This window comes from Accipiter gentilis, chromosome 12, assembly GCF_929443795.1.
Source record: "Accipiter gentilis chromosome 12, bAccGen1.1, whole genome shotgun sequence".
Taxonomy (NCBI): Eukaryota; Metazoa; Chordata; class Aves; order Accipitriformes; family Accipitridae; genus Astur; species Astur gentilis.
Genome location: NC_064891.1, coordinates 34,211,651 through 34,283,739, shown reverse-complemented (window position 1 = coordinate 34,283,739; position 72,089 = coordinate 34,211,651). Strand labels below are relative to the sequence as shown.

Genomic DNA, 72,089 nt, shown 5'->3' with positions numbered 1-72,089 from the left:
ACACAGTAGTACCTCTGCATTGCTCAGTGTGGTCCAACAGTTGATTTATCTCAAGTTTTTTTATCACAACAGAATGACAGTCCTGGACACTGATATTTTAGTTACTGCTTTTTACAATAGTGTGTGTTTACTGTAGCCTCTGTCTATGAATTAATGAGATTAGGCACTCAAGCAAAGCTTTCAGTTGCTGCAAGTTATGTTAAACTGATTGTAAGTTAAATATCTAAAAAGAGAGGTTTTCCAGAGGTGGTAATCACTGAACAGCAGGACTCACTTTGAAGTTCAGTGTCTGATGCTAATTTCTGAATGATATTTTAGCAACCATCAATGACAGCTTGAAATCTATCACGTTAACAATTAAAGACATCTCAGTGAGTAAACCACCGTCAAATCTACAAATGTTTGGTTCGCTTGTTGCAAAATAATGAGAACAGCTTGATGACATATCTAATCATCTGTGACATGTTTGATTATAAAAAAACCTCATCACTGTGAACAGTTTATTTCTCAATTTGCAGAGGCATCATTCTTGACTTTTTAGAAAATAACCAATTACATGGGTATGCATTTTTTTGTAGGAATTAAAATTAAACCTAGAGATTTGTTAGAAACAAAAATAAATAATTGGTATAATAAGTTTGCAAGACATCCTGACCTATGTTATATTCCATAGAAATTCTTAAATGTTTGATGACAACAGCCAGCTTCATTTCCCTCAAAAGAATCTGTAAAACAACAGACTTCCCTATCATATGACTTTACACTGGCAACACTGCAAAACTGAATGCATCACAAGCTGTGGGCACTTAAGAGGGGATGTCAGTGTTTGGCTCACTGTTTTAGGAACACTAAGTTTTTGCAATGTTTTTTTTGTCACCCATTCCTGTCCATTTTAGAGACTGTGCTATGACTAGTATTCTAGCAGAGGGTCATGCCCCAGAAGAGCAGTGCATAGAATTCTTCATGTTCCATTACTCTTTTTCTTTATTAAACTTGGTAGAGACAAGCAAACTTAAACATAGTGATTTACTGTTGGACGAAGAAACTAGCTAGAGTAAGGATCTCTACAAATATATGAGGAGAAAAGTGAAATTAAACAAGAAGAAAACTGAAAGTTAGTTTTCATTAATGAAGGAGAAAATAGCTCATTATTAAAAAACTTAATTTCATTTTTTAGGAAGGCCTATTGCTGTAATACCCTGCGAATGTCTACATAAATATGAGGTGTAATGAAATAGACCAACTGCAAAAGCCAAGGGAGGTCTGTGCTTTCCTCGAAAGTGTCATATCACAGCGCAAAGAAATAACTGTCTTTTCTTCCTGTGCAAACTTCACCTTGACTTACAATTGCATGTTTAATTCCAGACATCTCATAACTGGAGCTAGAAGGTAATGCTAGAAGTAGGCAGGAAAAAACTCAACAGTACTAAGTTTAAAAAGAAATAAAATATAAAAACCTGGTAGAAATTATTTGAGAAGGAGGTAAATACATATTGGAGTAGGATTAGTCACTGAAAGGTCTTATGTAAATGGAACAGAATGGGTTATAACTAAGGATAATATTATTCAGTTCAAGAAAAGGCAACTGTTTTGACTAACAGAAAAAATCTTCTGACAAACAGATTCAGTGAGCATGGAAAATTTCCAAAGGCAAATGCAGGAAACTGTTGATTCTAATTTTTTAAAGGATGGTATGAAAAAAATTATAAAACAAGTTGTAAGAAATAACTTTTATTCTAGCAAAGCTATCAGATAGGAGATTTAGTGGCTCTATAATTAATACATATTCATAAATCAATGACTCTTCATCATAATATTAATTCTGCTTCTTTTTCTTTTTTTTTATGTAGTATGCATGAAAATTCCATTTTACCTTTTGATTTTGTTTGTAGTTTACATGTCAAAAAAAGAAAAAAATAGTGAAGCAACCCCACCAGGTTGGATAGAACTGAATCTCAAAAGAGATTGTTAAGGATTATTGGTTGTGTCTCAGAGCACCTAGCTGTGTGCCCAGATACCTACACAGGCACGTGCATTTAGCTAGTAGATGAGTTGAAGCTTTCTTAAAAAGATGGAAAAGTCTAAGTCTCTTATTCCTTGGAGATATTTTGTGCTTCTCTAAGCTGGTTTGTGGTTTGATCCTTGTGTTTTTTCATGTTCTTTTATTTGCATTGTAATTGTAAGGTGTTCTGCTACATAATATTCTCTAATAATGATTTCTTTGGCTTTTGTTTAGTTGTGAAATGATGCCTTGGCCTAAATGGTGAACACTAGCAATTACAAGGGAATAGCTGAGGCTGAATAAGTGCTTTCTCTGATGCTCATTGGATAGAGAAGTATGTCCTAGACATACAGGTATTAACTAGTAACTCTTGGTATATAAGGGAAATGAGTGATTACTGTTCTTCTTGTACTTGTAATGATGGTGTGTGTGCATTTTGTAAGATACCTGCCCAAGAATAATTTTCAGTGATACTTTTGTTAGATAGCTTTTTTCTTTTGTGCTTGTGATTCATTCATTTCAGTACCTGAATTGCTCAGACAATATGTATTATACTGTTCAGCTTCCCTAAGTTTCACATTTAGGTTAAGATAGCTTTCTGCCTTGTCTTGTGTGGTATAATGGTTTCCATTACATGTACTTATCTGAGTTTCTGATTTTTAAAGATGATATTGTTTGGTGAGCTGCTCAAACACCTTTAGGTACAGACATAGGTATGGGACATCTTGTTTTACTCTTTTCTATCTGTGGTCTTGTGACAAAGCTGCGACGAAATCTTGATTAAAATAAAACTAAAATGCAGATTAGGACTCTATTCTTGCACTGTATTGGGCAGGTTTATATCTGGTGGAAATAGTAATCTGTTAAGTTACTCATAAGCATTCTGGTCTAAGGAGTAGAACTGTTAAAACTTCCTGAAAACTATTTAAGTTACCAACTATATAGTTTGCCTTATAAAAATATTGTGAGATACAGAGGGACATGGCAAATTAAATACATGCATGACATTCACAGAAATGTGAGTGGATAAAAGAAGAAAGTTTCTTCCATTTGTGGTGGGTTGATCTTGGCTGGATGCCAGGTGCCCACCAAGCTGCTCTATCACTTCTGTCCTCAGCAGGATGGGGGAAGAAAATAAGATGGAAAAAACCTCATGGGTCAAGATAAAGGCAGTTTAATAAAGCAAAAGCAAAGGCGGTGTGGAAGCAAAAGGAAACAAAAGATTTATTCTCTACTTCCCATCTGATGTCCAGCCACTTCCTGTGAAGTAGGGCTTCAGTACGTGTAGCTGTTGCTCCGGAAGACAAACATCGTAGTAATGAATGCCCCCTGTCCTCCCCCTTTCTCTTAGCTTTTATTACTGAGCAGATGTCATATGGTATAGAATATCCCTTTGGTCAGTTTAGGTCAGCTGTCCTGGCTATGTCCTCTCCCAAGGTCTTGCCCACCCCCAGCCTACTGGTGAGGGGGGAATGTTGGAGAGCCAGCCTTGATGCTGTGCCAGCACTGCTCAGCAGTAGCCAGAACGCTGGTGTGTTATCAACACCTTTCTAGCTACCCAACACAAAGCACAGCACTATGAGGGCTGCTATGGGGAAAAGTAACTCCATCTCAGCCAGACCCAATTATTCCCCTAATTCCATACCATTTGTGTTATCCTCAGGTCCCATTTAATACATATACATGTATCTTCTAGCCGTCCTGCACTCCTGCAGATGTTCATAAGAACAGGGTATGACTTGGGCCCCATCTGCCAAGATGGGTGCTCAGGACAGGAGAAGCAGTATGTTGAATTGGGCACCAAGCCAGCTTGGTTTGGGTCATCGTTGCATTCATCTGGTTCCTGGCAAAACTCACTCTTCGTCGGTTCAGGTCATTCCTGCTACATTAATTCTTACAACATACAACTCACATCACAGATTATTTTTCCCCCAAGGTTAAATCTTGAGACACACACTGTGTCTCCCCATCCTTCCACCTTACCCACCAAGTACACCCAGGTCCTTGAGCAAAGACTATCCCACAAATGAGTTTGCCTCTTCCCATGGGAGGTGCAATCCACACTGCCTTCCCCAGCCACTTCCCTATATGCACTGCAGGGACCTTATCCCCTCCCACACTATGTAGGGGTTTTGTTTGGGCAGGACCAGGATGGTTAGCAGATCCTCTGGTGTTAACCAGCCAAGCGGCTTCTGCTAAATTTGTATCCCAGTGCTTTCATGCCCCATTGCCCAACGCTCTCACCATAGTCTTTAACAGTCCATTATATGTCTCAGTCTTTCCAGATGCTTGTGGGTGATAGGGGATATGATACTCCCACTCAATGCCATGTTTCTTTGCCCAGGAGTTTATGAGGTTATTCTGGAAATGAGTCCCATCATCTGATTCAGTTCTTTCTGGGGTACCATGCCACCAAAAAATTTGTCTTTCAAGACCTAAGATGGTGTTAAGAGCAGTGTCATGGTTTACAGGGTAAGTTTCTAGCCAACCAGTAGTTGTTTCCACCATGGTGAGTATGTAGCAGTTGTCTTGGCACGTTTGTGGCAGTGGTCCAATATACTGAATCTGCCAGGCCTCATAATATCGAAAACCCAGCCACCGCCCTCTATTCCAGGGAGATTTTACTCATGTGGTTCTCTTGATTGCAGCACATGTTTCACATTCATGAGTGACCTGTGTGATGGCCTCCATGGTCAGGCCCACCCCTTGATCATGAGCCCACCCGCATGTCACATCTCTCCCTAGATGTCCCAATGTTTCGTGGGCCCATAAAGCTACGAATAGCTCACCCTTATGCTCCCAGTCCAGGTCCACCTGAGCTACTTCAATTTTGTCAGCCTTGTCTACCTGTTCATTGTTTTGATGTTCTTCAGTGGCGTGGCTTTGGGGCATGTGAGCATCTACATGATGTACCTTTAGAACCATGTTTTCTACCCAGGCAGTGATGTCCTGCCACAATGCAGCAGCCCAGATGGGTTTACCCCTGTGCTGCCAACTGGTCTTCTTCCACTGCTGTAGGCACCCCCATAGGGCATTAGCCACCATCCAGGAGTCAGTATAGAGATAGAATACTGGCCACTTTTCTTGTTCAGCAATCCCTAGGGCTAGTTGGATGGCTTTCACTTGTGCAAACTGACTTGACTCACCTTCTCCTTCAGTGGCTTCAACAACTTGTCATGTGGGACTCCACACAGCAGCTTTCCACTTCTGATGGTTTTCTACCACATGACGGGATCTATCAGTAAACAAAGCATAACACCTTTCATCTTCTGATAACTCATTATATAGTGGTGCATCCACAAGCCACCTCCTCAGGCAATACTCCATAATTTCTGCCTTCTGGCCAGTCCGTGATGTCTTCTGGGATTCCTAGGCGGTTGGGTTTCCCCAGTTGAGCTCGCTGCGTCATCAACACTACCCACTTATTCCATGTGGCGCTCATTGTGTGATGTGTGGAAGGGATGATTCCTTTAAAGAACTAGTGTAGCATGGGCAATTGTGGTGCCAAGAGGAGTTATGTTTCTGTACCAGCAACTTCTGAAGCGGCTCAAACCCCTTATATGCTGCTAGTATCTCTTTTTCAGTCAGGGTGTAGTGGGCTTCTGATCCTTGATAGCCCTGGCTCCAAAACCCTAATGGTTGACCTCTGGTTCCTCCTGATGTTTTCTGCCAGAGGCTCCAGGTGAGATCATGCTCCCCAGCTGCGGTGTAAAGTACATACTGCACAGCTGGTCCTGTCTGGACAGGCCCAAGAGCTACTGCATGAACTACTTCCTGTCCTGTAGACATGAGGAGGTACAGAGACTTTCTTCAAAATTTTGGAGCCAAGAACACACTCTCTCCATAGTTGGTGTATCCATGTCTGGGCAACATATTGCTGCCAATCTGTTAGGATATGACGACGGGGCACTTTGAATCATCTTCCTCCATATGGCCCATGTGCACAGGACATCCTCTGCATCTCTGGAGACCTCATCATTGTCTAGATCACTGTAGATGACTTCCAGCACCGCTCATTCTCTCAGGTACTGGATGCCTTCATCTGCGGTAGTTCACTTTCTTGCGGAGTTCACAAGATCTTCCTTGAATGGATATCTTGCCTTCATGCTTGAGAGGAGCCATTTCCAGAGACTGCAAGTTTCTGCCTCTTTTCCAATTCCTCTCTCAATTCCCCAGTTTCTAGCAAGGGATCCTAGCTGTTGGGCTTCCTTACCTTCCAACTGCTAACTGTCAGACCCGTTATCCCAACCTTGGAGTAGGCAGGCAGTAATCTGCTCACCTGGCTGGCGGCTGTAATCTTTCCACATGTCTTGAAGTTCTGATGAGGTCAGGGACCAGGCAGTTTCTGCTTCCTCTCTGAATTCTCTCTCTCCTTCCTCCGATTTATTCGTTGAAGGACCGCTTCTTTATCAAACCTTTCCTCTTCTTCTTCCTCCTTACTAATTGATATGGGCCCGTTGTTTTCCTTGTCCACTGTTTCTTTTTCACTTCTGGGGCAATTGGTGTAGCTGTTGTTTGGGTCCCTGCCTCAGACACAGTCTTCTGAGAGTACTGAACTGTGGCTCAATAGCCACAGGCCAGCCCCCAGTGCAGTGCAAGAAGCTGCTGGTTTTCATGGGGTAGGCAAGGCACCCCTCTATCAGGTGGCGCGTCAGTTTGCCAGGGTGGCTCGCCTGTTCAGGTGTAAAGTCCCACGTTATGGGAGGTGACAACTGCCCTAGGAACCTGCCCAGATTCTTCCACACACCCTGCCACCCAGGGACTGGCTGCCTCAGGGCACGTTTCAGTATTGCCTCACCCAAAAGTTGTCTTCTTTTACACCAGGACTACACTAGATTCCACAAACCAGGAGACCACTAGATTCCACAAACCCCATAATGTGCTAACAGGGTTAATTAGTTGTATTAATCACTCATGTAAGGATGAACAAGGACCTTGGCAACCTGGATAATAAAACCATCCACATCAATCCCGGGCAGGAAAAGGGAGATGGATTCCCTCATCCTCTCCATCAGATAGCTCCCCCAGCACAGCAAGGCCATCAATGCCAGGGCAAAGCACATAGCCATTGTTTGTACTAGCATGTTCCCATGATCCCTCATCCTTCCCACAAAATAGCTCAGATTTTATTATTTAGTACCTTGTTATGCAAAAGTTAATGTGATTTTTTTCCAGTTCAGTCAATCCCCTTCCAGTTCTTCCTGGTGCAGGCTTTCCTGCACACAGGCTTTCCAGATGCTCATAGCTTTCCTGTGTGAAAGAGAAGGGTTCCTTTCGAAGTTTTTCCAATTCTCTCTCTACTAATGAACTTCACAGCTCTATGCTTCCATATTATATAGATAAAGTGCCTCTTGAGGAATAATAATTTTTAATCAGGGGAAGCTTCAAGCAGTTAAAGAGGTTAAGAAGCTTAATTTATGTCATCAGTTGAAATTTTAGGTGTCACAGCAATTTCACATCAATTTTTTTCTTTCATCTTTTGGTTAGAGAAGGTCAGAAATTTTATGGCAAAAAATATTTTGAGAAAACATTAATTTCTTCTAATCATTCAAATTTAAAAGTGTTGAAACGAAGTTTTGAAATGTGTAAACCAGGTATTTATGTTCATAAAATGTAATTTTTTTTTGGCTCAAAATTACTTTTTTTAAAAAATATTCATATCCAATAAGAAATATTAAAAATGTTCAAAGGTATCAAATGAGGCTTTTCTTTTTGGCTAAGCACTGTTAAAATATTTTTGGGAAGGAAGGGATTTGCATCTTTGCATCTTGCCGAGATTTTTGATTGACAACTTAGATCAATGGGGGCTGGAATAAAAATCCCAAAGGTTTTTGAGTAGCATAGTACTTCTTCCCACCTACATACATTATCTTCTAACCTTCTCATACTCTTTGTTTGAAATAACAGGTTTACCCACCATTAAAATTACTGATTTTCTTATTGGCCCAAAAGTGTTTCTTTGAAAATAATAACCTTGTGTTTCAGAAGCTCATCCTTTCCTTCCCAAGAAAGCTAACAACATTAACCTTAATGGATAATCTGAGCACCGGGTTTCAATGGGTATTTAATTGTTAAATCAATTTCTCTTGCTGTCTTTAAAAAGATGTACTTTATTTTCATGAGGTTTTCATGGCTATCTGGTAAGACAAATGGAAAAGACTCTCACATCTTTCAGACAGGAGTACTTTTCCAGTTTATAGCATTAGATGAGTTTCTCTTTGTTTCTTACTGTGGTGCTAGTGGTTTTATCACATGTAGTAGGTTTTATTTCTTCCTCTGAGATGGAATGTTCCAGTTATATGATAGTCATTCAGGCAAGCCATTTTTTAGGCTTTAATACTTATTTAAAGAAAACCTCTCACTCAGTCTGCTTTCTATTTAGATACTGTTGCAGAGGAACAATTGTGTGGATGAGAATAAAGAACGAACAGTTCCTTGAATCCATTTTCTGACACAGGCATCTGAAGCCTGTTTCACAGAGGTTAAAGCAACTGTATTATGTCTTTCCAGTCTACAGCCAAGTCTTTGAAGTAATAGCTTTCTTTCTGTGCGTTTGCCTCGTATTTACAAAATATCTCCATGGGCAAAAAGCAGATTGATCTGAAATGTTTTCTTTTTCATCTTTATGTCATAATGTCACAACTTATACCACTTTAAGATCTAGGATGTGCAGTGTTGAACATCTTTGGCAAGATGCTGAACTACTTTGCAAGCATCTCCCTTGTCTTTGTCAGGAATCAGAGCTTCCCAGTACTTCAGAGAATGAAGCTCTTCTGTAGTGTGAAAAGACCTTTCTTGGTGTGAACTAAATGACTCAAATACAGAAGAGAAAGAGTGTGGGATGGTTTAGACCCTTTGTTTCAGCCCTTGGTTTCTCAGTTGAGAAGGGGCTAGTGAGTTCCAGCTGTAATGGTGAGGATTTCTGTTTAAGTTCAACTGTAGTAAGTCCACATCACTCAACGCACTAAACTGACCTCCCATGTCAGCTGTGGTATCAGGGGTACTTTGAGAAGCTCTATGTCTTCTTAGTAATGTCAGTGACATCCTGAACTCAAAACACTGTAGATCAATTGCAGCATAATGCTTATTAATAGCTTTTAGAGTATGTGGGAAAGTAGATCTCTTGCTTGTTAATACATTCAACTTTTTTAATTATGTTACATATTTAAGTGATTTTGCCTATTGCAAGTTCTTGCTTTTACAGCTAGGAAGCAGGGTTTGTGTTTTTGAAATATTAGGACTGTGGCTGTGTTGCCTCACAATCAAGATTTCCATGCACGATGCTAGCATTAGTATGTACTGAAGGATAAATACCAGATAGTTGTAGAACAAAAGTCACTTGAGAAAGATCATAAAACTTCTGTCAATAAGGTAAACAAGTGCTTTAAAAGCCAGTAGTTCCAAGGGACTTAAGCAGGATGAAACAAAGGCAAAATTGTTCTAGCAGAAGCCAAAGACTGCTGTACAAATTGCTGCCTCTGTTGGAGACCTGCTGTCTCCACAGGTAAGGATTTGATTCCACCCTTAATGCGCATCGTGCTTCCAAAATGTTACAGGTTTTTGAGAGCAGACCCTGGCTGTTATATTTCCAGTAATTCTAAGATTTCTCTACAAGCACCCACTGTTGCACATCAGGAAAAGCCTTTCCTCTTGCATTCAGTAAATTAAATCGTTTGAACAGCTTAGCAGAAATACCTAAACTCTCATTAATGATTGGATGCCAGTAGTACTTTCTTCTTTCATGTCTTTCAAAAAATCTTGTCATTTATAGCTCTATGATTTTAACAAATTCTCAATTTCTGTGTAAATGGATGCCTTAGGAGCAAAGCTAAGAAAAATAATGCTTTATGTTTTCTTCTTTCTACCTGAATGAATACAAATGAAACTCTACAAAGAAACTATGTGAATGGATTTTTCTCAGTTATATCAGAGTGAACCCTGTGTAATTTAATTAACTTTGTTGCATGCAATTGAAAGGAATACGGTATTTGGTCCCAGATACTCTCTCACAGATCATCTTGTGAATTCAGTGTTAACCATGCAAGGGAAGAGAGACATTGTACTTTTCTGCTGAGAGAACCAGGAGACATTTTAAAAGCTTTTTCTAATCAAGTTCACTAGTATTATTATCAAAACTATTTTCATCTGCCAGCCATTTCTTGTGTTACATTTAAATTGTAGCTCATTGAAGCAGCAGGTTTTGTTTTCTGTTGTGTGAGGTAGGCAGCACAGTGGATCTTGCTCCATGGCAAGGACTTTGGCATTATTATGTTACTAATGTAAGAGAAATAAGTACAATGCTTATATATGACAGTTATAAAATAATAATTATTTATCATACTACCATCTATGAGATGAGGCATATAAATTCCCTATCACAGTTTTCAGTGTCATGTATACCCGGTGCCTTCTGCAGGTATATACAGTCTGATATATAAAAAGAAGTGTCTCTGTTAAGTATTTTGGGGGTTCCTATTGCTTTTCAGTATTAGGAGGATACAGCCATGTTTGTACTTTGATAGTATAAGGCCACACATGACCTGGAAGGGGGATTTTAAAAAAAAACACCTTTATTGGCATTTGTGGGAAAGCAAGTGTCCTGGTTTCGGCTGAGATAGAGTTAATTTTCTTTCTAGTAGCTGGTATAGCTTTGTGTTTTGGATTCAGTATGAGAAGAATGTTGCTAACACAGTGACGTTTTCAGTTGTTGTTAACTAGTATTTAGACTAAGTCAAGGATTTTTCAGCTTCTTTTCAGAAGGGGCACAAGAAGTTGGGAGGGCACACAGCCAGGGCAGCTGACCCAAAGTGGCCAAAGGGGTATTCCATAACATGTGACATCATGCCCAGTATAGAAACTGGGGGGAGTTGGCCGGGTGGGGGCGGATTGCTGCTCAGGGACTGGCTGAGCATCGGTCAGTGGGTGATGAGCAATTGCATTGTGCATCACTTGTTTTGTATATTCCAGTCCTTTTTATTATTATTATTATTATTGTAATTTTATTATTGTTATTATTATTATCATTGTTAGTTTCTTCCTTTCTGTTCTATTAAACTGTTCTTATCTCAACCCACGAGTTTTACCTTTTTCCTTCCGATTCTCTCCTCCATCCCACTGGGTGGGGGGAAGTGAGTGAGCAGCTGCATGGTGCTTAGCTGCCGCCTGTGGTTAAACTATGACAGCAAGTTAAAAGAAATTTGGTCCTGATATATGCCACTCCCCCCCCCCCACCCCCCCCTCCATTTCCAGTAAAAGCTTTTCTGGTGTGTTCATTGAGGAAAACGCTGAGCTTTAAAAATGTACATTTAATGATTTCTATAGCTTAGAGACTGACTGCTTTCTTTCAGAGTAAGCAAGATTAATACCCTTTTTTCTATCCCTTTCTATCCCTTTTCCCACTTTTTCTTCCTTTTTTTTTGAAGGTCTTTGACATAAAATGAATAATCAGATGTTTCTTAGAGTCTTATTTAAAAGCATTTATATTAATCATTTAAGGGCACAATGCACTTTGGGAGAAACATAATACAGATACAAAATTATAATCATCAGCTGCTGTTTGCTGCTTTGAATCTGTGTTACAGAGTAATGTTGTTTTTTTCTTGTTGAGTACCAAAGCATCTTCTACAATTCTCATCTTTAAGATTATGATCAAACCAAGTTATCCCCTTCCCATCTACAGAGTTTCAGACAAGCCTTTTCACAAAAGAGGAGGAAGAGCTGTAGACTAATTAATGTTCCTTGGCTACAGTGGCCTAAACATTCTTCTTACGGAGGTCACAGTAATTCAGTAGGACCACTTTCAGGCTGCCTTTTACAAATAGAGTCTACACATAATAGCCAGCTAGAGGAGCAAGATAAAAGAGGTGGAATTTACATATATGGGTAGAAACATGAAACTGATGGCTCTAACACTATTTCATCTGTTGGAGAAAGGGAGGAAACTTCAGATATTTGCAAGGGATTGAATTTCACAGTTTCTTATGCTGCAGTAGTGTGATTTTGTGAAGCAGTCAGCCAAGTTGTGGAAGAAGAGAGCAAAGTACACTTTTGACTATTCATATCACGGTAAAGTCTGACCCTGTGCATCAATAACTTGTGATAACAAGTTAATTACATATGCTAATTTAATTTGTGTGCACAGTCCTGGGTTTTTAAAAGCATCCAGTTGATGCTCAGCTGTTACAAGTGTCAGCTGCTCTCAGTATGGTTATGCCACTTGTTTGGGGATTGGCTGTTTCATAAGAGCTGATCCCAGCACAGACAACAAAATCCTGTGCCTCCTCTTCAGTCTGATTAAATATCCCCCATGAAGAGATAGCAGATGAAATTTCCTCTTAGTCTGGGGACAATCTATATGACATCAAAAACCCCAGAGAAAAGGCATTGTACAAACTGGGAGAATGGCTTGAGAATCAGTAGCACTGCTACAGCTGAGAGCACCAGCTAGAGTAGTGTGATTGCTGGGTCTTTGCCAGGGAGTCAGAAGTACCGCCAGCTGAGGTGGTGCAGAATCTGGCTCCTCACCTCATGATTTAGCAGTCTGCAGCATGCCAGTGTGCAGGCTCCTCATTCTGTGGCCTGAGCGGGATGTTAGAATTGCTACCTTTGGTGTTCCCCAACCAGTGTACATCTTTCCAGAGGCGACGTTTCCCAAAAGTTCAAATTCATGGCTGGCAGGCAAAAGATAGCTTCTTATTCCAATCTATTTTATTCCATTTTTCTACACCCTCACCTTCAGACAGGAGCTGTGGACCTTGCAGTGTTAACAGCCCTGATACGTACTCTGCCTCCTCAGCAAAGTTAATTTAGTGTTTGACCTTAATTTCTAATAGCTCTGGCAGTGATTGGAAAGGCAGAAGTAATGTTAATGGTGCTTTGTCAATTCAAACATCAAGACCTGTCTCAATATATCTAGAAACACATGGTGGCCTGTGTAGGAGGAATTTAATTATGTTTCTGTTTTCAATTACCTCTAAAGCCAAGGGCTCCTGGGTGTTTTGGTGCATGACCTGCAAGCTCCTTTATCACCTCCTCAGAGGCCTCAAAAGAATTAAGGCCATTCTGCAATTATTAGTCGCCAAGCCAAATTTATTCAGTAGAACAGGAACATGCATTTTGGGCTGACGATCATATTACATTGATTAGGAAAATGGTGACCCAGATTCCTTCAAAGCTGTACATCAAACTGATATGATTAGCACATTTTCCTCTATGATAGCAATCTCTGACACATCCCCATGGGTTCCTGTTGAAATACTCACCTACCAGTGGGAGAAGGGGGGTATAGTTAGTATCCAGCGATTTGGTTGTCCCAACATCTCATTTCTGAAATCCTGTTGGGTGTTTATTATATCACTTGAAAATTCTTGCAAGGATCTGAGCTCTGTGAACGCACCCCAGAGCCACTACTGGGAAGCCAAGGTGCATTGGGAAATTGCATAGTTCTTTTCCATGGATGAAACTCATAGATTTCATTTAAGGTCTGTCTCCTTCCCTGGAACTTGTGCGTGAGTGTGTGTGTGCATGATTTGATCTATTTCAAAGCCTTTCTGTGTAACACCCACCTTGGTATGTCACTGTGGCAGGCAAAGCAAATGGAATTGCTTGGTAGAAAGTGATTAGAATTAGGACCTATTGCTCCTACCTCATTCAGGTCTAAAGGTCTACATTGAGAAGAGTTGTAGAGCTCTCTGCGTCAGAGCTTGCAGAGGTGCAGCCATGCTGGGAAACCTGTCAGGTTGCATCACAGCTCCCTTGTAGCCTCAGGGTCAGGTTTGTTTTGAGTTGAAACAAGGAGAGGTTGCCCAAAGATCTTGCTATGGCAGGAAGATGGGAGGTGAGTAAGGTGTGTGAGGGGTTTTGCCATCTGCTTTGGAACAGGCAGAGCCAAAAGGTTCTGAAATATAAATGTTAAATGTAAATGTAATAGTTTAATAATAACTTATATTGTTGTGGACCATAACTGTCCTTTCATTTGCTGGCTTTCGTTGTATTGTTATTCACAACTTAACCTTTCCACTCATGCCTATGGGCATATCCTCAGCGAGTGAATAAATTGTAACTTATTTTGGTATTTCCACTCTCTCCTATATAGCCTCTAATAGTAGGGCAATTGATAGTCTAATGCTCATCGTTTTTGGAACGCACTTATACCAAGATTTAAAAAGGAAAACAATAAATAACTGAGCACATATAGTCAGGTTATGTAACAAGTTGTTTAAATCCTCCTGAGCTGCCATGTGGGCTTGGGCCTTGTATAGAGCTGTAACAAGCAGACGTCCAGTTGATCCCACTGTTTTATTGGGTGACAGTGTCATCTGGGAGGGGAGCTGGCCAGGTGTAAAGCTAGCCACATCTCTTCCTTGCATGCTGCTGTCTACAGAAACTGGCCTAACTTAATCATGTTAGCTTAGCAGGACAGAAACCCTTGCTACAGACACTTAATTAAAGATAATTTCCTAATCAGGCAGACTGGTACTTGGGAATACAGGACACTGGTGCTTAGACTGTTTGAAAACGAGATACTTTCAAAGACAGATAACAGAAATACATTAGAAGCTTTTTTTAGGCTGTTGGATTTGTTTGGTAATAATTTTATATTTTCTTTAGTTGTTCATGCTATATTTAAAAATGCATATATTTAAAAATGTTTCTTATATGGTAATATACTTGCAGACCATTTTTAAGCTGATTCAACAATTCAGTGTTTGATGTTCATCATGGGTGCTTTGTTGCACGATATGGGCATGGAAACATGCTTCTGATCTGATTTGTGCCCAAATTCAGAGCATTCTGTGATTTGTGAATTCAGCATTCAGTAACAAATAATACAGTTCCAAATCTGGAAAAATATTAGTGGAACTCTTTGACAAATTCTGTTTATCAGTCTAATTCACTTCGAACTCTGCTAAATCTGGACTCTGAAGCTGGACAATTTTGTTAGGTGTTTGGCATGTTCAAATAAAATTTATTTTTTTCAGGAAATTTCTTTTCAGCTGCTTTCTTGTCCACAGATTTTTCCAAGGATGAGATATATTTCAACTTAAAAATCACTTCACTTGATACTCTGTGATTAGTTTTTTATGCTGTTTACTTAAACGCTATTGAAAAAGTGTTACTGTAAACCTTTTCTACTGGAAGAGGCAATTATTAATCTCAGGTTGTTCCATTTTAACTCATCTTTGGCTACCCTGAGTGACAGAGACATTGTTTTCCAAAGACAAAATGAATTTTGGTGGTTTTCTATTCCATCATTTTTTAGCCTTTCAGGGCCAAAGAGTCAAACTTCACATACATATACCTAAGCTGTTTGATAATATTTTTTTATTTCTGTACAAGGTATAGAAGGTACCAGCACAATTAGTACGAGATATTGCAGAACAGATCATTAAGCTGCAAAACTGAACTTACAAATTATGTTTATTAAAATAATTTACCTGAAGAGTTGGTTTTGAAGTTATATTTGCAGTCCCAGTGGGGGATACTACTTTTTCTTCTTTGGGACGTAAAGCAGTTAGATCTCTTCCTTGGACAACGTTGTGCAGCTGTAAATGCCACTGCAACACTTTCCCTGATTATTCAAGTTGCTCAGACAAGGAGAAGCTATTTATCTGTGCTTGAAAAAGCAGGTTTGAGGGTTTCACTTGTTCATTTGGCTTGCCATGTTCACCTGGAGACCGTGCTGCTGTGGTGCTCTTTGTATGAACCTTCCTGGGTGCTGGATGACCTGAACACAGTGAAAGAGGAAGCATTTCACTTAAGGAGAAGTCTGAGAGAAGGCATTGTGTGAGAGGGATGTTTGCTAAGACAGTACTAGGGAGAAATGTTGGAAGTTTTTGAGAGCATGGTGGGTGGTTACACTGATGTTTTTCCTTAGTATACACTAGGACAATAAATGCTTTGTAATGTGGAGGTAGCTACACGTACTATGAGAGGGTGTGTGTGATTAAGAATACTAGAAATGGTCCAGCCTTGGCAGCATGGACAAGTTTACCCATGGTAATTTGGTAGTTTGGTAATTTCAAGGCAAATTTTAGCCTTCACGGAGCTCTTTGTTGACATGTCTGTGCTATTTTTTGTACCTAAGCTCATCTGCTGCTAGCTCCAAAGTCTCTTTACATCCTGTTAGTTTTAGGGGAATTACATGCCTAACAAGCTATGAAAAGTAGTTTTGGACCCAGAGACCCAGACTTGCTGTCTCTATCCTCTGCCAATACTGGTCCTGCTTCCACATACGTGTTAGCTGGTTAGGTGACAGCAATGGCATTGGTTAGTAGCGCCGCGAGTGCTGGGGTGCAGGACATAGGGAGCGCAGTGAAGCTCGCTTCCTTTCTGCCTTGCTGAAGTCACCAAGTCCCAGGAGAACTGCTCCAGGTGGGTAGCCTCACCTGGTCCATCACTTCTTGGTGATACACTTGCTTAAATGTTTTTAAGGTTCCGAAGTCAAACAAAATGAATGAACACCGTGAACACATTAGAACACACTTCTGAATACAAAGCTTCCTTTCTCTAGCATAAGGCCCTACTGCGTAGAGCCAAGGAAAAGCAGTACCTTTGATCTTTGAGGTGTTGCTGGCTGCCTTAAGCTTTTCAGTTAACATCCAAGAGGTAGGCCTCAGTATTGCAGACAGGAGAAGAGCTGCTGGCTGGGCTGCTCTGTGAAGTCCTTTGGCACTGGAACCTTTCCCTGTCCTCAACTTGTCAGACCTCCTCTGGCAGGATCTCTGCCAATCTGGAGGTGCTCTGCACAATTGCATTCAGGAAGAAGCTTGCCTGAAGTCTTGGTGTGTATAGCATCGACAGACTTGATCTCTTGTTACTCTCATTTGCATATGATTTTGTGGGCAATGTTATAGAAGAGCTGCTGAGTATTTCAAGTGTTAACAGATTTGTAGCATTCAGTTGGTGAATGCCTACTGATTAAATGGTTAGGTTTTTTAATAATCTAAAGCATGTAAATCCAAGCAGGCTGGGCAACATGAATTTTTGAAGTGAGCGTGCTTTGGAAATACAATTCATGTGACTGGTGCTGGTCTCCCTTTTTGTTTGCATCAAAAATATTGCAGTCAAAAACTTGTTGCTGGGAAACTTGGAAATAGTGATTCCAGAGGCTATGTTACAGAGTACCCATAACAGGCAAGTTTGGTATTTGTAAATGTAACCATTTGCTTTGGGAAATCTGATTCCAGTTGTAATCCAATATGCATGCTTCAGTCTTATAGATAGGAGAGAGGCAATCCAATTAGCCAAAAACTGTATACCATGTGATATATGAACCCATCTGTAACAATCTGAATTTAAATACCCACCGCAGCTGCTCATGGGCTGATAAAGAATTGTCTTTGACTGCACTCAAGAAATCATTTTGAATTACAAACATAGAACCACTTGAATCTGCTCATGAACAGGAAGACTTAAATTGAACTGAATGTGTTATTTAATACAAGGAACTCACACAACATTTGTAAACAGTGATGTATTCTAAGCAGTAGCTCCTGCATCTTTTGTAGCAATATGTGGAGGTCTTCATTAACAACCAGCACACAGTAATTGGGACTCTAATTTAAAGCTCATCTTGAACTAGAGGAAGCAGTACAGCAGATTTAAGTTTCTACCTGAGCTGGGGCAACTTCAAAAGTCTTAAAATAAATGCAACAGGAACAAGTGTTTCTATAAACTTTGTATTTCCTGGAGACAACAGCCTGAAAGGTTTTGAAATTTATGTTAGAGAAATAGGAGGTTCTTGTTTACTGATGCAAAAGAAATTCACTGGTATTAAAGGAGAAACATCCATGTCCAAAACACCTGAATGTTTTTATCTAGTTAAAAAAAAAGGCAGCTTCTAAAACTTGTGTTTTGTTCTCCTTTTCTATACTAGCTCCTTTTGTATGTTATTTTTGAAAATGTATATTCGTATTGGTCAATGACCTTCCTTAAGGGACACATTTAGTTACCAGATGTAAACATGCTGCAAATAGCTCATGCCATGCAGTTCTGCCAATGCCTCCCAACCTTGACAATAAGACTTAAGCAGACTGGAAGGGAGGCTGTCAAGGGATTCCTGCCAAATAGCTACAGGCTGCAATCTACTGAATGCATCGTGTATGAGTACCCTCAGTTTACTCAGAGTTCATTTTTCCTCTAAACATCATGCTTCTATGTGGAAGACTTGAGAAAAGGGTATTATAAATCTCTATTTATGAAATGAGTTTGAAGATCTGTGTTTAAATGTAGTTACGTTTAGCTTTTTTTCATTCTGGCTTTTTTTTTTTTTTTAACACAAGTTTAGCTGGTGTCAAGGGAATGACAGAGAAAACTGATGCTGAACATATGGTCTCTGGAGATGTGAAAGTTAAACCTGTCCTATGCTAAGGGAACCTCACTGCAAAATGGTAGTTCAGGGAGCAATGAAGTCTTTTCATCACATAAACATTTTAGAGACAGACTCCAGTAGGAGCCTGGGCTGAAGTAGTAGGAACTCTTATACATCAGAAGGATTCAGAAGATCTTTCCTGATGCTGTTGAATTGTAGCTGGCTTAGAGTATTATGCCCCTCTCAGTAGGAAGCTATCTCTGTGTCTGCCTATTTTCCTGAACTGACTTCTCAGCAAAAGTGAAGAACGTGGATTGAAGGTTGCAGCCCAGCCGTGAGAGTGCTACAGTGCTGCACCAGGAGTCGTCACACAGAAGCATGTTCGCTGCATGCAGGCTACCACTTTGAGCAATCTTATTGGCACAAACTGAGGATGATCTGATTTCCTCCACCTTCAGTGAGGAGTGTCAAGAGGCCTATAATGAATTTTATAGTGACCAGGACACTTACCGAAATGTTTGTTCAGAAGTGGTCATTCAAATGCAATCTGCTGTCAGCTGCAGCTTTTTCTGTGCAACTTGTTTCACTGTGTAACCCTTCATGTTTTTTGAGATAGAGAGAAGGATTTGACTATGTATCATTGCAATGTTTTGTTAAAGCAATGCTGTGATTAAGAGCGTGGATTTCTTCAGTTGTTGTACAGGAATATTCTGTAACTTCAGAGGAGAACTACAGGAATGAGGGTGTTTTTGACACCCCTACCCTACCAAAATATAGTGAGGTTATCAATGGATTACTTGTCCAGGAGGTCATATCCTAAAACACTTAGTGCAATGAAATTGTTTTGCTAAAGACACAGCTGTGAGGAAGCCACCATTGCTTCCTCAATATTTGTCAGCCAAGGATCATAAAAGTTATATGAGGATGATGTTTTGTACATTTGTGATGCTGTATTTTTATATATGGCTTTCTAAGGTTTTACTCTACATTTAAAAACAGTAAGTTAATCTCACTACAACCATATTGTTCAAACTTACATTCATGTATTGATGTTCATCAATACTGAACTTGTAATAGCCGTAGTTACAAAAGACACTTTATTTAACAGCTATACATTTTCTGTATGCATGTTCCTCAGCAGTTGTACATGAGCAGACAGAGGACTTTACAGCATGTGTTTGTCACCTTCAGGTTAATATGGTTAGGTTCATTTTTTTTGTGTATGCAGCTATCCTGAATCTTCTCAGCAGAGTTGTTAAACACCTGTGAAGATTTTAAATTCTTAAAATGGAGTATTTCAGGGGGAAAAATAGAAAAAATATTTTTAGAAGCATAACATGATACTTGCTGAATTACTATACACTTTTTTTTAAAGGAAAAGTGAGAGTACAACTGTGGCATGATGGAAAAGAAATCTGTTTTTTTCAGAAATGCAGACCATTGAAAAACATGAACTGGCATTTAAAAGGAAAGCCATTAATGAACAGAGCTCTTTGATTCAGTGGATTTAAGATCAGGCCTTGGATAGGAAAAGTGCAAGTCTGGAATTGTGATACATTATTATCAGAGTACAGTACTCTAAGACCAGGTTCTTCAGTTATTCCACACATGGAGGGTTTAATGTTAAACACCAGATTTACTTATTTGAGGATGCTTCACCTTATGCAGGATTTTGATTTAGCAGAGTGATACAGCAATGCACTGAAATCACAGTAGAAATACAAATTACACTTAGCAGAATATAGCACTTGACCATACAGATGAATCACAATACAAACATGATTCTCATTACTAGTCTCTTATGATATGCTCACTGTCACAATGCCAAGCATCCCCAGTTGCTGGGAAGGAATGCGGGCTAAAGCCAGCTCAAGCCTTTCTCCCTTCAAACTTCTCTTTGTTAATTGCTTAGTTTTGGTACCACGTTGGGTTGAGCACTCCCCTGTGCTGGTCTGGCTAAGTCAGAAGGCATTCACACTCTTTTGCTTAAGTTCTGATTTACTGTTTGAGAACATTCATGCAACCAGTTGATCCAGGCAACTGATACAGCCATTTATCTAAAACAAAGGCTGCCCTCTGGTCCCTTTTGTATTAAGTTCAGCTTGCTTTGCAACAGAGATGGTCAGTAGATTTTGACTGAATTGGGCGGGAAAGTGTCTGTGTAATAATGCCTAACATGTTTTCAGATGCAGACAGAGGTGTATTTTTACATGCATCTAGCTATGGAAAATTTGGGAAAATAGCCCAAATATTTTTTTTTCTGGTGAAGGTATTTCATAGTGAAACATGTTACTGTATCTTCTGCAGAGAAGTGTTCATTGCCAAAGTGGTGTTTTTATTACCTGTGAATCTCCAGCTTAAAATCCTTTGACCTTTCTAAAGTCAATCACAAAGCTCCTGTTAGGAGCTGAAGAAGGAAGATCTTACCCTTAGCACCGAGACAGAAAGCTATAGGATGTTCATCTAAGCAATACAGCCTCCTGGAAGCATACATTCCATTGGAATCTAATGTTCACTAGTACAGAAACTTTGGTAGAGTTTAACTTAGTCTCTTGGAGATTTTCTCCTTTTTAAAAACCATTTTTTCATATATATTTGAAAGATTCTACTGTTGCAGACCGAGCTGAACTTCATTCACCTGAACTTTATTTTGTCTATTTGCCTGGGAATAGGGCTAAATTGTAAAACAATTAAATAGACTTTGGGCTCATTAGGTCTTCATTATAAAGAATTTTTTTATCAGATGTTATGGAATTTTGTTACTCTAGAATTAATACACTTACAATAGAAAAACATCGTACATTTCAGCTTCAGTAAGTAAAGGAGCCTGTTACAGTTCAGTAAGTAAAACATAAATGCCACAGGTCAGATACAGCTGAAACAATGTTTTTTATGCCATTAGCTTATTTTGGATAATCCCTACAAACATTGCTGTATATAAGGTGGGACTGTGCTTTCGGACTGGTGCATACATATGTCTTCAAGTTCCTCTTTCTTTCTAAAGCAGCAAAGTAAGTGATGCCTAAAAGTCTCATGATATTTATAGCTAGGGTTCCTGTGGTATGACTATCTAGTCCCAAAGCAGGAGAGCATTGTCCAGTGCTGCCCGTCTAGCAACTGGCACCATGAAATGCTTAGGAATAATCATCTGCTGATGTGTGCAGTGAACTGATGAGACTTGAGGCTGTGGAGATGGTCTTGGAATTTCTCCGTGAACAGCCATTGAAACTCGTGTCCCTCGGAGCTGCTCTTTTCTTACGGCTGGCGTGGGTGTTGTCTCCATCATTCGTGTCGAACACCACTGTCATGCTGGACTCCATTCTGGACACAGCATAGAGGCTACTTTGCCGGGTGGGATGAAACCTGGCTGCCTTGAGCTCTAGCTCGTCATAGCTGGACACCTCAATGAAGGGACACCAGCGGAAAGCTCTCTTGAAGCCAGCTCGGAACCTGGGAGGAGAAAAGCCTGTGCTTGTGAGAGCCCACCGCGGACCTTCATCTGAAAACATACACCATGCTGAGAGGACACTGACTCGGCAAATTATCTTGCCCCTAATCCTGTTTGTGGTGAGTCAGTGGGATCTTGCTTCTTGCTTGACTAAAGTCTGAGTAGGGTAAAAATGACAGTGCTAACAGCTCATTTCTGTTTCTGATTTTCTATGTACTTTCCCTGCATTTTAACATTGGTATTTTCCTGATGCTCGATTTCCCTTCCTTTGCCCATGCCTGAATAAACAAACACCAGCTTTCATAGCACTATCTTCACAGAAATTGTTTTGATTTGACCTATGATGAAATCTGCACCCATATTTTTGTCTTCTCTCGGCGAGAAAATTTGTAGCAGTCTTTTCTCTAATATACCATCCCAGTTTCCAGATTCCAATATCCCTTCTGTGTTCCCTCTCTAACAGAGGTGCTTAAATGTAATGACTAATAATTGTTCACATAAAATATTTGGAAATAATTTGTAATAATTAAAGAAGTTCCTAGAAAGTTGAAAACTGAATGTGAACAATGTACAAATGGGAATTTTGAGGCTTTAGCACATTAGTGCTTGCAATATTCATACAGTGTTATTTTATTTCAATTCAGAGGCAGAGATTTACTATAAAGAGTGTTGTTACTTTTTGTGGGCATGCATTTTCAGAATAGAAGCTAAATATATTAGAAAATCAATTATCTGTAACCTGAAAAAAACACCTTTTCACCTAGACCTAAAACTTATCAGACTTTCTCACTTGTCTTGCTTCTCTTGTTTTTGTTTCAACAATCAGTTGTGTTGTTTATTGTTGTCTGTAAGCTTTTTGGAGCAATGGTTCAGCAGTCCACATTATGAAAAAATATTGGAAGAACCTCTGATAGAAATGGATTTAATGAAGGAAGCTGTAAAACCTAAACATCTTTAGTGTGTATTTTTTTGTCTCACCTTCTATCCTCTTTCTCATTCAGGGCAAGTTTTTTCTTCATCTTGAAATAATGATCTTTTTATCTAGATACGTAAGTAATATCCCAATTAGCCTGGAAGATGAGGCTGGGAATAGGTGTTATAACTCTGATACTAGATCCAGCAGATGTAACAATACTGCATGAATTGATCTGACTCCCAGCAAGAGGCTGTATTTTCCTACTGCATGAAAAGGAAGCAGATGTTCTGGCTTCTTGATTTCAATATGGAATTTAATTATAAGAAAACTTTCACCAGTATTTCATTCTTACATTAAATTCTGAACAAGGTGACCTTTAGTGCATCTTAAAATTATGAAATTTTTGTTGATTCATATTCTTTAATCCAGATGTTTAATTTTGCACTGTACAAGTGTCAACATAAACCACATCAGCGATACTGATTTTTTATGAATAACATCTTTTGTAACTCTGCCATAAAAAGTTTTTGAAGAAAATGGCAATGTTTTAGAGGTTTTATGGTAGCAATTGAGAAAATATGAGGTGTAGTTCTTCCTCGCCTGTGATTTTGTAGACACTGGACACCCAGTGAGATCTGCTTTCTGTTGAAATTAATGGGAAATTCACTATTTGAGTTAGGATTTTGTTCTGGTATACTAAAACTTTACCTGTTCTTTAAACAGTTGTAAATGATCAAAAGAGGCAGAAGGCTGTATGAAATCAGGCATTACCTTGATATTTTAAAAGGCTATGAATGTTAAGCATCATAAGTTATCCACATCAAGGAGGCAGACAACAGTGTTTTTACACCAATAAAAACTCGGCAGGGTTTGGTCACTTCATTTTTGATTAAACTCCTTTTGACAAGTATTGCATGATCTTTAGTGGGGTTTTATAAATATTTAACAAAATTGGTATAAAGCTTGCCAGCAATTAAACTTGACACTAGCTGCTCATTCAAAAGAGATTTCAAATAATCTTTCAGATTACTTATTCAATACTGATTCATACTGACTGAGTTTGTGAACTGATTCATTGTTCTTGGTGGTCTGTATCCAATAATAGTAGAAGAAATACTGAAAAATAGGATGGCCAGGATAATGTTTGTTTAGATCCTGGTCCTACAAGCTGAAATGAAAAACATGAGTTCATTCTGCAATCCAGTAGTTTCAAACTGCCAAATATCCATAAAATCTCACCAAACTCAACAAATGCAGTGCCTTTGAAATTCAGAGCATAATGCCTTGCTATCAAACAATACTGTAATTTAGTGTTGAGTAATGAGAATATAAATATTTGTTTTATTAGCCTGTTACAGACCTCAGAGCCCAGTAGAAATCTAATGGTGAGGTATAAAATACACAGTAAATCACATTTTATATGATATCTTTCCAGCACAGAAAACAAATTTGTGGCTACAGTTAGCTAGTGAACATACAGATTGCACTGTATATCACTAATGACTTTCTTTACTTCTTTATTTAATGTTTTGCAAGCCAAAAAATATTAAACTGGTTTAGATTTTAAATTTTGTATATGGAAATGGGAAGGGTTGGTTTCTGAATACTGAATTTTGCTCTGAAATTTTCAGTAGACCGAAGTATTTACTGGAAGTGTGCATTTGGTTTTTGGGGATTCAATTCAAGTACAAACCTAAAGGAAGTTTTTGTTTTGTTTTCTTTCCCACTAACTGAAAACTATTCAAGTGAAAATTCTTTGTCTTTTATCCCATTTAAACCATTTGTATTCCCATTGAAGCTATGCATGCCAACTGTTTCATAACCGATCCTTACCTCTTATTAAGACAGCAGTAGATAATGGGATTGTACATTGTGGAGCTCATGGCAAGCCAAAAGCTGGCCAAATAGATTTGCTGAATGTATTTCCACCGATTCAATTGTTGGTAGATCCCAGTAACCATGAAGTAAATGTGGTAGGGCAGCCAGCAGATGGCAAATGTCAGCACAACCACAATCATCATTTTTACCACCTGAAAGAAGGAAGTAATAATGCTATTTTACAATGTACATTAGCCTTCTTTATTTGGACTAGCATTTCAACATCCATTAATAGTTTTCTTGCATTTGATTGTTAAAGTTAGTCAAAGCAAAGGTGAATATGCTTTCATACAATTTTCCTTATAATCTGCCTTTCCTAAATTTCTGTTTATTTTCTTTCTTTCTTTTTTTTTTCTCCTTGGCTGGAGATCCTCCTTTTCCTAAGGAAAATAACATGCAAATCATCTCTAGCTTTATTTGTATTGATTCTTCCAAGTAATACATTTGCTTACTTATATTTAGTTATCTAAAATATTACTTCTTTCTATACACCTAATCATGGAATAAGGTTACAGGGTGTTTTATTTGGAGACCTCATTTTGGCCTTTATTGACCCTAGTGTCTTTTTTGGCTGTGGTCAGCAGGAATGTTCCTTGTCCTCAATTATTAGATGTGATTTGAGTAAACACTAGGTTGTAGGAAATGAGCAACTGCAATATCCTGTGTAATTTCAGAGGCTAACAGTTTCCTTGGCTGGTGATCATTATTTGTTGTTTTCTGCAGGCATTTTTGTAACATCTGTTAGCTACCATAGTTTCCATTAAGCACAAATGAAGAGGAGCTCTGTTTTGCACTTGAAATACAAGAAGAAAAGTTGAGAGTCATGTAAAATTTTCACTCCTGTCTTCCTCTCTTCATCTATGCCAAATACTAGCCAGCTACCATTGTCATCACAGTATGTCACATGTTTACATAACAGAGTTTCTTTTTGTAGGTAAAATGAAACCAAACGTGATAGATCTGTGCTGGGAGGTCTCTTGTTCATTTGTACTGTGAATACTGAGGAATAATAGGGATCGCTATCAACGGTTACTTTCATTTCTCCATACAAGCTACTGTTTCCTACTGTTTGTAGTGTTGCCAGGAAAAAAACCCACCAAAACTGAAATTTCCCATACCTACACATCTTAGGTTGATATTTTTATAACATTTCAGCTAACTTTATGGAATCATTTTACATATAAATGTCATGGTGCCGTCCATAACTCGTATTACATCTTCCTGTGGGAAAGATAAAGCAATTTTTCATTTAATATCTGGCACCAGTTTACAAGCTTTCCTGCTGGCTGGGACTGTACTGTACATGATTTTGCTTATGAGAATACTTAATATTACTGATACATATACCAGCCATCACTTAAAGATACAAAAAGGGCATCTGTCCACACATACAACAACATTAATAATATTTGGCTCTTCTAAAGCACTTTTCATCAGTTAACTGTAAACCATTGCAGAAGGAAGATCAATATTATTATAAGGGAAGGCAACACACCAAAACATAGTATCACTTTCACCTTTGGTAAGTGTCCATCTGTATATCTATATCTAGACATGTATAGATGTATATGGGACTATATGTGAGATGTCTTTTGAGGGAGGGAAGAAGTTGTGACTATATGTGAATAGACATTTCTGGACTAAATTATGTATCTGAAATGATGACATAAAAATATGTTGTCAAATCACAGTCTCTCATTAAATGGCATATCTTTTCTACTCTTTTGGGCATAACTTCCACTCTTCTTCTGCTGGGGCTTTACACCTGTGCCTTGCACACATTGTACAGGTAGAAGACTCAACTCCATTGTTTCACCACAATACTTAAGCTTTCTGTCCATTGATTTGCAGGTGCACTTTGCTTATGCTGTGGTTTTATACCTGCCAGGAATGATAAGTATTCAACACCATTCAGGATTTCTGTAATTTCAGAACTCTTGAAAGTCCAATTACTTGCCTTGATATTTAATTAGCAAGTCTTGCAGTACCAGCTGTGCATATGAAATTATTCCTAAAATTATTTATAAATGGAATATCATAGGTACTAAATGGAAGGATTTTTGTCTACAAGTTTTCAAAGTGTAATCAGGCTAATCCATATTTATACTGAACATTTCACCTGTGCAGTGCTTGAGAACTGAAACAGTAGAGCTTTCCAGCAATATATGTAGTTTAATCTGGTTGAACCCTGTGTCACTCATGCCCCAGAGCTGCTAGAAATCACAGTAAGAGTGCAGGTTGCCAGTTCGGCCTATTAAATTGTGTTAACAATATTTTCAAAAGAAAGTTGTTTGTCTTTTTTCTTACTTCCAAATTCTTATTGGCCAGTTTTCTGTGTTATATTGAATGGCAAGGCAAGCAGCATTTCAAGAGTCTACTTAAAGGTCTCCTAAAGTTAGTAAACTTTCACAGCCTGTGCAAATAATAGCTTCTTGATTTCAACTGCTGCAGTCATAAATTAGCACAAAATTAAGTAAGTTTTGGCTTAACCCAAATATAGTATTTCAGGGTTTCTTCAGAGAAACAGAAATCCCAGAATAACTATTTACACTATGACCTAAATAAAATCCACAACTAAAAATCTTCTGTCACAATTTCAGGCGATTCAATTCTTATTTTAAATGCTTTAACTTTTTTTTTTTTTTTTTAAAGTTTTGAAACGAAAAATGCCAAAGCACCCCTAGAAAAATCACATCTTTTCCTGCAAGGTTACTGTTTTGTTTAAAAAAACCCACTCATCTTTAAAAACAGTGAAATCAGCATAAAATTTTCTTGTTGCTGTTTCTGTCTGGAAAACCATGTTTAAATATTAAGTCATCACCATCCTGACAGCAGAAATTTCTGAAGCAAATAGTTAAACCAGACAACAAGCAGAAGATGATTTTAGATGGAAATTAGTGTTTGATTTAATTTCTGAAGTAACAAGTCACTGGAATGACACAGTGAAGCACACTATGTTCTTAATCGTTCAGGTTTGCAGCTGTTTTTCATAAATAACAGAAATTACCTAAAAATTCAAAGTATCACTTTTCTCTCAGATAAGGCTGTATCAGTCTGAGTATCACTGAGGTGAATGGTAATATACTGATATATGTATGTTTAGAGGGAGGCACACAATGAGGTTTCCTTATTAATGCGTAAAGTGTTTTTTCCTGGAACAAAAAAGTGCTAATTTTTCCAGCAAAAAGGGACCTTTAAGAAAAGTCAAGGTTAAACTGTCATTCTTTTGAGTATTTATGTAGCACAATGCACTCATTGACATATTACCTAAGAAGATAAGTCTGTGTGGCATAAAGTTGTTTGAAACACAGGGCAATTACAGTTGAATTTGAAGTCAACCACAAAAGTTATGAGAGGAATCGAAAAGCACTATTCTGTTCTTGTTTCATCAGCTAAGAATGAGTACGTGTTAGCAGAAATGGAGAAAAAGAAGAATAAAAGGAAGCTGAAAAGGAGGGAGATTATTCCCAATTTCCTTTCCTCTTTCAGAGGCAGGCATGTACACACTGTGCCAGGCCATAGCTTACAGTTTACGGCTGTAGTTCTTGTCCATCCCCTTGGTCTTTCCAGTGTTCAAGTTTTATTTCCTGATGATATCAATAACTATGAACAGAAACTGCCTTCAGGGTCTGTAAACCCAGAGCACTTGATTTTACTTGGTATAAATCCTGAAGAATGAGTGCCAGTAAACTGTTAAGCTCAATTAGGGCACAGGGAAAATAAGGGAAACAGGCAAAGTATGAATTTGCTGCAAAAGCCTGATTGTCTTTTCCCACTACACTGCGATGTTTCACTAAAAAATCTCCAATGACACTTTGCAGGTTCAACTGCAGAGTATAAAAAGAGCCTCAATGATTTTATATTTTTGGAGTACTTAGACCTGTGGCTCTGACAATACAAAGTTCTTTTATTTTGTTTCTTTTTAATATGCCTGTTCTGCTTTATTTGGGGGGGATATTGCAATTTTTCAATTGCTTTCTCCTCTGTTCTGTGTTGCATAGAATTCATTAATTGCTCTTGTGCATTAGGAAACGTTTCTAAAGCAAGCAAACCAGAAAATTACTGAATTCTGTTGTGCTTAACCTCTAGCTCTGTTCCTGCCACCATTTCACCATGGAGCTTTCCAAAATGTGTGATTGCAGTGAACACCACCAACCTGTGTCCCAGTGGCACTGTTTTCCCCTGGTCTTCTGTTCAATCTCCCTTTCTGTATTGTGGGCAGCATGGCTGGAGGAAAGGTTATTTTTTCTGTTCCAGGACTTTTGTTAAAATTAGTTCTACCAAGTCTCTCAGTTGTGCAACCTCAGGCAAGTCTGGAGGCTAGATTTGCAATATGATGAAAAATCAAAGTATTTTATATTTTGATTTTCATCAACATGTTCTGCTGAAATTGTTGTACTTCTGCCTATGTCTAAGAAAAAATATGTCTATAAAAAAAGTTAATTTATGTGCTTTGTAGTCTTGCCTGTTCCTTTAAATCCTTCCTCTCTGAGTAAGAAGCATTCTCTCATTAATGAATCATATGTAATGAGAAAAAGATATATTTAAAAGAACAAACCAGACATAAGTTCATTGGAATTTGAGTTTGCAGGTTTGCTTTTGTTGTGAAACATTTGAAGCAGTAAAAGTGAAAAGGAGCTAACAGATTCTGCTGCACTTGGAAAGAGCGGCAAATACATTTTTTTTTCCCTCCTGTTTTTATTTTGCATGAAAGATAGCTAGAAAAATGAGTCTGATTTAGATGTAGCGTTAAGAACAGCTCTTGAATGACTAGGAATAAAATACACTTTTCTGAGAGACTCAGCTGCTGCTGGGGGGCTATAGCAATTCGCATTGCAAGGCATTGATTTGCCATCAACACCCGAGACTTAGGCCACAGAATCATTTCCTTTTCAATCTGCTCTGTAGCTCCTTATTTCCTTTCTAAGTCATCTTTGATATTACTGCTTCTACACGGTCAGGAATTTGGTTTCTGATTTAATTTGCACCAATATCGCACACTATAATTTCATTAGTTTCAGAACTTTTACCCCTAGGTGTTATGCAGATGTAAATCGGAAGCAGAACAAATACTTTAAGAACACATACAGTGTAAGAATGTCTTTGTTTAGCCACTCATGGATATTTTTGTCCATGAAAACAACTTAAACACAGTTCACAGATAATCTCTGGGAGTTGTAATGTGTTTCTCTTTCTGCTCGGTGCTCTTTTGGAAGAAGTAAAATACCAAACTAACATTGCACAAAGTATTTCTCCCAAGCTTGCACAGGCACCAGAGAGAAGGGAACACCATTATGTCTTTTGCTCCTCCACAATGCTTAGTTGGAGTAAACCATCTATCTTTTGCAAGAAAATTAGGATTCAAAGGTAAGTCTACTGGTATTAGTACAAAGATAGGACTGATTTCTGAGATGCCAAGTGCTGTGGGTTTTCATATAGTTTTGACAAACTCAGGGATTTTCTGTGTTCTTTTAGCCTATAGAAAGGATAGATTCTTTATAGCTGAAGGAAATGCACATTTAGAAGGAGAAAGAATCGGAGAGCTTGGAATTCTTTCAGTTAGGTAAGGTACTTGTCAATTCTAGTGCTTAACAAATCATTTTATTCTTCTGACTTATACTTTCCATCCATTTTTTCTCAGTTGCTTGAAATAAAGAAACTACCTTTCATTTCAACTTGCATAAACCCTTGCTGCGGACAGAATTCACAATCACTTACTTTGTTATTTAAACTGTAAAGTTGAAGAAGTTATTCTGTTCTAGTATGAAGTAGCTTTGAATCAGATTGCTGTCTTACAAATGCTAAAATGTGGGGTCCCCCCACCAAATCAAAGCAATTTTGACATTTTTCATGAACGGTCTTAGCTACTACCATTTTAAATGATGCTTTTCTAATGCTGCATGGAACACAGCTTTGAGTGTGACTTTAAGGTTCTCTCAACATGTCAAGAAATATCTGTTCCATTGAAGAAAAGGGGTAAACCTTTTGCTCAGGCTTTTTTGCTTGAGAAGACATGACTTTACAAGCATCTGACTGGGGACAGGGAGGAAAAGTTGCCACAGGTCTTACGTTACTTTATCTAAAGGAGATGTCTCAATTTCTCACAAGAGATTGTTAGATATTAGACAATATGTTAATGTCTGCTGCTCAAACTAAAAGAGGTTTTTTCTGTAACCTAGATGACAAGTAAAAGTAGATGGCTTTGTAGCATTGCCTTGGTCTTCAGCATGGAGTAACATAAGAAGATTATGTTCTTTAGAAAATGACTCTGAGTGACTGTTGTGAGATCAGCATTACTGGATATGGTTATCCACCTGAGATCTAGTTCTGAAAAAAAGTGAAAAGCTGATCTAGTGCTTTTGTACTTAAAATTCGCACTATCGCTTATTTTACAATAGTTTCCTTCCTGACCTGAAATGAGTGATAGGGCACACTTCACTTCCATGTTTCCAAGCAGAGATGAGATTTGGCATGGAGGAAATAAAGTAATCATATCTGCTTTTGTTTTCCTAATAGGAGTAGTTGGTTCTTAAGTCTACTTTCTTCCACAATTCTGAAAAAGTTCTGGGACTTTTAATCCTCATTGAAGGCTCTCCCAGAACCTTGCCAATGCTGAATTTTCCATATAAGACTTCAGAGGGATTGGCACATGTCATTTTTTTCTCTTGGAAACTAGACCTTATATTGAACAGTGCAATAAACCAATAAGGCTATGCTGAATTATGCCAACGAATTATGCAAAAGTATCCCTACACGTGGTTTGCTTTATGTGGACTCCTATCAATGGAAACTGTCCTCTTGAACCTAAAATGACATGGGTACCTTTGGTTATCTTCAAAATAGGAACACAGGCTCTTATTTCATATAGAAAGCCTACAGACTTCTGGATTTTTTTATTTTCAGCTTAGGGCAATTAAATAAATGATTTATATAATTAGAAACCATTTTAATGTTTACCATATTTCTCTATAATTTAGCATAAGAACATCATGGGAAAGGTTATTTAGTACGTAGTTTGGAAAACCGCCTTCTCTTTTCTGTTGATAGGAATAAAATTGTATTGCCTGAAGATGAAATTAATTATTCCTGGACTGTACTTTTTAAAAATGCACGGCAAAATTCTGCTCAGAAAAACCCCCACGGTTAAAGCTATAATTTTATTGCCATCATAATTATGCATTTGCAAGAGTAGTAACAACTTCCCTTTCAAAGTTTGAAGCAAAAGTATTTATTACCTCCAAGAAAAACCAAAAAAATTAATAATGTCCCCCAGTCTATTTTCATTTAAATTGAGTTGAAAGGAAACTGTTAGTGTCAGTGATGCTTGAGTTTTATATTTTGTATTTGATGCACTTAGTTTATTTTTGTGACTCCACAAATGACTGTACAAGGTTATGAATTTATTAAGAGAAGTAGACTTGTAACTCACATACAGACCATTTTGGAAATATTTGGTCAGTAAAAAGGTGGTATAGGCTCCGATCAATTATTCTTGCTAAAAAGTATCAGTAGTGTCATTGTCCTGACAGCATCTGCTATTTCTGCTTTTGTACAGACATTTTAGCATTGCTTCAAGTGTTAAAGTGTCCCCACTACTTGGCCGTAATGGTCAACACACTGATCACTACTGCACTGGTTTGATACTCCTGTGGAATAAGGTATAAGCTGACCCATGCCAGGGTGGCTGAAACCGTTTCCTTGGAAACCTGCTCCACAGCCTGTAGAAATCAAAGAAACTCTTTCTATCCACCCCAGAAAATGAGTAATGACATAAAGGTGCTTTGAATAGGTTGTTTACAATGTAGCAGGACAGAAACTTCTAAAGCATGAAGTACTTGAGTTAAACGATTAAATTTGTTAGGTGAAGGTATCAATAGACATAACACAGACATCCCTCTGTGTCTAGGTGATAATTTTGTCCTGCTTCTAAAAAGCACATTCGGAATATTGAAGGCTCTCTGCAGTTCAGCTCCTGCCACCCTTTGCGATGTCTCTGGGCTGTTTCATCTGGTTTCCTCTTTGTAAGTTTATGCTGTAGCAGAAGTTTAGTGAGGTCTCTCACGCTAAGTCTTGAGGAAGTAGTCACATAGCCTTCTGCTTTACCTCAGGGAAGGACATGCTGGAATTATGTTTTCTTTTTACACGAATAGCAACATGTAATGAATGTAAAAGTGAAGTGTATAAGTGCAATACTGGAACTGCAGTTCTGCTCAGCTGAACATGCAGCTCTTGGCCCTGTAGTGCTCCAAAATGACTGATTTGTGTCAGGTTTCCCAAACTTTTCACCACACAGGTGCTGGGCACCATTCCAGAAAGCTCAACAGACTCAAAACTTGTGCTCAAATTAATTTGTTCACGACTTCCCTACAGGGACTCAATGAGGAAGGGGCTTCTTGTGAGCTCTCTCTTACGTGTGTGTGTATATATATATATGTATATACACAGGGCTATACATGTGGTTGCAATTTAGTATATGTAATGGGATAACTTTGACTGCAGATTAGATGAGACAGATTCAGAGACAACAAGAGATTTGAGGTTTTCAAGGTTTGTTTGTATGCTGGTGAAAGAATTTGCTTAGAACTTAAAGAACATACTTTGTCCTGAATGTGGGATATTAAGGTTATCTGTCTGGACAGTCAGGTCCCAAACTTGAACATGGGGAGAAGTACACAGAGGAAATGGGGGCTGTCTAAAAAAAACCAACTCCATAGTTTTAAACATTGAGATCATCATCTCCATGCTCAAAGTCTGAATTTTGAAGAAGAGACAGATTTGGTTTTCACTTGTCTTTCCGGTAGGAATCTTGGTGTTATTATTAAGGAATGTGTATAGTTCAATTCAGCAATGCATTTAAAAACACACTGAGTTCACTAACATTAGAGTGGTTTGTTGAAATTTTTGATCTGTTTAATCCAGTGTTACTACCATTCTTAAAAATACGAGGCATTACTGAACAGAAATTTTTGCCCTAGGACTGTGACTAAGTATTTCACATGAATTTTCTGCCACAAGTGATCAGAAATATAGAACTACAGAGGAGAAGCATCACAGAAATTCTAAGTGCACAGTCCTGAGCCTAATCACTGACCATGCAGAACCAGTCTGTTAACCCTGCCCCTGAACTACAGCTGTTGCCAGCTGTTCTATAAGAAAGTTTTAACCAGAAAACTTGCATGGGTCTGTCAGTAAATAGTTACACTGTGCAAGGATTATGCACAGTATAAAGCCATTTTTAGAATTTACTGTTCTTTTACTCCCCTGTGATCGCCGCTGGAAGCACGGATGATGAGTGTGGAGTGATGTGTTCACAGTTCATAGCTGAGTTCTAGGAAAACTTGAGCCGACGGATGGAAGCTGGTACTGTTGCTGAGTGTGCTGTAGCTATTTGGTAGATAGAAAGCAGAGCAGGGCAGCTTCCAGTAATTTCATTATATATCACTGTTTTAACGCTGTTCAGAAAATTATCAGAAGGTCTGACTTTATTTTTCCTCAATAGGAAAACTTGATCAAAATGTGGGTAAATTATTAAAAATAGAACAAATTCCCAGAAAAATAAAATATCATGGGAAGGAGAAAGGATGAACCCTGGATTTCCAGAGTTCTATGCCCATAAAATAGCTCTGTAAAAAATATTTTGGTTTTAACATGCAATGAAAATAATTCCCCAGTACCTCATGTCCCAGTCTTTCCCTAGGCAACTGCTAAGCCTGTGAAGGGTGAGACTATAAAATGAAAATTATGATGCACAACATTAAGAATTACTTTGCTCATTCCCTATGTTTTCGGTAGGTATTCCATCCATATACTCAGTAATGGAAAGGGCTTGACAGAACTTTTCAAAACTTAAAAAAAAGTTTTCTCAGAGTATTGGTTCTGTTGCCTTGTACTTCTGGAAAAAAGCCTCTCTGTGTGCATGTGTTTAGGGAGGGCGTCATACATTGTCACTAATGTGTTGATGTTGCAAAAATTTAAGAATTTAATTAATGGTAAAGAAAAATGCCCAAATCAAGTTTTCCTGTCAATATTCTGTTTGTATTCTTGCTGAGATTTTTAATAGCTATGAGAATGTATTACTGATCAAAATAGGAAAAGAAATCTTCTTCTGCTAGTATTTTCACCAGACAGATATTCATATGATATTCTGGCCACTCTTACCCTTTAGAAGCTTTTGTTAAGCTTATGGGAAAAAAAGGTTAAAAAAAAAATCCCTTTTCTGCAAGCTTTTGACTGTAATAGCAATTACTTGCAAGTGGTGACTTTTACTACTGTGTTAACAGCAATCTGGTGAGCCTGGCAGGGTATCTGTCTTTATAGGTATGGGACAAAAATGTTATGCTCAAAACATTAGTGGAACACTAATATTTGCAGTCCGGTCCAATAATCTACTTCATGACCAGTGCAGAGCCATAGAGAAGAACAACAGACAGAATTGCCATCAGTGCTTCATAGGAAGCATGCTAAGAAGCGTGCTACATCCCTTTGTGCAACTTCATTTGCAGTGTTACAAAACTGGTTTTAGGCATGTGTAACAAGTCAGGCTCTAGCTTTATTAGAATTGGTTTGCATTTACCATGTTAACAAGGATAGTTCATACTTCCCATAAATTGCCAGAGTTAAGGATATCATAGTAAGAGATGCCCTGAAGCAGAATCAGAGGAAACCCATCTTTAGTTATTAATTTTTGCAAGTAACTTTTACCTGTTCCATTTCACTACTGAGCATGACTTGGGAAACACTTTCCACTGGAAAGGTATTAGAGGGAAACAGTTTTTATGAGAAAGTATTTAATACTAACCTCCCTCCAAACCAGGATATATTCTGTAGGTGTCAGTCTTGAGATCGGCTGCATTTAATGTATTTACTGAGGAGTTTAGTACAGAAGAATAAGGGTATGCCAAATAAGTTTGGTGAAAACACACTTTTGTGCAGCTTTGCTGCTACAGAAGAAGAACTTGGATGTTGAAGAACTGCAGGAGCAGAAATGCAACTTCAAAGTGCTAATCATATACTTTGTGTGGTACCTGTAGTGATTGTGTCTCTAAGTGGGGTCATGGCAGAGACATACCACAGAGGAGATGGAAACTGCTGGACTGGTACTGTGCTAGTTTGGGGGATTGTTTTACACTGTTCTTCCATAGGTAGGGTCATACTCAGAAAAATTCTGGGATTTGCTGAATTAAGGACTAATAAAATTTTTCTGCTGTGAATTGTGGAATTAAACGTTGTGAACAAATGAGGAGACAGATGTATTGATTCATTACAGCACAACCAGGTCGTGAGTTTAATGAAAGGAATAAATGAGATATTAGGAAGTTCCAGATGAGGCATTTTCAGTGGAATCAGGGAAGTGTTATTACCACTATGCAGGACCATGGTGAGACTTCATTGCTGGCATTCCTTGTCTGGTTTTTGTCACTTGTTGCATACAGATGTTGTTATATAAAAGAAGATCAGAAGCATTTGTTTCATTTGTGTAACAAATGTAAATAAAAGCTGAGAGAGGATATGGCTATAAAAACATCTGTAGAGGTGGTACCACCGAGGGATAAGAAGTAATTAATTAAGCTAACAGAAAATAACAGCATAAATAGAGCTGTCCATAAATAAATTTGGCTTGGAAACTGGAACTCTTGGAGTGGTGAGATTTTTCAAACACTTTCCACTAGATGTAGCAATCCAGAAGGAAAAATGGTTTTAAGATGGAGATTTAAGATGATATCAGGGGAATCCTGTTAGGGTTGCCTGTGATGACAGGTCTTGGGCCCTGAGGCTGGTTCCTGTCCTGTTCTCATTTAACATTTTAATATTGAAAGAGACAAACTGACACTCAAGGAGTAAGTGGACAAAGCTCTGGCCACAGTTCAACATCTTCCAGTGTCTGGCAAACAATGGACGAGTTTGCTTTTGGAAGAGCCTTTAAAAGTTCCTGAGAATATCTTCTTTCTGGTTTGTTTTGTCTTTACTTTAAGCAAGAAATGTGACAATGTGAAACACAACCACAGTTGTGTTTAAACTGTGTTTAAAGTTTTAAACTGATGTTTAAAACTTGCTGTGTCTCATTGATATGAAAATCTTCAAATGGATTTAATTTCTAGAGTCATTTCACAAAGTCTAAGATATATGACTAGGTGAGTCTAACCTCAGAGGAGACTGACTTAAAAGTATGATATCATAAAGTTAGACTAGTTTTATGATAGGGAAAACAAAGACAGATTCAGAGCTAATGACTTCAGAAACTTTTAGTTCAATTTTTTGTATTTCATGTAGAGGAAAGACATTGTATGACCCTAACAAGCTGCCACTTTGGGTGGTATTTTTGTCACACCTTCAGCTGCCTGAGGAGTAAATCAGTGGATATTTCCATGTAAGGACTGGAGTCATTAAAATGCATCTCTGTTTTTTTCAGTTCTTAACTGACAATAAAGCAGTGGAATGTACAGAACTGATGCTAGCTGAGGTAAATTGTCCTTCAACCTGGTATTACTTAGTCTTTTTGCTTCTTGAATGTGCTGAACAATGCTTGCTAAATTTGTGAATGGCTGCATGGAAGTACAGCTATGGTTTTCCACCACAATAAAGCTTTGGCCTACAAGGCACTCATAATGCATCAGCATTTTGGATAAATGCTAATTTAATTGTAGCTGTATGAAATTTCAGATAGTCAAGCAATATAGCCATCCGTACAATATAAGCCATAGTGCTGTGACTGTTAGCTTAGTGAGACCAGCTGTTCTTCAAACAGGGTTTAATTCTTCAGCTTCCTCTTCTGTGTTGTTTCTGTGCCCTATATTTTTTCTCCATTTTATTTTTATTGTCAATCTCTGCAAAGTCAAAAAGTAGACCCGTTTACAGAAGAGGATTACCAATGGACCAAAAAATTACACTGGCATCTATTTTGGCAGGAGATATATATTACTCCTAACAAATTGAATTTCTGCACCTCAGTACCCCCAAGACAGAATGGGTTGTTCCACTTACCACTCTCAGAAATGTAAAATCAACCAGAGGGAAAGGGTACCTTCCCAGGGGGGAAGCGCACGTGCCCCTTTGTATATGTTTGCACAGTTTTGGAGTGGGCACCTTGTCGGTATGTAAGCAATGTGCTCCTACATCACCATGGCAGTCATTTTTGTCCGTGAAGCACAAGCACAAATCAATCTACAAGGTGGAAACATTCATGCCCATGAATAAATAAGTGGTGGGAAAGGCACGATGGCAATGTAAGTCTCTTCCACAGTCTGCTGTTACATGGCCAATTGGATGAGCTGTAATCAAGATGCCTTCCCCCTGTATCTGTGTGCTCCAGGACTTGGTTCTCTTTGCATACATAACATGGAGAAGTAAATATTTAGACATACGTGCAGCCTTGGTAGACCATTACCTGAATAAAGGCCAAAAAAATCTGTGGTTATTACTGTCCGACTTTTAAAAAACATTCTTAGGTGATGATTCAGTATAGACCAGGGTGTCAGCGGTGAAGATTTGGCTATCCCTTGAAGTCTGTAGTACAAAGCTGTGTAGGGTAGTTGATTGCAGCTGGTGTTTTTAAGGGCATTTAAGATAATCAAGTTATATTGACTTTCTGTCATATTAAACTGCTTGACTCCCTTATGCCACTTTGAAAATGGAATATAACATATAAATTATTGGAGACTGGAATTCTGGTCCTCATGCTGGGAAAAGCTAGGAGAAGATGGATTGCTTAAATAACTGGGATGATATTAAACTTACCATGTCTTTGTGCAGTCCCCTGGGGTAGCAATTATTTTCCAACCTTGAAGAAGTCTGAACAAATGTCTAGGATAAAAGTGGAGTTTCAAGATGGTGTTGGCAGGAAATAAATAGGAAGTCACATGCAAGACAAATCCTTGGACCCAGAGTGTCAAAACCTTTTGTTTCTTCTGGCTGGATGCAAACTTTGACTTGAGGTTTCATGAATGGGGCAGTAGCTAACTAGTCTGTCTGTCTAGACTTAGTGGTTGCTTGTTAAGAATAAGGATCTTTGATTTCAGAATTACTTACCAAGTGACATGTGAGTTCATAGTGTAATATTCTCATCACCTATTTTTGATGAATAAGCTTTATATTATGAGTATGGTCTTGTTTTTACAAGTCTTCGTCATCCTTTGTGGATGCTCATAAAGAATTCAGTGTTTCACAAGTTTTGGTGCTACACTGTAATGTTTTGGGCTTTGACTCTCTTGCTCCCCGCCCCCCCAATTTAACAAGATCTGCCCCTTAATAAACTACTCCACAGTGAAACATTTCAGCTTCTTTCTTTCATCCTGACCTGGTCAGCTACCATTAATGCCAGCAAAAGTATCATTATTTCTAACAAGTGCTTTTCTTATTTTGTGCGATGTAGTATAAAATGTATATTAATATGATTTCATGTCATGTATTCATATGTGGTAAAAAAAACAAAAGAAAAAAGGAAAATCTGCCTTTTTAGTTGCACTGAAAGTCAGTGAGAAGTCAGGAATAGTATGCTGAACTATATTTTTACAGCTGTACTGCTATGTAAAAAATGAACGTAAGGACATAGGACAATTCCTCCTGGATCAGACAGTTGTCCATCTGTCCTACTATTCTGTTTCTGACAGTGGCAGTAGGAGGTGCTGTTTATGGAGATCCCCCGAACCTGGCCATTTTCCATCTTCTATTTTCCTAATACTGCTCCAGCATCCAAATTTGTATTAGAGAGGGGTGCATCCCTGATTCATCCTTTCAGTATCTATTTATTAATTTATTGCCTGTTAATTTGTCTAATCCCTTTCTGAACGTTCTGAGATCATAGCATCTGACAGGAGAGACTCTCAGAAGCTCTACCAACACTAAATTACCCTCTCTTAAAGTACTCTTTCTTCTACCTGCTTTAAGCTGCTATCCTATTTGTTCTTGTATATCAGGATTTGGTGACAACAGTTCTTCAGTCACTTTATCTACCACTTTCGTGATTCTGTAAGCCTTGATCATCTCATCCCTTGGCCTCCTTCTCTCCCAACTGAGAAGTCCAGGCCATTTTAATCTCTTCATAAGACCTTTGATCATTTTAGTTGCCCTTCTTTGGACTTCCTCTAAATCCATTAAAAAAACCAAAGAGCAAAACAGAGAAATACATAATACGTGCAAGTGGCTATGAGTGAAGTGTTCATGCAGCAGTTCTTACAAAGACCATTTGTTCAGATCCTGTCCTGTTGCTTACTTCTGTAGTCTATGAAAGAGGGAAATATTTCATGCAAGTATTTAAGAAAATTATTTAAAGTTGTTGGCATGCCTTTTTGTAATATTTACTTGTAGTCTTTTAAGACGTCACCTGGATATTTCTGTTTATCTAGTAAAAGCTTTTCACACGGTAATTTTGAGTTATTTTTGAATTTACATGTAATCGTTCTGATTCTGACTTGCAAAAATGTGTCCTGCTGTCTTACTTGATTTGGCTCCTCACACTATGTAATATTTCAAATTCATATTCAGAAGTGGTTCTCATGACATCATTCTTCCTACAGTCCTACATTGGTTTGAATAGTCTTTTCTTTTCAGACGGGAGTCTTAAGTTTCCTACTTTTTCATTGTCTCCTCCACTGTGTTACATATAGTGTAGTAACTAATTAAGTAGAAGTATTTGACTGTAAATTAATATGGGATGCCTACTTTCGCTGTCAAAAAATATATCTCTATATAACTCTGAAAATTTTCTTATGTAGTTAGGCTGGTAAACCTGACCATCATTTTAGTGATTCCTGTAATACTGTGAGTCACTAACAAACATACGGAGTTTTTTTCTGGTTTTGTATGCAAATTTGCAAAAGTTTTGATATTGGACAAATGTGGCTTTTAATCATTCTTCATTGCAGTAAGAAGTTGAGATGACACCTGAAGCTGTGTTAGGAGAAGCAAAGAATATAGGCAGAGGCATAAGTATTGAGGAAGCATGAAAATTGCTGGAAAAGATACACAGGGACATATTATCATAAAGTTAGTAGTTAGAGGTAAGGGGAACTGTAAAGAAAAGATATAAAAGTTAAGGAGAATATTTTCTGTTCTTCTCTGTTCTTCCTATTGGGACAAAGCAGTGGCATCTTCTGATGAGAGAAACACTATTTTTTTCAGACAGTTGTATCAGAACTGCATCTCTTGACAAAGGCAACACTAACTGATTTTGTTTACAGTACATGATTATCCCCTCTTACACATTAAGTAAAGTTGGAAGAGGGATTGGAACAGGTTAGATAGCAAAAAACAGGGTGTGGAGACAACATCTGAGAGCAAGTCTCTAAGTACTTGCATTAAATATAAAGAACACTTTGGCCTAGTAAAACTGGTAGTAACATTATAAGCCACCTACATAAACTTCAGTTATGTATGACATTATTGAAGCTATAATTCTGTCTTGTGAAAATGGGAACTGCAGGAGAATAAATTATGTTCAGCTGAACATCAGTCAGTCTCATGCCAGGAGATTTAAGAAAAAGGGGTAATGGCTGTAAAGTCCCCACATGTAGTAAATGTTCAGAAATTCAAAAAACTGATGTCAGGCAAATTTAAATGGGTCAGCCCCTGAGACATTTGATCTGACAAAAAAAAAAAAAGTAGTGGTAATAGTCTCATGTAGTCCTGAATTTCTAAAAATTTCAAGTCTTTGACCCTTAAAGATACTAAGTATGACTTTGTGTTGCCCAACCTGTAGTGCGTGAAACCTGTGAAATTCTTTGAATCCTTTGTACTTTGATGTTGCTTTCAGAAGAATTCAGGGTGCATTGCAAAGTCACACATACGAAGTGATGAGACTATCTATCAAACTACTAACAACTTTCTCAAGCTTCAAATCTTTTCTTGGCAAACATAGTTTCTTTTAAAGTCCTTACATGAACTGTTCACTACCTTCTTAACATTACGTACCGTTTCAAACAATCCTAATCAAACATCCTTTGCACTGTATCATTGCATAATATGAAACACGCAGTCAGCTATTTTATATTTCTCCTTCATTACGAGTGCACAGACTTCCCATACGTCTAGATATCTGCATGCTAAATAGCAAGAAAAACAGATGATTTCTTTGTCTGAATAAGGGAAAAGCAATAGCTCTGTTCTCAGAGGCAGGCTTTGAGTGATAGCTTTACTTGGATTCAGGTCTATTAGTTCATCTCCATGAATGATCAATTATGATTCATCTTTCCAAATACCAGTTATTTCATAAATCCTGCCGGAGAGCACAGCAGTGGAACTGAAGAGCTGTCATGGAGCTCTGCCAATAAAGTCACTGATGCAGCTACAGTATATCTGCACATAATTTAATCCCCTTGTTGCATGTGTTGAAGGCATGCATTCCAGTACTCTCACATATAAAATCCTCTAATTAAGGATGCTACTTCTTGTCTCTTGCATATATTTAGAGTTCTAAAGAGGTGCTGTTTTTAAAGTATTCAAGGGATTTAATTGGACCCTTGATAGCATATAGCAAAAGTCAGATTTTATCTTCAGAGACCTTTAGTTTTTATGACATAAGATGTTTATTTTACATAGTCATTATGATAACAGGTGCTGAAGTTCTGGGATCTCCTGGTTCTTCAAGTTAGCTTTTAATAATTTTCTTTCCACACTTGCTTTTGGAAACCATGTCTATTACAGAAAGTGATTCCTCGGGTTGTCTTTACAATCAGACCCCAGGCACACTTCACTGAATGAAGTGCCCTTTTTTTCACTAGCTGAAAGGGCAGTATTGGTAATAGCGCAGTTAATTGACCAGTGAAATCTTTTTCCGCTTATGCTCTGGAGGAAAGGTAATTTCATAACTTTGAAAATACACATTTGGGTAAGTGACAACATGCATGGCAAAGACTGTAATGGTAATGTTGGACTTCTATGGATAATGTTAAAGAGTGAAATGCTGATCTTTTAAAATGCTTTCAGCATTTCTGAAAATTAGTCCAATAATTTCACTTTGGGACAAATAAGCAAAACATAGTCGTTAGTTTCCCATGATGATTCTTCATCATTTTCTCTCCATTCACATTCCAAATAATCTTTGAACTGTTACAAGGCAATAGTAGTGGTAATACCAGTCAAACTGCATTTTGCTTCCTTAAGAGAAGCTAGCATTTTGCCCTCTTAAAAAAGCTATGTAAAAGCAAAAATAAATAACACCTTTGGTTTCATAGGAGGCATTGCACATCATACCAGAAAGCTGTCTAGGCATGTCTACCATTCTGACAACTGAAACTTGCCGTAGAAAGTTTTGCACTTGTCTCTCATGCGCCTGAATGAGAAAATTATCCTAATCTTTCCTTTCATATATCCTCTGCCATAACAACTTTTTCTGTGTAGTATGTGGGGAAAAAACACTTTCATATGCCTGGCAGTGTCCTGAAAGAAGTGGAAACATCAGTGTTCTCCAGTATTTGTAGAAGATCTCTGATTGTCTCAGGACCCAATATGCTGCACTCTGCTATTGCTACAGCATGGTAGCATATACCGTCGTTCAAACATACTCACAGTATCAAAAGCAAACTGAGCAATTGAAAATGTGCTCATCATTGTGAGTTAGAAGTCCATGTTTGGGTACCATTTTTTCAAATCCAAAAGGCTAAAAGCATTTTAGTATGAAAACAAAAAAGTAAGAAATAAAAAGCAGAAGGGTTGCCTTATTAAGGAAGACAAGTTAGGTTAAGAAAAAAGAATGTTGTAAGAAAGAAATCTTCATGGCACTGCAACATCATGAAAACTGAACTGGAAATAACTATAACTAGTCAAATAATCAGTTCATAAGCAATCCACAGTCTTGTTAGATTAGGCAATACTGACAGTGAAAAAGATTGATAGAAAATAACTGGGGAAAAAATAGTTTGTACTTCTCACCAAAAGTTACTGATTTAAAACCTAAATTGTTCAATACAAACAGGCTGATCAGCACTCGTCTCAAAGATGCATGGGCCTTAATGTCCTGAAAATTACAGCAGGATTCACTTTTCTTTCAGTAGGATGAGGATCCAGCCTAAGAGGAGCTAACGTTTTGCTAGCCCATTGTTCAAAACTCAGTATTTTAGCTCTGTAAAGGCTAAACATTTGGGCTTAGTTTCCACGTATCAGGCACACTATATGCTACTACATGTGGAGTAAGAAGTTAAAATCCAAATGTTACCTTTATTTAATGACGAACAGTAAAGTTACAAAAAGGACAGCTAGTGAACATAGAAGACAACTTGTCAAACTTATCAAACTTTTTGTTGAAGTAGATCTCTCATTACTGATATTTCAAGTGACTTGGTGTTTCTGAACTGCGATACATAACTGTGATACTTTGCAACACAATTGCAGATGATGTTATCAGGATTCACTTAGTGAGATTTAATGGAACAGTACCTTTCTCTTAGCTTTGAGCTGCTCATGATATTTGTCGGACGTGTCGCCTGGTATTTCTCCTCCCCAGAGAGTAATTCCCACTATGGAATAAGTGATGCCCATGACAAGCAGCGGAAAGCAGTATACCAGCACAATCACAATGACATGATACCTGCAATGAAAAAGCATTAAGCTGTTAAGTGCTTTTAGAGGAGCTATACCAATGGAATGGGCTGCTAGAAGTCAAGAGTGCTACTTTAGCACAAAGTGTGTTTTATCTTTACTGGCTAGTCCTTGGCATTTTCACTGTCTTTTTTAAAGTCTTGAATTGCACTACAAATTTATTTACATTTTAGTGCAAGTGCTTTATGGGGTTTCTAGTTCTGGTTCTGAACTGGCACTAACATAAATTAAGAATGTCTCTATAGTTATGACTAGTGACTGCAGAATAAGGTATGTTTGTCCATAACTAGCTGAATTGATTTAATTATTGCACAGCCAAGTATCCTAAGGGCAAGCTAGGCATTTTGATCTCTAGTCTGGACCATAAGTGAAAGAGGAAAATAAGTATTTAAATGGTATATTTATACAAAGGCCCTGATGAATGTCCTGTGTTACCCAGTGTACTTCATATGGCAGATTGGTTGCACATAGGCAACACAGACCTGTTGCCTGTGTGCAACATAGTCACTGCTGCTGATGTAAGTACTGGGAAAAAAAAAGATAAATTCTTTTGCCTCCTGTTAGTTCCTGGTTAAATGCTGTCTTCAGATAAAAACCCAGTGAATGATCAGTGAAGAATTCCCAGCCATCACTGAGAGTGACCTTACTCCCCTAAAGAGAAATATCTGTGCATGTCTCCTAAAGTGATAAAAATTATATATGACCAGGGCCTCTTTCAGCTGCCTGAAAGAGAGCAAAATGCCAAATTTAATCCTGGGTTGTTACTCAGGCTTTCAGCCTTGAACACAGAGTTCATCTTAAATGCCAATGAAGACGTGAAAGGACAGATAATGTTCCTATGGCTAGGTAACCACTTCTTCCTAATTCTGCCAGAGGGACAAATAGGATATATTCGATTCAGTTGACTGTTATTCTACACTTTCAGAAACTGGAACCAGTTAGAGGTTTTACAGTTTTCTTATTTGGACTGATATCTAAGATAAGTAATTGTGATAGTGTAATAGAACGAAGTGGGGAAATCCAACCCTCTCATGAAGAGATCCAGAGAAGAAATTCTGATTAGGACAAGGAGAGGCTGGAAATACTTCTTTTCCTGGTTAGGATGAAAAGGAAGCTTTCTTTGAATTGCATGTTCTGTCTCCATTTCTGACCATCTCTGTCTGTGTAGAAGTAGCCACCTTAAGTGAAGCAAGGAAGGTAAACATGCAGCATGGGATAGAGAACACTCATAGAAGTGGAAAAGAATAAATGTGTTCCACTTATCACTTAAAATGTTCTATCCTCCTAGCTTAGAAAACCTGCTTTACGTTTCTCAGTGATCAGTGCTGTTTGTTAGTTATTCTGCATGTAGAGTATTGGCATGATATTCGACAGCTTTTGCCAAGTCCATTGCAAGTGTAGACACCACCACGCACAAGTTGAGAAGAACAAAAGCTTACGTAAAATGCTGTTTTGGACCACCTGGCCACGCTACATAGCAAAGAGTTCTCCCAGGCATCACCTTGGTTATGGAGTATAGACACTGGGGAAAGGCCAACAGGAAAGCCAAAATCCATATGCTCCCAATGACCACCTTGGTAGCAGTTGCAGAGAGCCTAGGTTTCAAGGGATCAATAATGGCCATGTATCTGTAAAAGAAAGCAAAAACCGGTGCATAAGAAACCTTCAGAGATTAGGATTTATCTAGAATCAACCAAAGCTTAGGGTTGGGAGAAAGATAAAAGCAGAGAAATTTGTCTTCCTGGAGTTCTGATGGCATTCTTCTCTTTGGGTGGTTCAGCCCCCATGAAGGCAGTGCTGCAAAAAAGAGAAGGTTCATTGAATATTATTTTAAAGCTGTGGGACACCTGGTTAACCATATGTGTACCAGTAGAGCAAGTATTTCTCAAAGAGTTAGTTAATCCTGTTACTGCACAACCTGATTGAAAAGCAGCAATACAGCTGGATCCTCTGTTACTCTGCTATATAATACAGGGTTTATCTCTAATTAAAAAATTAACAGCCAAGCTGTCAGGATTATTAGTCATCTGTCCAAAAGCTACAGGAACCTAATAAGTCCATATCCATTTATTTCAGTAGACATAGATTGACTTCGGATCGTCTGCCAAAGAACCCCAGACTGCAACTGGTTCATACAGAGACTGAGAGGAGCCATAATCACCATTTCCTCAGGCAATGTAGAGGCACTAAAAGCACTGAGGGAAATGGATGCATAAAGCATGAAAACATCTCATTTGCTTTCTCAGTTCCTGTGTTACAGGTAGGATAGCATTCTTCTTGCTGGCCTATAATTGTATTGGCAATCCATGTATGCTGATAACTTTAGAAGAACATGCAAAAAAATCATTAAAAAGTTTACTCTAAGTAATTACAATTTAAAAGCTTAGGAAAAAAAGAGCAACAGGAAGGCATCAAGACAGACAGTAAAAGAAAAACAGGTCTGGTTTTCTGTCTTTTGATCTCTGTTATAGATGCAAGAAACAAGGGAGGCAGAAATTTTGTATTTTATATACTCCATATCACATACTTCATGAGTTTTCCACCTTTTTCTTAGCATGACTACTGCTTTGATTTCTGGGCTAAACCCTGAATTAACGTATTTTCCACCAACTTCCCTGATCACACTATTTTGTCTCATTAACATTGACCAAATAATGACTTGCAAAATCATTAATCATATTAATTAAGTAGGAACACTATTCAAAATTTCTTCCACTATTAGGGGGAATGCTGATACATATAAGGCAGAATCACATTTAAAGAAATGTTTGTAATTCTGTAAAACCAGGGAGATACTGGTGATATGTATGTCTCTATTGTCTTAACAATATAGCATGCTGAATAACTAATTACATGTTCTTTAATCTGACATCCTAATGTCTTCCAAAACAACACAAGAAAATGTTTTCTACATTAATATTTTCTTCAGATCCAGAGGTTTCTCAAATTATATTAAAAAATCCTTTTGATTGAAACACAATGCTGTTTGTGAGTTAATGTAGGAGTTAACGGATCAGCAATTTAAATCAAGAAATTTCCATGGAAGTATTCAGTGTATCTGTGCTTATTCAGGAAACGAAAGATCTGCCCTTGTGCCATCATTGGTAGCATTGAAATTCTACACTGTGCTTCCCAAACCACTGCTTTTGTGAAATCAGAATTAGAATAGCAATAATTTAGAAGTTCCTCAGGAATAACCAGGGCAAGTCAAAAGGAAACTAACAAAATTAAAATATTTTTTTCTGTGTTTCCTTGTGGTTTTTTATTTTCATATTGTGTGAAAACACCTGAAGCAGATAGGAAACTGGGAGGAATATGAAAACCAGCCTGAATATTTTACCAATGAGAGTTTTCCAAATTTTTAGGAGAATGTCTGGATCAGTTTCAACAGTTTGTCATCAGGGATTAGTACTAATTCTGGAAGAAGCAAACTCATTGCCAAAGAATAATTATGGCCCATATACTTTTCACTCTCTTTCACAGTACACATGTCCAGTTATCTGATCATCTTTGACAAGATTATTGGAGTATATCAGTGATTTCCTAAAGGTGCTCTTTGTTTCCATGGTAGGTCTCCAGTCTTCATGCCTGGTAACTACCCTTGTCATTGTCTGTTTCAGGTTTTAAATACAGCTACAAAGCCAAACCACACCTATTCCAGCCTACATGTGTAGAAAAAATATTTTCAGAACTTTCCAGTGTTGCTTTCCTCCTTGGGTCATTTATGCCTTCTAAAGGAATTGCAATAAGTAAAAGATGTACTATGGCTTTTCATCTACTCTTTCTCTACAGTTCTACCTCATATAAAGATGGATTGGGATAGATTCAGAGACTATTTTCTGTATGGAAAATTACATAGGCAATAATAGGCATTGCATGGCAGGACTGTGGAAAAAAAAAGCACTTTGTCTCATCAGCATTTGTAGATTTTGTGCTATTCTTGAGACTTTAGGTGTTGCTGTGGGCTTAGAAGTTATAAAATCAGTTTACTTTACACTCACAGAGGATGAATTATTTTGTAGGGGAGAAAGCATAAATTAGTAGGTCCTATTCCAAAGTGACACTAATATGCAATTATTGTTATTTTTCTTGAGTATGTTTGTCCTTTTGACATTTATAGATAAAAAAATTCCAAAGCCACTCATGATGTTTAGTTTTTGCGTCTCATCTTCTGCCTTGGCTTTAGATTGTGACAACACTTCTTATACTGTTAGGTGACAGCCTGGGTCTGTGCTTCCAAATGCAGGCAGGATTTGAATTGAAACCCATTGAAATCAATGGATAAGCTGCCATTGATTTGAATCAATCCTCTTTTAGATACATAAGTTCTGTTCTTCTGCAACTAGAAGAGTAGCACTCGTTTAAAATGAAGGAAGGTGAGACATGTCCTAATTTTTACAGTACACACCTAGGTTCTAGGCAGACTTGCCCAAGATTTTTAGGTACAAACATTAGCTACAAGACAATAATAATATTCATAATATAATGTTCCTGTTAAGAATTTGTGCAAGAAATCTTCTGCATTGCTGTTTACCTGCTATGGCAAACAAATTTCATTCAAGATATTCCTACTTCTTGGAAATTTCATACTTGAGAGATGGGTAATTATAGAATAGATATTTGTTTTAGCAAAAATAACTCTATTGATATTTAACCATCAAATATGTGATAAATCCAACATCTGCCATCATAGTGGTACCCAGGCTTAAAACATTTAAATACTATCAGAAACAGAGTGTGATCTAAATTTCAGTTCTGAATCATCAATTTCCATATCTAAAATTTCAAGTCTATTCATTTTGCATCATTTTTACTGCACTTACATATTTTTTCCCACAGCATAATTAGTTCTCTCCTTTACCTGCTTTTTGGGGTTTTTTTTCAGCTAAACTGCTGCTTTTGGTATTACATACTAACTATGCAATAGCTGTATTTGAGTGCTGAGTGTCTTGTCCTGAGACAGCAGCAGATCTCATGAAAATATACATCAGTTGGATTATTGCCCTCTATCCCCTAGTTCCCTTCTCCTCCAAAGAGTAAATACAACTTGGTAATGACCATAAGTTTCTATTCATGAGTCCTGTCTTTCACACTGAGCTAGCTTGAGCGTGGGCTGCCAGATACTGTCCAAAATGCTTGATGATCTTTACCTGTAGTAGGTGATAACCCATAAACAAGTCACCATTTTCACATGCTTGTGGGACTCTTAAGGCATCGCCTCATAGCCTGGAATCATTCCTTTCAATTGCTCGTTTTCTTCAGATTGCACATTGACATTATTTTATATGCTATTGTCAGATTTCTATTACATTCAGATTATTCTTATTCCCAGTTATATTATTCATATTCCCAGTAGGTATCAGCAGTAATTCTCTTTGGCTAAGATAACATTATGTTGTTTTACCTCCCTGTCTGGTGACTGCCCTTTAAAGATGTGGATTGTTTGTGTGAAATGACTCATTTAGCTGTACTGATGGAAATTTTAACTATTGGCTGGCTGAGTGAGGTAAGTCAAAGGACAAAGATCAGATGAAAAGCAGGCTACTTGTCTGTCTTGTTGAAATTGGAGTGATAAGCCAACAGCCTAGCTTTTGCACAAGGTAGATTACAAAAAGGTAGCAGGCAGTCATTCTAACAAACAAGATGGGGAGGAGGTGGAGGAGCCTTGACCATTCCATCAATAATGACCTTGTGCAGGAATTACTTAGCTGACCAGAGAGAATTGACAGCTCTCTACAACTGAGCCTTTGATAACAAATCTAATTTATTCTAATTTGCCAGTACACTAACAATTACAGTGAAGTATCTAACTTGTTCCCTAAGTGGCTTTTCTTAGAAACAAAATTGCTTAATTAACATAGTGAGATATGGCTTTATAGCTGCAATTGTTACACTCACTCAAATTTGTCATGTAAGTTTGGTAGCATTTTCCTAGAGAAGCCATCATTGCCATAATTAAGGATAGCGGAAAATGTGGAATGACTCTCAGTTGCAGGTTAAAAACCACCTCCATAGTCAAGCTGTCTCTGGATGTTAATCTCTGTAGCCAAAAGAAGCCCAGAAGAGAACTGAGTCCTTCCTGCACTGTTAGCTGTCATTTGCAAAGGAGGCTTAGCCACTCCTGCCTATGATTTTCTTTGCTGGAAATGTTATCTTGCCATTACTGGTACCTAAGGGTGGTAACTTTTTGTCTATCTCTTTAGCCTCAACCTGAAGGAGCAGTCGCTAATTTTTCTGTTGGACCTTGCCTTCGGCCACTCTCCATTTTGGCCAGGGTGTTTCCATCAGGAATGAAAGCTCCTGCTAGCACAGGCTAGAGGTTCCATGCTTAGGTGTGGCTCAGAAAATTAGTGAGGTGAGGAGGCCAAGTATGAGATAATGTGTATGTATGATGCAGGATATTGCCCCTATATATCCCAATTACCCATGGCTGAAAACTGTAATCTTTCGTGGTGTAGCTCAGTCATTAGGGCTCATTTCCTTACGCTGTTTGATATCCTTACATATATTTTGTATTGCAAAGTGCCAGTTACAAGGGGGAGGAGCAGACATGCTTTCTGAATTGTGCACTGAATGGTGCTGAACACGGTGTAGGAAAAAAGAGGATTGTGTCAGTAGGCTACGAATGAAAGGGAGAATGATGAGATACAGGATCTGGAGCAAAAGCAAAAGAACTGAGATGAAGGAACAGTTTGCTGAGTGCAAAAATAGGAATAGAAGCGAAACAAGAATAATGAGAAACTAATAGGAGGAGAAGCAAGGAAAGGGGAATTATAGAATAATAGCAGACAGAAATTGGGTTGAGAGAGGAGAGAATAAGAAAGAAAACTGTGTAATGTAAAGGCAAAAGACATAGGGGAAAACCCAGCGCTACCGGACCAGAGATTCCAAGGTAAGTAGAAAGCACAATGTTTTGACAGTAGGGCTCTGTGGTGGCAAGCCCTTTTGCCTCTGCAGGTATATGGGAGAGAACTCCCAAAGAGCTGCTCTGTCTGTGACCAGCCAACCATAAACTGCATGCAAGGGGAACAGATGGACTTCTCTGATGCTCCAGCGTCATCTGTCTTAATGACTGTTCTGCTTCTCCACGGTTCTTTCAAGTGGCCTGAACTTCTGCAGTCCTTCTGAAGTCAGTGAAAGTGGCGAGTGCTGAAGCCCTCATAGGTCTACTGTGTTCTGCGATATTTCTACACATGCATTGGTCCTCCCCATACCTCTGTCTATAAGGACACTAAAAGATGGTAGGCATTTGAGTGAAGGAGGATTTATAATGGCTACAAGCAACTAAAGACTTGTTACACCCCTGAAAAGTGTTCTGTAGCCACACAAATATTATTCAGTGGGGTGCTGTACCAATTTGCTTTGCAGTCTTTGGACATTTACTGTTTAGTCAGTCACCAGGCTGAAGCAATGGGACCCCTTGCCAAACAAAGGGCTCTGAACTCTCACTGAGGTTGTTTGATTTCAGGATCGGACTTCCAATGCTTTCTCACTCCAGTGGGAGCTGCTGATAATGCCACGGATAGCTTGTTCCACACAATAAGGCGGGGATGCTGAATCTAAAGTACATAGCAACTGAAAAGAATTAACTCATTATGCTCATTTATGACGACAAGCAGAAACCAGTATTACTCCATCCAACATAAACACTAACACTTGGAAGATAATTGCAAGATGGAATATGTATATTTATAAATTTAGGGATGTAAATATGTGCAGGTAGAAACTCAAGCCTATGCTTGCAAGAATGTGTATTATTCAACACCTGCACCATGTTCTATGTATTATTCTAAAGCATTTTTAGGTAGCACTTCGGTTTCATCACTAGAATCATTAGCACATGATTTTGTTTGCTGTGATCATGCTATATCCCACTGTCATCAATTTTCTTCCAGCTTTGGCTTGTGTTAGTCTTTGTCCCTAACTAATTACTACCGAAGTCAGCAAGAATCTTTCCATTGAACTTAATGAGAAATCAGTCAGGCTGCAAGATATAATGGCTGGTGCATCATGGAGTGCTTGCTGCAGCGCTCTTCAAGACTGTTTTCTTATCTGCTGGGGTCAGAATAGATCTAGTTTCCTTCAGAACTGCTCAGTTTGGCTGGAGTCTACAATTTACTGTTTGGTACTTGTTTCTTGGGTTCATCAAATCAAGAAAATCTGTTTTCTCTGAAACGATAATAGAGACAGTCCTCATTTGAATAACATTGATAAACTCTTTAAGCTAGTGGTTATAATGACAGCATAATTATGTGGCTCTCTTAGAGTTTGCAAATAACATAAGATACAAATAGCTGGTAAGTACTATAAAAGCTTCTGAAGTTTGTGTATTATGGTCTTGACTGTAGAAAAGATAAAAAAAATAATCCTAATTTTTCTTTTAGTAAAACAGCATACACTGACTAATACATACAAGAGGAAAATCTTCCCTCTTTAACACATTATTTGGAAAATTGTAGCAAAAATACATAAGATGTTTTAAACCAAAATTATGTTCAAAATTGGATCCTACAAATGCCGATCTGGAGACACAGTTGGAACCCTTTAATCATCCTAAGTGATTTGTTTCACCTGTTTACGGTGTGTTTATAAACTCAAATGGGGAAAAAAAGTAATCATTTCAGTCCCAAATTGTAACAGGAAATTGGGACTTGACAAAGGAAGAGACTGAAAGAAAATCATAATTCTTGCATATAAGTGGCTTGTCAGCGGCAGACAGCAGAATGCAATTCCTTCGTGAATGCACAGATGCTGTTACTCCCTCAAAACAGGAGCTGGTTTTGAAACTTTGTATTTGGAATCAACTGGTAATTAAGAAACTTAGGTAGGGATATTGCCATGATTCCCTGCCCTGATTGAAAGCATTGTTGTGGAAAATCCTAGAAAAAAGGTCTCTGTCAGGTATCTACAGTAGACTGAAGAGGATGGAATGAACTGTGAGATTTTAGAGGTCTTTTTTGTATGATGAAAACCACACCTTTAACCTTTACATTCTTTAATCTTTATCTTCTACCTACTAGTGCAAGGCTCCATCTTTTCATGTGGGAGTGGTCTGTATTCATTCATGGAGAGTGACTTTCTCTGCAGGAGAGTGACTACAGGCATTTTTGTGGGACCAGGACTGTTGAACAAGACTGGGTTTGGTGGCCAGAGGGATCTGCAGTGAACAATGTTACTGTTACACAGTGATCACCTTAAAGCTAACAGCATAAAGAAAGAGTGTATGACAGCATGGTAGATGAACAAACACACTGTACATTTGAGAGATCAGTGGACAATATCCCAGAGGGATAACTTGGCCTCGATTTACAGCACATGTGCTGCTCTTGGTGAATGGCTGTCGTGCTTTGAGCAGGGAGTAACACTGCAGTTTTTCTGAAATCAGGACTGGCATCCAATGCCTTCTTTTTGTGTCCCTCTTAACAGAAACCTTAAAACAGGAATATTGGAATTCTTCAGTATAGCTGAGTTCTCATAACATTTTGGTAGCTGACAACAGGCTAGATTTCTGTAAGTATGTAATTGATTTTATGCAATGTATTCTATACCTATGCACATTGATAGAAAAGCGATAACAATTTTCTTTGGCCTGTCCCATAAAATGATGGACTAACTCACTTCTCCTGACAGAAGGGCTTCTGTTTCTCCTATTCTTTGAATACTGTCTACCTGGGCTATCAAGGACAGATGTCAATGCAAAGTCAGCAAAACCAGCTCCATCTGCAGAGACCACAACCCACTCTATTACTGCTTACATTTCTGACACTGTCATCTGAATGGCGTCCTTCTTGTTTCTGCAGTTATTATGAAATAATTTTATTTTAGGTAAACATGTGAATTTCTCTCCTGGTTGGTAAATCAGTCAGAAATACATGCATATAGGCAATAATATTCAAGAACAAAAAACCCCACAACAAACCAACAACCCACCTGTGAGAGACTGAAAGAGTTAGTATCTCAAACACTGTGGTGGGGCAAGTTCCACTTAACGACTAACTCTGCATAACAAGGAACTCTGCCTAGGAAGGAACCGCAAGTGAAAAGAAGCCCATCAGCAACAGGAGGGGGAGGGCGCGCTGGAGGGTGCACAGCTCCCAGTTCTGATACCCTGTTCTGATGTGCTGAACAGGGCAGCTCACCATGCAGGGAAGGGGAAGTTACTCCCCAAATTACCCCCAAGCCCGAAGGCTCACAAACCGCTCATGACACCTAATTAGCCCAATGCTCGCCCGAAGGAGGGGCAGGGATGATAAAAGGACACAAACTGAAGCCCCAGGTGCGCACGCCCACCAGAACCTTGGCTGACTGAACCAATGCTGGACCCAGGACCGTTGACATCTTTCTCCTCTCCCTCTCCTTTTCCTCATCCATAATCCCTGCACCTCATCCCTTTAGACATAAACCGTTGACCAAGTCTGGGACTAAGAGCAGGTCCAGCCACCCCTAGGCTCTTCTGTGAGAAGGAGTCTAGAAACCAAGGGGGTCCGCTCTGAACCTCGGGACTCAACAGGAGGGATCTCCTTATTGTCTTTCCTGAACTGATTCCCAGATAGGCAAGGCCTGTAGTATACGTTTGGTGATGTATGGCTAGCACGTTACACAGTTTACTGGCACAGTTTCATGCCAATTTTTGTTGTGAGCATCCCAATTTTGGTGGTCAGCATGCCAATTCTTGTTGTGAGCGAATAAAAGGTGAGTTTTGTGAGTTAAAGGATCCCTGGTCTCATTTTACCTTAATCCTGACCTGGCAATCAGCAAACCTGAGTCATCGTCCTGAGAAATTGGGATGCGACACCAACCTTTGGCTATCTTTGAAAAGTACTGCAGGCTGCATTACACAGTAAAGCACAGATACATCTTTTAATAATTTTCATTAAGCTATAAATAAGGGCACTGAGAAAATGTATTTAAGGCTAAGACTGTCTAAAATGAACTTCTCATTTGAACATATAGTTCAAACTTGTCAGATGTTGTTTCCTGCCTGGAACAAGAAGACTTAGGGTTAGTCACTGTTGTAAATGTTGCTTATACTTCTCAAGATATTGCTGTATCCACCTGATTTTTTTCATTGCATCTTTTGAAAGCACCTTGTTAAATAGAATAGTTACTCAATGCAATACAAAAAGAAAAATAGCTTAGGCCTGTATTTATTCCCAAACTTCCTCACTATGTTATCAATAACATAACTCTGACATGACTTTTGACCCAAAACCAAAAAGATGCTGTCTTTTTGCCTGATCATTATGAGTTTGTACCATAACAAGAAATGGATTATTTTTCCTACATCTCTGACAGTCTGAATCTTGTAGTCATTGCATCAGGATGTTTTGTAGAAACTATTTCACCTCTTTTCTCAGAAAGAAAGAGAATTTGTCAAACCCAGAAAATCATTTTAGGCCCCCAAGTCATAAAGAGTCCTTTATGTTTCATCTTTTGATTTTTGAACCCTTAATGTTCTCCTGTTCAACTTTTTCTCTCCAGTTCTGAGAACTCATACTTTTCAGAGGGCAGCCTGGGTACTGGAATGCAGAATGTTGTGCTCCACCTTAAAATAAAAATTGAGAAATACAGAGAAACAGGGAAAGGATGTCCTGTTTGAATTCTATAGTTTGACTGGCAAAGTAATAATAGTGATAATTTTAAAAGCATATCTTGCATTTTTCCCTTCATGATATGCAGTGACCAGGGCTGATTCATGACGTCATGATTATGAAGTCATCCATTAGATTGGAAAAAAAGCTGTATTGAACTTTAGTTTGGGAGTAGGGCAGGTAGTGTTTTGTGTAGTTACGTGACACCAGAGGCAGGTATTTTAACTAACAATAAAATGGCACCTTGTGGAAAAAACAGAACAGTGAGTTTACAGAAACTCCCTTCACCCATTTCTTCAGATGAAAATATTCTCGGATATGAAGGGGAGATCTCTCTGGGGAAAACAGCCTGTAAAGCACAAGAAACCAGAAAAGGAATCCGTCTAGCTTTTTGTTTTTCTTGTTCCTGTGTTCATCTCTCTCTCCCTGGTCTTCAGTGCAAATTCTCTCTTCTTTTGCATGGAAACCATTTACTCTGAGACAAGAGTTTGAGGGAAGGGAAATGAGAGAGGGGCCAAAGGCTGCAGTTCTGTTTGGGCTGAAGTCTGTGCAGGGGATGGCAGCTGGCTGGGAAATGCAGGTTTCCTGCCTGCCACTGCTTCAACCTCCTCTATTCACTGGTGAGCCAAGCACAAAACACTTGGTGCCAAGGACATGTACAAGAATGCAAATACCAGTATATGTCTTCCTGGTGTGCATCTTTTGCCGATGCTACTACCATACAACCACAACATAGGGTCATGCCCTCTGCACTCCATATCCTAACCTGTTAGACATATCTGAGATAATTTTTTCACATACTCATTTCCCTATACTTCAGTGTTTCTGAGCACACAGGACAGGTAACAAATACTTAACTCCCAATTCAGATAATGTTATTCTACATCAAAGATGGTCACGTATAGTTTGGCAGGAGTATCAGTTCAAAATGTTTATGGCACATGAAGGCCTTGAGCATTTTGTCCCAGGAATAGGAACTCATGCAGAGACAGATACCAAAATATATTCTACGGGAAAGGTAATACATTTTTCAAAGCACCTACTGCCTACTTCAGGATTTCAGTAACAGATTCATTTATAGGGCTTGTGGTACCACTTTGTGACAATAATAACTGCTCTTACAGCATACACTTGAAGAGAATGAAGAGCCTAAGTGATATTTTGAGGATCTGAGTGTGTACACATGATGAATTTAGGTTTCATTTGACAAATTGAATCGTGTTTATGCCTCATAACTGTCTTCTGTTACAAGCTTGTATCATATTACTTATGCTGGAGTCTAGTGCGTGTATAGAGGGATTATTAACAGCCACCAGTAACTGAACAATGTCACAGAAAAATAGAAAACTGACCCAGTATATGTGTGCTTCTGTAGACATATTAGAAGTCTAAGAAATAAGGTGGGAAACTAGAATGACAAGTTTTGAATAAGGATCATTGGTGTAATAGGCATACTAAAAACTAGGTAGGAGGAATGTAACACTGTAATACTGTTTCATAAAAAAGAGACGAGATTGTGCAAGAGGAGGAACAAAACTGAATGTTAAATACAGTTTAAAATCAAGTCAAGTAAACCAAATGTATTCATGAATAATATAGAATTTTTTGTTTTGAAACTCCAAGCATGACTCTGAAAAAATAAACTTCAGAATTATACACTCAACTAATTCACAGTAATAATGGTGACATGCCAAAAGAAGTTAGAAAGGCTGTGATAGCAGGTAATGCAATGATAATAGAAGATATCAGTGACTTCTGTGCAGACATAAAATATATTCTTGGTCAACATTAATGACTGCTCTATGGAGCATATATGAGAAGAAGCCCAAAGTAAACAAGAAGCTCTTGATTTGGTTCTGAACAGTGTCTATGGTCAGGCTTAAATGTTATTCTTTGAATAGCATCTAGAGTATGGCTGGTTTTAACATCTCTGCAGAAACAATAAAAGCCCCCCAAAGCTGCTATGCTAGTGTTTCATTTAAAAAAGGGGGAACTATAAAACTATAAAAACTCGAGGAAGCTTACTAAAAAGAAATGAGAAGGGCAACCAAAAGGAAACAGAGACTGCTAATAACAAGAATCAATCATATACTGAAACATGGAGATTCTCTAATTATCTAATCTTTCCTTACTGAAGGTTAATTTGATTTTGAGTCTGGTGTTCAGCAAAGTGAATGTAGCGGTGTTGGGAAGGAGAAACCTGGGCCCATGCCTCTTGGATTCTGATTCTCATTCTGCTGCAAATTGTTTGATTATTTGATTTTTCAATCAAATTTTTAAAAACATTCCTCCTTATGTCAACATGTTGTCCATGTCAACAACACGATGCTGTGTAGTCATACTTAAGTGAGCTGTTTGGGGTACCAGAAGTAAGAGTGCTAATATACCTGTTTTTGAGCTCTAATTTTAATAGCCTTATTCCTTCTAAAAATAGAGTTGCAGACACAGTTCTGTGGAATAAATACAAATCGGAAGTTTCATAACAGCTCTGTTGGACTAGACAAATATAAAGTTCTGTATCTGCCTGTAGGTCAAAAAAAAAAGGGCATTTCATTCCATCAGAAGGACCAAAAGAGGGGTAAAAGATGAAGTTACTGTTGAAATCATAATGGGACTTAAGGACATGATCAAGTTTTAAGTTTTAAAAGTGGTGATTTACTTTGACAATCTCCTGATTTGAAGTTATTTATTGCACTTTCATTATTAATGGCTCACTGGGGCAGGAAACTGTAACAGCTTCAGAGCTTATATCAGCACAACGTTTGAAGACAGTTTTGTGATTAAAAAAAAGTGCATGAAAATGGAATTCTCTTTAACACTGGACTTTCTTTTGTCATTCTTCTATTGCAATACCTTTGACTCTGCAAGTAGCTGAACTGAAAAATGGGCTGGGATTTTTGCAGAGTATAGGGCTAGGATAGATGGGTAACATTTGGCAGAATCTGATCTTTAGAAAGGATTAGGTCAAATCCATTGTTTTTCTCTTTCATAATAATTTGTTTAAAAAAACTTACATAGGTCTTTTGGATGCTATTATGTTGACCCATGTTGAACAGCAGTAAGCCTTGTAGGCCATTTTGCAGTAGTGCAGAACATTGGTGTATCATAAATGTGAATTTATTTGCATTTGTATGAAATACTGGCATATATATGTAATTCTTTTCGATTACTTCTGCATATAAGGAAATCTAATATCTTCAAAGACCAAAAGTTTGCTTGCATGCTAGGAAGAAAAGAAATGGTAAGATGTGCATAGGATCAGCAACTACTCACCATCACTGTTAGAATACCTTGTTTAATTCCAAAGCAGTTGCTTTTACAAAGAGTTAAACTTGTTGATAGGAGGAAATCATTACAGAATTACTGAGAGAACAACGGAGAAAGTCATACTGTAGATATGCTAATAACAGGAAAAAATGCATAAAAATATACTAAGTTCTCTACTGAAGGCATGTTATTTTATGCTATATTACTACATCTCCAAACTTCCGCTTTAACCATCAGATATCTGTATAGAATTTCTAGGCCTACACACAAAACTGGTTGTATAACGAGGCAATCTTGGGATTGGAAATTAATTGCCAGCCCACCTGAACCACCTCTTTTGCATGCTAAGGACTAGTAGGAAGGGACAGTGGGTCTTTGATGGCCAGGGCCAGATGGCTTAAATTCTGCCTATGTTGCTGTCTTTAATATGTCCAAGAACTGTACCACAGCCAGTAGTCACAGATGGAGTTAAGACGTGTCACCCTTTAGGATCATGCACTGGCCAGTGGCAAGGGCACATCGGCTCCAGAACTATCCCTATTCAGTTTATCTTAGGCTATTTTAAAAGTTTATCCCCATAAGATAGCCAAAGGAACTATTGCACTGGAAGCAATGTTACTGTACTGTGCAGCATGAGCTGCAGAAGAACGAACGAATGAATGCCTATGAAGCAGTACAGCGTAAAATCTGTGCTGCTTCTGATACCTGAGCTGGCTTAGTTCAAGCTACCTGTGGCATCTCTGCAGCAGACTGCAAACAGCCTGTTGGAAAAGAAGCAGAAGGCAGGGGAAAAAGACCACCAGGAAAGGGTGGTCAGAAATGTGAATAAACCCACATAAATTTGAGTCTATGTTCAATGACCAGGTGGTCATACAGCAGTCTTGGATACTTCCATCGTCAGCTCCGGATGCAGCACACCCCACTGCGGGAGCTGCCTACTCCACAGAAATCTGTGTCATTCCAGTAATTTCACAGTGCACACAGCTGAGACAAGATGGCCTACAGAATCACATGTGAAAGGAAACATGTACTGCCAGTACATCACCGTGCTCAGTGATGTCTAGAATTGCCATGACTCATTCATACTCTGTGAACATCTGGATGTTCTAAAATGATCAATGGAGCATATCACGACATACTTTTTAGTGAGTTGCAAGCCAACACCTTTCAGTATTTTGGGATGCTAACAATTTCTACTAGAAACTCATCTGATTGTTTCAGTTCCCTTAGTAGCTTTAACCTAATTTATAGCTTTTCGTTTTTTAATTTTTAAATTAACTTGAATATTTAAGAATGAGTTTACTGGGTCAAAACTAAAGCGGCGTGCCCTGTCTGAAGCACTGGGTGAACTTTTACAGAAGGCAAATGGGAGCCAAAGTTTTAAAAAATGTCCACCCAGCAGATCTGTGCCCTGGAACAGGGTGGTCTGTACATCCAAGGACATTCCTTGGGATTCACTTTGACCCTCAGTTTTCCTCTTGACTCTGCAGAAGTGTTCTGCAGAGGTAGCCTGGAAATAGTTAAAGATACTGAATGCATCAGCTGTGATTTGGTATAAAAGGAAAAGAAATAGCAGTGTGAATAGGGAAGGAGGGATAGACTGCTCTTCTGTTTGTTTTACATGATGCTCCTTGGTACTACAGAGAGCTCACCTAAACACAGCTGTGGTATCTTTCACTGTGCTCTCCCCAAGGGAAGATTGTGATTTGTTTTGGGGGGCAGGTGAACTTGGAAGATGTGGTGGGGTGGAAACTGTGATTTATTCAGGGGATTTTCAGACAAGAAATAGATCAGTGAATAACAGTAGTAATTGACTCACTTCTGAGTCAACTTAGCACCAGTGTCTCACATTGCTAAACCAAGGAAAAGATTTTCAATATATTTGATTCTGACCATTGCACTTTAGTCAGTGTGGAGCAGAGCTATTCTTCTCTCACTCTAGAAGGGCAGCCTTTGGATTCCCAAGGAACTGTATTCACACTCATTTCCAGTTTCCTAGCATAAATTTAGGAACTTTCAAGGCAGTAAATACTACACCTCTGCAGATGTTTTTGTCAGAAAAATGAAAAAACCTGACTCAGAGCATCCTAGTAACTGCTCGGCTAATGACATGATCAGCTGCAGCAATAACAGTTAAATCCCCAGCATCAACTACAAAACTTTTATCTTTCTGAAAAATCTCAAGCTAGATGAGAATCTTAAGCTAAACCCAAATTGACAATGGAAGAAATCTTTGCCTGGTTAAAGATAGTATCACTGGCTTTACACTACCTCCTCCGTTATTAGGGGGCAGTAACAACTGGGAACAAAATAAATCACTGGCGGGAGGCAAGTGTACTGATTTCCTCCAGTCTTCACCCATCCCCAGAGCAGAGAGGTAAAAGAGTTGCTAAGAATCTCATTTTCTCTTTCATTTTTAGCTTTACAGAACAGAAATGTGTCTGGCCGAGAATGCCACCTAAAATTTGCAATTAGTAGGGCCAACAGAAAAGCATTATTATGAACTTGTCCATGGCACAGAAAAAAGGTACAACATGTTTCCCAATCTTTGTACCTGGAAATGAGAAATAACATTTCAGAAGATGGATTGAACAATGTAAAATCCTAACTACCATCATCTGAAAGTGCTGTAGTTCTGCCAAGTCAATTCAGGAAAGATGCATAACGTGATTTGAATATGTAGAAAGGAGTTTTGTGGGTAATTTCAGTGCATTGCTAAAAGGAATAAAAGAACTAAAGCACAAAGCGATCTGTTTTTCTGAATGAAAATTCAGGAATTTATTGGATTTCCAAAGCATGGGGTAAGTTATCTCTCCAGTACAGCAAATATGAAAATGATCATAAAGAAAGGAATGTTTCCTAGCGGAGACTCACAGCATCTTCTGAGAAAGATGGTTTATCAAAGCATCTCTGTCAGAAACCTGATGTCGTGGTTTAACCCCAGCCAGCAACTAAGCACCACGCAGCCGCTCGCTCACTTCCCCCCCATCCAGTGGGATGGGGGAGAAAATCGGGAAAAGAAGTAAAACTCGTGGGTTGAGATAAGAACGGTTTAGTAGAACAGAAAAGAAGAAACTAATAATGATAATGATAACACTAATAAAAAGACAACAGCAATAATGAAAGGATTGGAATGTCCAAATGATGCGCAGGGCAACTGCTCACCACCCACTGACCGACACCCAGTCAGTCCCCGAGCGGCGATCCCCCGCCCCCACTCCCCCCAGTTCCTATACTGGATTTGACGTCCCATGGTATGGAATACCCCTTTGGCCAGTTTGGGGCAGGTGCCCTGGCTGTGTCCTGTGCCAACTTCTTGTGCCCCTCCAGCTTTCTTGCTGGCTGGGCGTGAGAAGCTGAAAAATCCTTGACTTTAGACTAAACACTACTGAGCAACAACTGAAAACATCAGTGTGTTATCAACATTCTTCGCATACTGAACTCAAAACATAGCACTGTACCAGCTAGTAGGAAGACAATTAACTCTATCCCAGCTGAAACCAGGACAACTGACAACTACATCTCCCCTTTACTCTATGGAGACTACAGCTGTCCTATTCAATTATTGTCAAAAGCACAAAGGTGAAGTTTTCCCCCATCCTGTTTTCTTTCATAGTCACAAAGGCTTGTTTTGCTGCAAGTAATCAGAAAAAATCAAGCACTTTAAAACCATGCTCTTACCAGACCTCTGGATATCTACAAATGGCAGTGTAAATAGTCTCAATAGTTAAAATCAGGAGGAACCAAGCAGCTCAGAGCTGTCTGTGAGAAGAGCTATTAAAAACAGAGTCTGAAGTGATTTCTGAGGAGGAGGCAAATGCCTCTGCCAGCTGCAGAAATACAGAGGAGGGAAATTTGAAATCCTTTCCCTTCACACACAATCTCTACAACTCCTTAACAGTATGAATTAGATGACTTTGAGGGACAGATACTGTTTTCACAGGTGGGGGAGCAAAACCCTAAGCAATGGCTGCTGTTACAGAATTAGTATGAAAACGGTGGAGCATAGAGACCAGCTGAAGTCAGAGAGAGGAAGTGTTTGTTGTAAAAGAAAGCGAGACAGTAAAACCAATGAAAGGCTGAAGGAGAAAGACCAAAGACAGGGAGAAAAACAGTGTTTTAGGGAGAGTGATCTTAAAGAAGTACAGAGGAGCACAACCGATGAGCTATTGAGGGCTCTGCCTCTCATCACTTCATGATTGTTATCTCTGTATTTTTGTTTCAACAGAGAATCTGACCTCAATCTCTCGCCCCTAAATTTCTCCTCTCTTTTCTCACCTGTCCACAGCTATCGCTGTCATGGAGTAGATGCTGGCGAAGACAGCTGTGATTGGGAAGAAGTTGTGGAAGCGGCAGTAAGCCTCTCCAAAGTACCACTCGCTGTGCAGCGCGTAGATGAAGTTGATGAGAGTATTGAAAGCAGCCATGGAGGCATCGGAGAAGGCCAGGTTCACCAGGAAGTAATTGGTCACAGTCCTCATGCGCTTGTGAGCCAGGATGATCCAGATGACAATGAGATTTCCAAAAACGGCCACTGCCACCACACCACCATAAGCCAGAGACCACAGGGCAATGCGCCATGAGGGTTGCACAAACTGATTGGAGAAGTTGGCTGCTGAGGATGCTACAGGGGGAGAAGTGTTTCCAGCTGGCGCTCCCAGCGCCTGTCCCCAGGGATCGCCCGTGGCAGCAAGGCTCACGTTCCACCTGCTGCTCATGCTCACGTTCCAGTTGGCTGTGGGGACAGAAGTCATCTTGGATGTTCCTCTCCTCTCTTCCAGGAATGATGCGCCTCTCTCACCTGCCTCTCCTAACCCTCTAAATTCCCCACCAACAGATAAGAAGAGGAAAGAAAGAAAAAGGGAAGTAAGGCAGCACAGCAGGTACTGGGAAGGAGAGATCTGTCAGAAAAAGCTTTGGCTACACTGTTCAAACTGTTAGAAATGCTGTACCAGCTGAGTCAGGAGAGCTACCTCCAGGTGAAACAGCATCCCGTTCCTCCTCTGTACGGCCACCTCTTGCTTTTGGTTTTGCTGAAGGAGAAGGGGACTGGGAGGCAAAGCACATTTTATAGGCTTGTGAGTTCCCAGCGTCATGAAGGGAGCGGAGCGATAAGCTCCGTCAGCGGGTAAGATAACACCTCTTTCTCTCTGTTCTCCCTCCTCCCCTTTTATTTCATTCATTACCAGCAGCAGGCACTTTCAGGAGCTGTGGAGAGCGCCACGGGGAAAATGATTTCTCGCCTTGTTTTTGCTGAGATTTGTTTTATATTGCCTTTCTTTACATTTCATTATTGTGCTTCCTTTTTAAATAGTCTTTTTGCCCTGTCTTTGTGGGGCTAATTAGCTGGCTTAGTTGAACATCCCAGGACTGAGACTGCTTTTTATTAATGCTGTTTCCAGGTGAATTCATGAATTTATTCCAGATGAATTCAGATCTGCTTTTTTGCTGCCGTTTTTTCATTTAGTACACGCTTCACTTTTAACCCTTCTGTTAACTACAGATTTGGAATAGTGACCTCTTTTAAATAAAGAAATATATCCTTCTGCTCTTTAATTTCACTTTTCAATCTGTAGTATGTTACTGACATCAGGAAACATTTATAAAATTAAAATGTGACTATCTTTTTCTTACAGCATTAACTTTGTTGCCGATAAAGCCATTTGCATGTTCAGCAGACACTGATTTTTTTTGCGAACACCATGCAGCCCAAAACATAGGTGTCCTTAAATATGGGTAAAATAGTAGGGGTTTGTTTCCTTTGTAGCTTTGAAAAAAAATTTTTTTAGTTCTTTTTGCTTATTTGAATTTATTCCACACTTAGTGCTATTATTATTTTGAGCAAACAATATTTTTATATGCAGTGATTTCTATACTGGTAGAAAAGGGTAAATGAGAAAATTTAACATAGAAGAAATCAGGTTTTTTGTTAGTATGTTGTCCTGGTTTCGGCTGGGATAGAGTTAATTGTCTTCCTAGTAGCTGATATGGTGTTGTGTTTTGAATTTAGTATGAGAAGAATGTTGATAACACACTGATGTTTCCAGTTGTTGCCAAGTAGTGTTTAGACTAGGTCAAGGATTTTTCAGCTTCTCATGCCCAGCCAGCGAGAAGGCTGGAGGGGCACAAGAAGTTGGGAGGGGACGCAGCCAGGGCAGCTGACCCAAACTGGCCAACAGGGTATTCCAGACCACATAATGTCATGCCCAGTGTATAAGCTGCGGGGAGTTGGCCAGGAGGGTGGTGGATCGCTGCTCGGGAACTAACTGGGCATCTGTCGGTGAGTGGTGAGCAATTGCGTTGTACATCATTTGTATATTCCAATTCTTTCATTATTACTATTGTCATTTTATTATTGTTATTATTATCATTATTAGTTTCTTCCTTTCTGTTCTATTAAAACTGTTCTTATCTCAGCCCAGGAGTTTTACTTCTTCTCCCAATTTTCTCCCCCTTCCCACTGGGTGGAGGGGAAGTGAGTGAGCGGCTGCGTGGTGCTTAGTTACCAGCTGGGGTTAAACCATGACATATGTCAACAACAGCTGGCATTGGGAATGCATGCTTTGCGCAAGGGTTGACTGCAAGGAAATGCAACTAACAAACCTTTGTTATTCAATAGGCTGCAGTCTTTAGGGAGAAAATGTGTTTTAGTGCTGATCTGCTCCATGCTTCAACAGTTTATAGCTACTACTTGTCATCAGTAGAGATTTCAACTGTATCAGAGCAATGGGACCATGTCTAGAACCTACCCATACACTGCAGGTCCGTGTCACAGCAAAACCACTGGAGTTAATCCCACAGTTCCATTTTGAGTCCCACATCTTCCATCTGCGTTGCCTTTCATCCTCTCCCTGGAGGTGAGTCTGAAGAAGGGAATAGTGGTTCACACACCGTTTCCCCAGTAGGCTTTGTGCCGTGTTCTCAAGAGATCCTGTAGCAAGAAGCACAGAGTCAGCAGAGACTGTAATAGTCCTGAGTGGCTTAAGCACTCTTTAAGTTATCTTAAACTACAGCAGACTGTAGGATACATTTCTCTGCCTTTTGGGCACGTATAGAGGGGACTTTGGGAAGGCAGTGAAGAACAAGCAGTTGAGTAATTCAGGTGCACTCTCCTGGTAGAATCAGTGGGGTGCTGGCCAGAGGGTTAGTAGGTAGGGCTCCTTGTTGTATCATATTATCCAAAGTAGGCCAGTGGAATAGACTGAGAGAATCCCATACCTGGGCAAAGAAATCTGACTTGTAATAAATGATCTAAGTCACAGGCAAAATCCAAGTAAGAAATTGAATTAACTGTGGTAAAGAAAATTTCTGTGAGTCTCAGTGTGGAAAGAATTCAAATAGCAGTTCCAATGAGTGAGTAATACTGGCCTGACCAGTTATAACAGAGACTTGGACACTCAACCGTTGACTCTAGAAGCTTCACTCAAGATTTTCATATAGCTACCAGAGAGAGAGCACAAACGCAGCCCTGTGCCCTGTACTTTTCCACCTTTATGCCCAAACTAGGACCTGCAGACTTTTACTAAGCTGATGTGTTTCCCACATTCCCACACCAGCTGCCCCAGTCCCTATGTCGCATGTGCTTCTGTTGCTTCCACTCAGCTCTCGCAACCTCAGCTCTATTACTCCTTTTCCTCACTTTCAGCAGAGACACAGGGACCTTAATTTTTGCCCACAGTACCGCTAGAGATTCAGCAGAGTGCAAACCTTTAAGAACAGCATACAGTATAGCACTTGCAGAAACTTCCCCTGTATAGAAACGTAAAGAATTTGCATTTGAACTATTTGGTCTGCTTAGTTCATGGAGTCGCATTCTGGTCTTGTGTGCAAATTCTGTCTCAGTGGTGAATTCCCCTAAAAAATGTGCAATATGCAGTAGTTCTGCACCAATGCTGCAAACTAGGGGCTGTATTTTGACTTTGAGAGCAGGAGTCTAATTTCTTGTTCCTCTTTTCTCGCAGGAATGAAGCTTGTTCCAGCTCTCTGTCTTGGAAAATTGCTTGCCATTGCATACAGTGTGTTCTGGAGTGACCATTCTCATATGTATTTCACTAATCCTCTAGAGTGCCCCCAAGGGAAATTGTTCTCTTCAATACATTCCTAGTCACAGTGTGAAAAGTTAGTGCAAGTCAACACCTCATTATGCAAGCAAAGCTATCAGTACATTGAGTCCCTGAGACTTACTTTAAACAAAAATCAGGAAGCTTTTTGTATTCTGTGTTTGTGAAATGTCAGCCAGACCACCAACACAGTATGTGAACAAAAGTGTCAGCTTTGCAGTGCAGCAATGAAAGTATCATTGATTCCTGTCTTCCTTTTCAGGGGTACCCTGAGGAAACTGAGGAAATATTCCACTCCTGTAGGGACCTTCTTATATACTGTGTCCTTCCCTCTCCCCTCTCCTTGACGCATGAGGAGGAGAGAACCTGTGCGGTACCATTAACATAGTTCCATAATGGACAACCTAGATTTTTCATTAGTTGCTTGCTCAGTAAGCTGGATGTTACCTGTTGTGTTGCAGCAGGTATCCAAATCTGGCAGAAGAGGTGGCTGAGTACCTGGAGCTGTTTCGTTTTTGAGAAATTGAACACTGAACAGCACAGGGCAGATGTCGGGCAACTGGATCAGCCTCCTATGGGGAACATTTACGATTCCTTTTGGGGATGACTAAAAAGTTGCCAGAATAAATTCATCTGTGCTCCAGCTTTTGTTCTTATTGAAACCCTACAGGAGTAAACTGGTATAATCCATTGAAACAAAACCAGGTCCTCCGACATCCAAAAGACTACAGCAAAGAAATAGGCTGACCTGCCCTTTGGCACCTGTCTTGCTAGTGTGATCAGGAAAGTACCTGTGATTGTTTATAGGTCTTCATTTGTGTTATATATCTCAAAGCTATTTTTTCACAGTTCCAGCAAAACCTTTCCTACTGAGCCCAGAGTGGAAGATAAGGTCTTGATTTAGCATCTCGACTACAAAGTAGATTTAGAAATTAGTCTATTCTTTGCTATTTATCACACCATGATATATTCTTCTACAGGTCTTCTGGTGTACTTGAAGTTTTAATCTGAAGTCACTCTTCCACTAAATTCATCTGTGTGCTGTGGGAAAGAGAGCCAGACAATACCAGCAGTAGTGCACAAGTAGGGATTTGTAGCAGAACAGCAGCTGGCACAGCATATCTATTTAGCATGAGTGGTAACTGCATCATTGTTAATCACAATAGTTCTGTTTCACAAGACCTGTCCTCTGTGGTTCCTTTCTCTTGTATGTAGACTGAGGGCATTGCTAAGTTTGCTTTTGTGTTTGGATTTGCTTGCTTCATTAGGCTTAGCCTAATGATCTCGTTCCCTGCCTCCTTCTTCCAGCCCCCAGCTGGAAGAGATGATCCTTCAGCAGCAGCTTTGGTGGTTCAAATTTTTTCTTCAGCTTTGATATGTCCTGTTCATCATGCAAAGCTTTAGCTATGGCAGGAGAATTTTTGCAACTTAAGGATGCTCAACACTGTCCTATTTATTATGGCTGCTTGTTAGCATTGTGCTGCTGTCATGACAGTGTCAGCCTACCTGGCTTTTGAACAGTTTGCTTTTATTTGTGTAGCTTAAAACACAGCTGGAAAACTCAGTTTGAACTTGGTTTCTGATTATTGCTTATGAATGCAAAAGTCTCCTTCCTGGCACCGGCTGAAAGTGACTCAGTAGGACATCAGGCAACTTCACGAGCGCATGAGTAAGGATGTTGCAGCAAAGGGGTAGGCCAAAACCAGATGTATTACATGTGGCTCTTCATCATAGCTAGAGGGGGCTGGAAGGGTGGGCATGGTCAGAGCCAAAGAAATGCTTAGAGACAAGTTTTCTTCTGGAATATGATGCTGCGGTACAACTTCACTGAAACTACTTCTAGAATAAAGTAAAACTCAGCAGGTCTATGGATGAGTTATTGGAAATTAACTAATGCTAATTGGAAATGAAGACTATTCTGAATGGTGATAGTTTTCACAAATTATTTCATATGAGAAAACTTTTATTCTTCTTTGATGAAGAAAGATCCAGCAGGATTTCTTCAGCCATTGAGAGTTTGATCTTCCTATCCTCCTGAAAGGCTAAATACACTTGGTTTCCATTGTCACCAGCTTAGCTTAATCCTCTGGTTTTTTAGCTGCCACACATAGGATATGACTGAAAGGGCTGAATAGCTGGTACAGTGAGGTGCCTGTGTCAAAACGTAATTTGTAGGGCACAGTTGTTCTGTGAGAAATAATTCTTATTCATTTGCTTCCCTGGTCAGCTGGGGCTTTCAGAGGAGAATACATTATACAATGTGTGATACTAGCAATTTTTTTGAAAAAATTAAGTGGGTTGACTCAAGTGGTTCTTCTCCCTGACAGCAGTATATCTGGAGAGGAGGGAAAGGCAGAGTGCAATGGGACGTGATGTAATAAACATTTTCTTGGGCTACTGTGGTTAGTCTTCTTTCCTGCTATTATTCTTTTCCTCTTTATATTCTTTGTTGCAGTCCCTGACACAAATTAGTGTGAAATCCTCACTGAATTACGATGGTTTTCTTCTAACCACTGTACGTTCTTTATTTTCTCCAGTGGAAGACAAATCATTTGCAATTGTAATTCCAGGCACCTCTGCCTTTTCATCTCTCTCCATCTGCTCAGGTACCTCTCTAATGTCATAGGTGAGGTGAACTAGCAACTTACATATATGTGTGCACTCACACATGTTTCCCCATATTCTTCTTTTCTTTTAAATAGCTTTAATGATTCTTTTTGTTGGGTGTGGTTTGTGTTTGTTGTTTGATTTTTTTTAAAGTTACTTTTAACAACAGAATTGCAAGGTCAAATAAATCAGAGATGAAAAGAATGTGTTTTGTTAGACCTTGCAGGTTCTGAACCCACAGTATTGAAACTAATGGGTAGCTGCTGTTGACAACTGAAATTCCTGCAGGCCTGTTTGTAACCCCACTAAAGTCAATAGAAAAGACACCTACTGGCAATACAATTTCCTCTGTCTCCTACAGGGGTCTTTCCAGTGATTTGTTTCCTTCTAAACATTCAAATTAAGGGGGATTTTATTGGTGACTTTTCTGTCTCCTGGAGTTACTGAATATATGTTATATATAATAAAATGTAGATACATATTCATACCTATTAAAATGCATATTTTAAGGTCTTGAGGAGGCATGAATGGAATCATAGTGTGTTGGGTTGATCCTGGCTGGATGCCAGGTGCCCACCAAAGCTGTTCTATCACTCCCCCTCCTCAGCTGGACAGGGGAGAGAAAATATAACAAAGAACTTGCGGGTGGAGATAAGGACAGGAGAGATGATTCACCAGTTACCGTCACGCGCAAAACAGACTCAGCTTGGGGAAAATTAACTCAATTTATTACAAATCAACCAGAGTAGGGTAATGAGAAATAAACCCAAACCTCAGAACACCTTCCCTCCACCCCTCCCTCCTTCCCGGGCACAACTTCACTCCCGGATTCTCTACCAACACCCCCCCCTCCCCCCCAGCTGCACAGGGGGATGGCAATGGGGTTTACGGTCATTTCATCACACGTTATTTTCTGCCGCTTCATCCTCCTCAGGACGAGGGCTGATCACACTCTTCCCCTGCTCCAGCGTGGGGTCCCTCCCACGGGAGATAGTCCTCCATGAACTTCTGCAACGTGGGTCCTTCCCAGGGGCTGCAGTTCATCACAAACTGCTCCAGCATGGGTCCTTTCCACGGCGTGCAGTCCTTCAGGAGCACACTGCTCCAGCGCGGGTCCCCCACGGGGTCACAAGTCCTGCCAGAAAACCTGCTCCGTGGGCTCCTCTCTCCACAGATCTGCAGGTCCTGCCAGGAGCCTGCTCCAGCGCGGGGTTCCCACGGGGTCACAGCCTCCTTCGGGAACCCACCTGCTCCTGCATGGGGTCCTCCCTGGGCTGCAGGTGGAGATCTGCTCCACCGTGGACCTCCCTGGACTGCAGGGGGACAGCCTGCCTCACCAGGGTCTTCCCCACGGGCTGCAGGGGAATCTCTGCTCTGGCGCCTGGAGCATCTCCTCCCCTCCTTCTGCACTGACCTGGGGGGCTGCAGGCTTGTTTCTCTCACATGTTCTCACTCCTCTCTCTGGCAGCTGTTTCTCCCCGTCCCAACTTTTTTCCTTCTTAAAAATGTTATCACAGAGGCGTTACCACTATCACTGATTGGCTCGGCCTTGGCCGGCGGCGGGTCCGTCTCAGAGCCGGCTGGTATGGGCTCGCTCTCTCTCGAACACAGGGGAAGCTTCCAGCAGCTTCTTGCAGAAGCCACCCCTGTAACCCCCCCCCCCCCCCCCCCGCTACCAAAACCTTGCCAAACAAAACCAATACACATAGCAACTCAGTGCTGAGTAAAATCAGGAAATAAGATTTTCAGGTAACTTTATCCACATTATTCATAGAGGATCGGTGACACATCTGTGTTTCACTGTTACCTGAAAAGTAAAACAAGGAGGCTTCTTGACTTTGCTCTTTAATAACAGGAGGTGCTGCTGACTATTATCATAGGTCCATAGACACCAACAGAAAAATCTAAAATTTCACTATGGCATCAGAAAGTGTAAGGATCATTTCTATATGTAAAGAATGAAATCACATGAATCTGCTAAATCATAGAGTGTTTAGCATCAAGGGTTATTTTTATTTCAATTGTCTAGCTGTGGTGCTCTGGGTACAGTTGTAACAGGGATGCGTGTTGTATGTATGTAGGTGTCTCTAAAGTTGCCTTTTCATTCTTGAATTTTGGTAAAGCATAAATCGATTAAAATATGAAATAATATTTTGAAAAAACCAAAGGATAAGTAGAAATTTCATAAGACTTAGATACAGCTACTTAGTTTTATAATGCTGATTTTTGAGAGCCATCTGAATCAATTTGCCTTTAGTAGGTATTACTGGTGTTCATTTTAAAGAATGAATGAAAATTTCAAACTTAATCTGATGAGCAGTTTCCTTATTACCTTACTATCACTGTCATATCAAGGGAATATTAAAAGTTACTTGCTGCGTTCATTAAAAAAGAACTGTTATGGATTGTTCTTCATAAAGCATTGCAGGCAATTCACAGATTTAGAATACTGTGTACAAAGTATTTCTAAAAAAATAG

The 72,089-nt window shown here is 39.1% G+C and overlaps 1 protein-coding gene across 3 annotated transcripts; it reads right to left on the bottom strand.

Annotated features, from left to right (window-relative positions):
* Positions 1-21,448: 21,448 nt before the first annotated feature.
* On the bottom strand, positions 21,449-64,037 carry TACR3 (tachykinin receptor 3). Of its 3 annotated transcripts, XM_049815546.1 has the most exons (6): positions 63,918-64,037; positions 63,223-63,679; positions 45,526-45,714; positions 43,925-44,075; positions 24,512-24,708; positions 21,449-21,764 (listed from the first exon to the last, which is right to left on the bottom strand). In XM_049815546.1, the coding sequence occupies exons 1-6, from the start codon at positions 64,009-64,011 to the stop codon at positions 21,449-21,451; spliced, it is 1,404 nt and encodes a 467-aa protein (XP_049671503.1). In that variant the 5' UTR covers positions 64,012-64,037. The 3 variants fall into 3 exon arrangements, with proteins under 3 accessions (XP_049671503.1, XP_049671504.1, XP_049671506.1); XM_049815547.1 differs by having other exon boundaries at positions 63,223-64,008; XM_049815549.1 differs by lacking the exon at positions 21,449-21,764 and adding an exon at positions 45,038-45,043 and having other exon boundaries at positions 24,508-24,708; positions 63,223-64,008.
* Between the last annotated feature and the right edge of the window lie 8,052 nt (positions 64,038-72,089).

Excerpts from the sequence above, each read along its gene's own strand:
- TACR3 (XM_049815546.1), bottom strand. The coding sequence starts at position 64,011 with ATGTGCTTTGCCTCCCAGTCCCCTTCTCCTTCAGCAAAACCAAAAGCA. Across the intron at positions 45,715-63,222 it reads ACAGCGATAGCTGTGGACAG|ATACATGGCCATTATTGATC; the intron begins GTGAGAAAAGAG and ends TTTCTTTTACAG. Across the intron at positions 24,709-43,924 it reads AGCTCAAAGCTAAGAGAAAG|GTGGTAAAAATGATGATTGT; the intron begins GTACTGTTCCAT and ends TCCTTCTTTCAG.